Source organism: Podarcis liolepis, assembly GCF_965112155.1.
Source record: "Podarcis liolepis genome assembly, chromosome: 15".
Classification (NCBI taxonomy): Eukaryota; Metazoa; Chordata; class Lepidosauria; order Squamata; family Lacertidae; genus Podarcis; species Podarcis liolepis.
In genome coordinates this window covers 30,439,512-30,509,661 of record NC_139566.1, presented here as the reverse complement: position 1 = coordinate 30,509,661, position 70,150 = coordinate 30,439,512, and positions in this window count along the sequence as shown.

Genomic DNA, 70,150 nt, shown 5'->3' with positions numbered 1-70,150 from the left:
TTTTTGAGGGCTGATTTCTTGTCCTGCGATAAAAAGCCTTCTGTTTCCATCGCCAAACCTTTCAGGAGAGCATTTTCAACCTTTTGGCACAATTTTGGAGTGAATTGCCAAAAGTCAGATTTTTGCTGAAATTGTGACCCCGGGGCTTAGGGATTATTTCAAAAAAATATTTTCTGCCGGTTAAGTTTTTGAAGGCTGATTTCTTGTTCTGTGATAAAAAGCCTTCTGTTTCAATCGCCAAATCTTTCAGGAGAGCATTTTCAACCTTTTTGCACCATTTTTGAGTGAATTGCCAAAAGTCAGATTTTTGCTGAAATTGTGACCCCGGGGCTTAGGGATTTTTTCAAAAAAATATTTTCTGCGGGTTAAATTTTTGAGGGCTGATTTCTTGTCCTGTGATAAAAAGCCTTCTGTTTCGAGTGCCAAACCTTTCAGGGGATGTTTTTCAACCTTTTTGCACCATTTCTGAGTGAATTGCCAAAAGTCAGATTTTTGCTGAAATTGTGACCCCGGGGCTTAGGGATTTTTTCAAAAAAATATTTTCCGTAGGTTAAGTTTTTGAGGGCTGATTATATGTCCTGTGATAAAAAGCCTTCTGTTTCCATCGCCAAAGCTTTCAGAAGAGCATTTTCAAGCTTTTTGCACCATTTTTGAGTGAATTGCCAAAAGTCAGATTTTTGCTGAAATTGTGACCCCGGGGCTTAGGGATTTTTTCAAAAAAATATTTCCTGCCGGGTAAGTTTTTGAGGGCTGATTTCTTGTCCTGTGATAAAAAGCCTTCTGTTTCGAGTGCCAAACCTTTCAGGGGATCATTTCCAACCTTTTTGCAACATTTTTGAGTGAATTGCCGAAAGTCATCTTTTTGCTGAAATTCTGACCCCGGGGCTTAGGGATTTTTTCAAATAAATATTTTCTGCCGGTTAAGTTTTTGAGGGCTTATTTCTTGACCTGTGATAAAAAGCTTTCTGTTTCGACTGCCAAACCTTTCAGGGGATGTTTTTCAACCTTTTTGCACCATTTTGGAGTGAATTGCCAAAAGTCAGATTTTTGCTGAAATTGTGACCCCGGGGCTTAGGGATTTTTTCAAAAAAATATTTTCTGCCGGTTAAGTTTTTGAAGGCTGATTTCTTGTTCTGTGATAAAAAGCCTTCTGTTTCAATCGCCAAACCTTTCAGGAGAGCATTTTCAAGCTTTTGGCACCATTTTGGAGTGAATTGCCAAAAGTCAGATTTTTGCTGAAATTGTGACCCCGGGGCTTAGGGATTTTTTCAAAAAAATATTTCCTGCCGGGTAAGTTTTTGAGGGCTGATTTCTTGTCCTGTGATAAAAAGCCTTCTGTTTCGAGTGCCAAACCTTTCAGGGGATCATTTCCAACCTTTTTGCACCATTTTTGAGTGAATTGCCGAAAGTCATCTTTTTGCTGAAATTCTGACCCCGGGGCTTAGGGATTTTTTCAAATAAATATTTTCTGCCGGTTAAGTTTTTGAGGGCTGATTTCTTGTCCTGTGATAAAAAGCCTTCTGTTTCCATCGCCAAACCTTTCAGGAGAGCATTTTCAACCTTTTGGCACCATTTTGGAGTGAATTGCCAAAAGTCAGATTTTTGCTGAAATTGTGACCCCGGGGCTTAGGGATTTTTTCAAAAAAATATTTTCTGCCGGTTAAGTTTTTGAAGGCTGATTTCTTGTTCTGTGATAAAAAGCCTTCTGTTTCAATCGCCAAACCTTTCAGGAGAGCATTTTCAAGCTTTTGGTACCATTTTGGAGTGAATTGCCAAAAGTCAGATTTTTCCTGAAATTGTGACCCCGGGGCTTAGGGATTTTTTCAAAAAAATATTTCCTGCCGGGTAAGTTTTTGAGGGCTGATTTCTGGACCTGTGATAAAAAGCTTTCTCTCTCGAGTGCCAAACATTTCAGGAGAGCATTTTCAACCTTTTTGCACCATTTTTGAGTGAATTGCCAAAAGTCAGTTTTTTTCTGAAATTGTGACCCCGGGGCTTAGGGATTTTTTCAAAAAAATATTTTCTGCCGGTTAAATTTTTGAGGGCTGATTTCTTGTCCTGTGATAAAAAGCCTTCTGTTTCGAGTGCCAAACCTTTCAGGGGATGTTTTTCAACCTTTTTGCACCATTTCTGAGTGAATTGCCAAAAGTCAGATTTTTGCTGAAATTTCAAAAAAATATTTCCTGCCGGGTAAATTTTTGAGGGCTTATTTCTTGACCTGTGATAAAAAGCTTTCTGTTTCGACTGCCAAACCTTTCAGGGGATGTTTTTCAACCTTTTTGCACCATTTTTGAGTGAATTGCCAAAAGTCAGATCTTTGCTGAAATTGTGACCCCAGGGCTTAGGGATTTTTTCAAAAAAATAATTTCTGCCGGTTAAGGTTTTGAGGGCTGATTTCTTGTCCTGTGATAAAAAGCCTTCTTTTTCGAGTGCCAAACCTTTCAGGGGATGTTTTTCAACCGTTTTGCACCATTTTTGAGTGAATTGCCAAAAGTCAGATTTTTGCTGAAATTGTGACCCCGGGGCTTAGGGTTTTTTTCGAAAAAATATTTTCTTCAGGTTAAGTTTTTGAGGTCTGATTTCTTGTCCTGTGATAAAAAGCCTTCTGTTTCCATCGCCAAACCTTTCAGGAGAGCATTTTCAAGCTTTTTGCACCATTTTTGAGTGAATTGCCAAAAGTCAGATTTTTGCTGAAATTGTGACCCCGGGGCTTAGGGAATTTTTCAAAAAAATATTTTCTGCCGGTTAAGTTTTTGAGGGCTGATTTCTTGTCCTGTGATAAAAAGCCTTCTGTTTCGAGTGCCAAACCTTTCACGGGATAATTTCCATCCTTTTTGCACCATTTTTGAGTGAATTGCCAAAAGTCAGATTTTTGCTGAAATTGTGACCCCGGGGCTTAGGGATTTTTTCAAAAAAATATTTTCTGCCGGTTAAGTTTTTGAGGGCTGATTTCTTGTCCTGTGATAAAAAGCCTCCTGTTTCAATCACCAAACCTTTCAGGAGAGCATTTTCAAGCTTTTGGCAACATTTTGGAGTGAATTGCCAAAAGTCAGTTTTTTCCTGAAATTGTGACCCCGGGGCTTAGGGATTTTTTCAAAAAATAATTTTCTGCCGGTTAGGTTTTTGAGGGCTGATTTCTTGTCCTGCGATAAAAAGCCTTCTGTTTCTATCACCAAAGCTTTCAGGGGATCATTTTCAACCTTTTTCCACCATTTTTGAGTGAATTGCCAAAAGTCATATTTTTGCTGAAATTGTGACCCCGGGGCTTAGGGATTTTTTCAAAAAAATATTTTCTGCCGGTTAAGTTTTTGAGGTCTGATTTCTTGTCCTGTGATAAAAAGCCTTCTGTTTCCATCGCCAAACCTTTCAGGAGAGCATTTTCAACCTTTTTGCACCATTTTTGAGTGAATTGCCAAAAGTCAGATTTTTGCTGAAATTGTGACCCCGGGGCTTAGGGATTTTTCCAAAAAAATATTTCCTGCCGGTTAAGTTTTTGAGGGCTGATTGCTTGTCCTGTGATAAAAAGCCTTCTGTTTCCATTGCCAAACCTTTCAGGAGAGCATTTTCAAGCTTTTGGCACCATTTTTGAGTGAATTGCCAAAAGTCAGATTTTTCCTGAAATTGTGACCCCGGGGCTTAGGGATTTTTTCAAAAAAATATTTTCTGCCGGTTAGGTTTTTGAGGGCTGATTTCTTGTCCTGCGATAAAAAGCCTTCTGTTTCTATCACCAAAGCTTTCAGGGGATCATTTTCAACCTTTTTACACCATTTTTGAGTGAATTGCCAAAAGTCATATTTTTGCTGAAATTGTGACCCCGGGGCTTAGGGATTTTTTCAAAAAAATATTTCCTGCCGGGTAAGTTTTTGAGGGCTGATTGCTTGTCCTGTGATAAAAAGCCTTCTGTTTCCATCGCCAAACCTTTCAGGAGAGCATTTTCAAGCTTTTGGCACCATTTTTGAGTGAATTGCCAAAAGTCAGATTTTTCCTGAAATTGTGACCCCGGGGCTTAGGGATTTTTTCAAAAAAATATTTTCTGCCGGTTAGGTTTTTGAGGGCTGATTTCTTGTCCTGCGATAAAAAGCCTTCTGTTTCTATCACCAAAGCTTTCAGGGGATCATTTTCAACCTTTTTACACCATTTTTGAGTGAATTGCCAAAAGTCATATTTTTGCTGAAATTGTGACCCCGGGGCTTAGGGAATTTTTCAAAAAAATATTTTCTGCCGGTTAAGTTTTTGAGGGCTGATTTCTTGTCCTGTGATAAAAAGCCTTCTGTTTCGAGTGCCAAACCTTTCACGGGATAATTTCCATCCTTTTTGCACCATTTTTGAGTGAATTGCCAAAAGTCAGATTTTTGCTGAAATTGTGACCCCGGGGCTTAGGGATTTTTTCAAAAAAATATTTTCTGCCGGTTAAGTTTTTGAGGGCTGATTTCTTGTCCTGTGATAAAAAGGCTCCTGTTTCAATCACCAAACCTTTCAGGAGAGCATTTTCAAGCTTTTGGCAACATTTTGGAGTGAATTGCCAAAAGTCAGTTTTTTCCTGAAATTGTGACCCCGGGGCTTAGGGATTTTTTCAAAAAATAATTTTCTGCCGGTTAGGTTTTTGAGGGCTGATTTCTTGTCCTGTGATAAAAAGCCTTCTGTTTCTATCACCAAAGCTTTCAGGGGATCATTTTCAAGCTTCTTGCACCATTTTTGAGTGAATTGCCAAAAGCCAGATTTTTGCTGAAATTGTGACCCCGGGGCTTAGGGATTTTTTCAAAAAATAATTTTCTGCCGGTTAGGTTTTTGAGGTCTGATTTCTTGTCCTGTGATAAAAAGCCTTCTGTTTCCATCGCCAAACCTTTCAGGAGAGCATTTTCAACCTTTTTGCACCATTTTTGAGTGAATTGCCAAAAGTCAGATTTTTGCTGAAATTGTGACCCCGGGGCTTAGGGATTTTTCCAAAAAAATATTTCCTGCCGGTTAAGTTTTTGAGGGCTGATTGCTTGTCCTGTGATAAAAAGCCTTCTGTTTCCATTGCCAAACCTTTCAGGAGAGCATTTTCAAGCTTTTGGCACCATTTTTGAGTGAATTGCCAAAAGTCAGATTTTTCCTGAAATTGTGACCCCGGGGCTTAGGGATTTTTTCAAAAAAATATTTTCTGCCGGTTAGGTTTTTGAGGGATGATTTCTTGTCCTGCGATAAAAAGCCTTCTGTTTCTATCACCAAAGCTTTCAGGGGATCATTTTCAACCTTTTTACACCATTTTTGAGTGAATTGCCAAAAGTCATATTTTTGCTGAAATTGTGACCCCGGGGCTTAGGGATTTTTTCAAAAAAATATTTCCTGCCGGGTAAGTTTTTGAGGGCTGATTGCTTGTCCTGTGATAAAAAGCCTTCTGTTTCCATCGCCAAACCTTTCAGGAGAGCATTTTCAAGCTTTTGGCACCATTTTTGAGTGAATTGCCAAAAGTCAGATTTTTCCTGAAATTGTGACCCCGGGGCTTAGGGATTTTATCAAAAAAATATTTTCTGCCGGTTAGGTTTTTGAGGGCTGATTTCTTGTCCTGTGATAATAAGCCTTCTGTTTCTATCACCAAAGCTTTCAGGGGATCATTTTCAACCTTTTTGCACCATTTTTGAGTGAATTGCCAAAAGTCAGATTTTTGCTGAAATTGTGACCCCGGGGCTTAGGGATTTTTCCAAAAAAATATTTCCTGCCGGTTAAGTTTTTGAGGGCTGATTGCTTGTCCTGTGATAAAAAGCCTTCTGTTTCCATTGCCAAACCTTTCAGGAGAGCATTTTCAAGCTTTTGGCACCATTTTTGAGTGAATTGCCAAAAGTCAGATTTTTCCTGAAATTGTGACCCCGGGGCTTAGGGATTTTTTCAAAAAAATATTTTCTGCCGGTTAGGTTTTTGAGGGCTGATTTCTTGTCCTGCGATAAAAAGCCTTCTGTTTCTATCACCAAAGCTTTCAGGGGATCATTTTCAACCTTTTTACACCATTTTTGAGTGAATTGCCAAAAGTCATATTTTTGCTGAAATTGTGACCCCGGGGCTTAGGGATTTTTTCAAAAAAATATTTCCTGCCGGGTAAGTTTTTGAGGGCTGATTGCTTGTCCTGTGATAAAAAGCCTTCTGTTTCCATCGCCAAACCTTTCAGGAGAGCATTTTCAAGCTTTTGGCACCATTTTTGAGTGAATTGCCAAAAGTCAGATTTTTCCTGAAATTGTGACCCCGGGGCTTAGGGATTTTATCAAAAAAATATTTTCTGCCGGTTAGGTTTTTGAGGGCTGATTTCTTGTCCTGCGATAAAAAGCCTTCTGTTTCTATCACCAAAGCTTTCAGGGGATCATTTTCAACCTTTTTGCACCATTTTTGAGTGAATTGGCAAAAGTCAGATTTTTGCTGAAATTGTGACCCCGGGGCTTAGGGATTTTTTCAAAAAAAATATTTTCTGCCGGTTAAGTTTTTGAGGGCTGATTTCTTGTCCTGTGATAAAAAGCCTTCTGTTTCGAGTGCCAAACCTTTCAGGGGATGTTTTTCAACCTTTTTGCACCATTTTGGAGTGAATTGCCAAAAGTCAGATCTTTGCTGAAATTGTGACCCCAGGGCTTAGGGATTTTTTCAAAAAAATAATTTCTGCCGGTTAAGGTTTTGAGGGCTGATTTCTTGTCCTGTGATAAAAAGCCTTCTTTTTCGAGTGCCAAACCTTTCAGGGGATGTTTTTCAACCGTTTTGCACCATTTTTGAGTGAATTGCCAAAAGTCAGATTTTTGCTGAAATTGTGACCCCGGGGCTTAGGGTTTTTTTCGAAAAAATATTTTCTTCAGGTTAAGTTTTTGAGGTCTGATTTCTTGTCCTGTGATAAAAAGCCTTCTGTTTCCATCGCCAAACCTTTCAGGAGAGCATTTTCAAGCTTTTTGCACCATTTTTGAGTGAATTGCCAAAAGTCAGATTTTTGCTGAAATTGTGACCCCGGGGCTTAGGGAATTTTTCAAAAAAATATTTTCTGCCGGTTAAGTTTTTGAGGGCTGATTTCTTGTCCTGTGATAAAAAGCCTTCTGTTTCGAGTGCCAAACCTTTCACGGGATCATTTCCATCCTTTTTGCACCATTTTTGAGTGAATTGCCAAAAGTCAGATTTTTGCTGAAATTGTGACCCCGGGGCTTAGGGATTTTTTCAAAAAAATATTTTCTGCCGGTTAAGTTTTTGAGGGCTGATTTCTTGTCCTGTGATAAAAAGCCTCCTGTTTCAATCACCAAACCTTTCAGGAGAGCATTTTCAAGCTTTTGGCAACATTTTGGAGTGAATTGCCAAAAGTCAGTTTTTTCCTGAAATTGTGACCCCGGGGCTTAGGGATTTTTTCAAAAAATAATTTTCTGCCGGTTAGGTTTTTGAGGGCTGATTTCTTGTCCTGCGATAAAAAGCCTTCTGTTTCTATCACCAAAGCTTTCAGGGGATCATTTTCAACCTTTTTACACCATTTTTGAGTGAATTGCCAAAAGTCATATTTTTGCTGAAATTGTGACCCCGGGGCTTAGGGATTTTTTCAAAAAAATATTTCCTGCCGGGTAAGTTTTTGAGGGCTGATTGCTTGTCCTGTGATAAAAAGCCTTCTGTTTCCATCGCCAAACCTTTCAGGAGAGCATTTTCAAGCTTTTGGCACCATTTTTGAGTGAATTGCCAAAAGTCAGATTTTTCCTGAAATTGTGACCCCGGGGCTTAGGGATTTTTTCAAAAAATAATTTTCTGCCGGTTAGGTTTTTGAGGGCTGATTTCTTGTCCTGCGATAAAAAGCCTTCTGTTTCTATCACCAAAGCTTTCAGGGGATCATTTTCAACCTTTTTCCACCATTTTTGAGTGAATTGCCAAAAGTCATATTTTTGCTGAAATTGTGACCCCGGGGCTTAGGGATTTTTTCAAAAAAATATTTTCTGCCGGTTAAGTTTTTGAGGTCTGATTTCTTGTCCTGTGATAAAAAGCCTTCTGTTTCCATCGCCAAACCTTTCAGGAGAGCATTTTCAACCTTTTTGCACCATTTTTGAGTGAATTGCCAAAAGCCAGATTTTTGCTGAAATTGTGACCCCGGGGCTTAGGGATTTTTCCAAAAAAATATTTCCTGCCGGTTAAGTTTTTGAGGGCTGATTGCTTGTCCTGTGATAAAAAGCCTTCTGTTTCCATTGCCAAACCTTTCAGGAGAGCATTTTCAAGCTTTTGGCACCATTTTTGAGTGAATTGCCAAAAGTCAGATTTTTCCTGAAATTGTGACCCCGGGGCTTAGGGATTTTTTCAAAAAAATATTTTCTGCCGGTTAGGTTTTTGAGGGCTGATTTCTTGTCCTGCGATAAAAAGCCTTCTGTTTCTATCACCAAAGCTTTCAGGGGATCATTTTCAACCTTTTTACACCATTTTTGAGTGAATTGCCAAAAGTCATATTTTTGCTGAAATTGTGACCCCGGGGCTTAGGGATTTTTTCAAAAAAATATTTCCTGCCGGGTAAGTTTTTGAGGGCTGATTGCTTGTCCTGTGATAAAAAGCCTTCTGTTTCCATCGCCAAACCTTTCAGGAGAGCATTTTCAAGCTTTTGGCACCATTTTTGAGTGAATTGCCAAAAGTCAGATTTTTCCTGAAATTGTGACCCCGGGGCTTAGGGATTTTATCAAAAAAATATTTTCTGCCGGTTAGGTTTTTGAGGGCTGATTTCTTGTCCTGTGATAATAAGCCTTCTGTTTCTATCACCAAAGCTTTCAGGGGATCATTTTCAACCTTTTTGCACCATTTTTGAGTGAATTGCCAAAAGTCAGATTTTTGCTGAAATTGTGACCCCTGGGCTTAGGGATTTTTCCAAAAAAATATTTCCTGCCGGTTAAGTTTTTGAGGGCTGATTGCTTGTCCTGTGATAAAAAGCCTTCTGTTTCCATTGCCAAACCTTTCAGGAGAGCATTTTCAAGCTTTTGGCACCATTTTTGAGTGAATTGCCAAAAGTCAGATTTTTCCTGAAATTGTGACCCCGGGGCTTAGGGATTTTTTCAAAAAAATATTTTCTGCCGGTTAGGTTTTTGAGGGCTGATTTCTTGTCCTGCGATAAAAAGCCTTCTGTTTCTATCACCAAAGCTTTCAGGGGATCATTTTCAACCTTTTTACACCATTTTTGAGTGAATTGCCAAAAGTCATATTTTTGCTGAAATTGTGACCCCGGGGCTTAGGGATTTTTTCAAAAAAATATTTCCTGCCGGGTAAGTTTTTGAGGGCTGATTGCTTGTCCTGTGATAAAAAGCCTTCTGTTTCCATCGCCAAACCTTTCAGGAGAGCATTTTCAAGCTTTTGGCACCATTTTTGAGTGAATTGCCAAAAGTCAGATTTTTGCTGAAATTGTGACCCCGGGGCTTAGGGATTTTATCAAAAAAATATTTTCTGCCGGTTAGGTTTTTGAGGGCTGATTTCTTGTCCTGCGATAAAAAGCCTTCTGTTTCTATCACCAAAGCTTTCAGGGGATCATTTTCAACCTTTTTGCACCATTTTTGAGTGAATTGCCAAAAGTCAGATTTTTGCTGAAATTGTGACCCCGGGGCTTAGGGATTTTTTCAAAAAAAATATTTTCTGCCGGTTAAGTTTTTGAGGGCTGATTTCTTGTCCTGTGATAAAAAGCCTTCTGTTTCGAGTGCCAAACCTTTCAGGGGATGTTTTTCAACCTTTTTGCACCATTTTGGAGTGAATTGCCAAAAGTCAGATTTTTGCTGAAATTGTGACCCCGGGGCTTAGGGATTTTTTCAAAAAAATATTTTCTGCCGGTTAGGTTTTTGAGGGCTCATTTCTTGTCTTGTGATAAAAAGCCTTCTGTTTCGAGTGCCAAACCTTTCAGGGGATGTTTTTCAACCTTTTGGCACCATTTTTGAGTGAATTGCCAAAAGTCAGATTTTTGCTGAAATTGTGACCCCGGGGCTTAGGGATTTTTTCAAAAAAAATATTTTCTGCCGTTTAGGTTTTTGAGGGCTCATTTCTTGTCTTGTGATAAAAAGCCTTCTGTTTCGAGTGCCAAAGCTTTCCGGAGAGCATTTGCAAGCTTTTGGCACCATTTTGGAGTGAATTGCCAAAAGTCAGATTTTTGCTGAAATTGTGACCCCGGGGCTTAGGGATTTTTTCAAAAAAATATTTTCTGCCGGTTAAGTTTTTGAGGGCTGATTTCTTGTCCTGCGATAAAAAGCCTTCTGTTTCTATCACCAAAGCTTTCAGGGGATCATTTTCAACCTTTTTGCACCATTTTTGAGTGAATTGCCAAAAGTCAGATTTTTGCTGAAATTGTGACTCCGGGGCTTAGGGATTTTTTCAAAAAAATATTTCCTGCCGGGTAAGTTTTTGAGGGCTGATTTCTTGTCCTGTGATAAAAAGCCTTCTGTTTCGAGTGCCAAACCTTTCAGGGGATCATTTCCAACCTTTTTGCACCATTTTTGAGTGAATTGCCAAAAGTAAGATCTTTGCTGAAATTGTGACCCCGGGGCTTAGGGATTTTTTAAAAAAAATAATTTCTGCCGGTTAAGTTTTTGAGGGCTGATTTCTTGTCCTGTGATAAAAAGCCTTCTGTTTCGAGTGCCAAACCTTTCAGGGGATCATTTCCAACCTTTTGGCACCATTTTTGAGTGAATTGCCAAAAGTCAGATTTTTGCTGAATTGTGACCCCGGGGCTTAGGGTTTTTTCCAAAAACATATTTCCTGCCGGGTAAGTTTTTGAGGGCTTATTTCTTGACCTGTGATAAAAAGCTTTCTGTTTCGAGTGCCAAACATTTCAGGGGAGCATTTTCAAGCTTTTGGCACCATTTTTGAGTGAATTGCCAAAAGTCAGATTTTTGCTGAAATTGTGACCCCGGGGCTTAGGGATTTTTCCAAAAAAATATTTCCTGCCGGTTAAGTTTTTGAGGGCTGATTGCTTGTCCTGTGATAAAAAGCCTTCTGTTTCCATTGCCAAACCTTTCAGGAGAGCATTTTCAAGCTTTTGGCACCATTTTTGAGTGAATTGCCAAAAGTCAGATTTTTCCTGAAATTGTGACCCCGGGGCTTAGGGATTTTTTCAAAAAAATATTTTCTGCCGGTTAGGTTTTTGAGGGCTGATTTCTTGTCCTGCGATAAAAAGCCTTCTGTTTCTATCACCAAAGCTTTCAGGGGATCATTTTCAACCTTTTTACACCATTTTTGAGTGAATTGCCAAAAGTCATATTTTTGCTGAAATTGTGACCCCGGGGCTTAGGGATTTTTTCAAAAAAATATTTCCTGCCGGGTAAGTTTTTGAGGGCTGATTGCTTGTCCTGTGATAAAAAGCCTTCTGTTTCCATCGCCAAACCTTTCAGGAGAGCATTTTCAAGCTTTTGGCACCATTTTTGAGTGAATTGCCAAAAGTCAGATTTTTCCTGAAATTGTGACCCCGGGGCTTAGGGATTTTATCAAAAAAATATTTTCTGCCGGTTAGGTTTTTGAGGGCTGATTTCTTGTCCTGCGATAAAAAGCCTTCTGTTTCTATCACCAAAGCTTTCAGGGGATCATTTTCAACCTTTTTGCACCATTTTTGAGTGAATTGCCAAAAGTCAGATTTTTGCTGAAATTGTGACCCCGGGGCTTAGGGATTTTTTCAAAAAAAATATTTTCTGCCGGTTAAGTTTTTGAGGGCTGATTTCTTGTCCTGTGATAAAAAGCCTTCTGTTTCGAGTGCCAAACCTTTCAGGGGATGTTTTTCAACCTTTTTGCACCATTTTGGAGTGAATTGCCAAAAGTCAGATTTTTTGCTGAAATTGTGACCCCGGGGCTTAGGGATTTTTTCAAAAAAATATTTTCTGCCGGTTAGGTTTTTGAGGGCTCATTTCTTGTCTTGTGATAAAAAGCCTTCTGTTTCGAGTGCCAAACCTTTCAGGGGATGTTTTTCAACCTTTTGGCACCATTTTTGAGTGAATTGCCAAAAGTCAGATTTTTGCTGAAATTGTGACCCCGGGGCTTAGGGATTTTTTCAAAAAAAATATTTTCTGCCGTTTAGGTTTTTGAGGGCTCATTTCTTGTCTTGTGATAAAAAGCCTTCTGTTTCGAGTGCCAAAGCTTTCCGGAGAGCATTTGCAAGCTTTTGGCACCATTTTGGAGTGAATTGCCAAAAGTCAGATTTTTGCTGAAATTGTGACCCCGGGGCTTAGGGATTTTTTCAAAAAAATATTTTCTGCCGGTTAAGTTTTTGAGGGCTGATTTCTTGTCCTGCGATAAAAAGCCTTCTGTTTCTATCACCAAAGCTTTCAGGGGATCATTTTCAACCTTTTTGCACCATTTTTGAGTGAATTGCCAAAAGTCAGATTTTTGCTGAAATTGTGACTCCGGGGCTTAGGGATTTTTTCAAAAAAATATTTCCTGCCGGGTAAGTTTTTGAGGGCTGATTTCTTGTCCTGTGATAAAAAGCCTTCTGTTTCGAGTGCCAAACCTTTCAGGGGATCATTTCCAACCTTTTTGCACCATTTTTGAGTGAATTGCCAAAAGTAAGATCTTTGCTGAAATTGTGACCCCGGGGCTTAGGGATTTTTTCAAAAAAATAATTTCTGCCGGTTAAGTTTTTGAGGGCTGATTTCTTGTCCTGTGATAAAAAGCCTTCTGTTTCGAGTGCCAAACCTTTCAGGGGATCATTTCCAACCTTTTGGCACCATTTTTGAGTGAATTGCCAAAAGTCAGATTTTTGCTGAATTGTGACCCCGGGGCTTAGGGTTTTTTCCAAAAACATATTTCCTGCCGGGTAAGTTTTTGAGGGCTTATTTCTTGACCTGTGATAAAAAGCTTTCTGTTTCGAGTGCCAAACATTTCAGGGGAGCATTTTCAAGCTTTTGGCACCATTTTTGAGTGAATTGCCAAAAGTCAGATTTTTGCTGAAATTGTGACCCCGGGGCTTAGGGATTTTTTCAAAAAAATATTTTCTGCCGGTTAAGTTTTTGAGGTCTGATTTCTTGTCCTGTGATAAAAAGCCTTCTGTTTCCATCGCCAAACCTTTCAGGAGAGCATTTTCAACCTTTTTGCACCATTTTTGAGTGAATTGCCAAAAGTCAGATTTTTGCTGAAATTGTGACCCCGGGGCTTAGGGATTTTTTCAAAAAAATATTTTCTGCCGGTTAAATTTTTGAGGTCTGATTTCTTGTCCTGTGATAAAAAGCCTTCTGTTTCGAGTGCCAAACCTTTCAGGGGATGTTTTTCAACCTTTTTGCACCATTTTTGAGTGAATTGCCAAAAGTCAGATTTTTGCTGAAATTGTGACCCCGGGGCTTAGGGATTTTTTCAGAAAAATATTTTCCGCAGGTTAAGTTTTTGAGGGCTGATTTCTTGTCCTGTGATAAAAAGCCTCCTGTTTCAATCACCAAACCTTTCAGGAGAGCATTTTCAAGCTTTTGGCAACATTTTGGAGTGAATTGCCAAAAGTCAGATTTTTGCTGAAATTGTGACCCCGGGGCTTAGGGTTTTTTCCAAAAACATATTTTCTGCCGGGTAAGTTTTTGAGGGCTTATTTCTTGACCTGTGATAAAAAGCTTTCTGTTTCGAGTGCCAAACCTTTCAGGAGAGCATTTTCAAGCTTTTTGCACCATTTTTGAGTGAATTGCCAAAAGTCAGATTTTTGCTGAAATTGTGACCCCGGGGCTTAGGGATTTTTTCAGAAAAATATTTTCCGCAGGTTAAGTTTTTGAGGTCTGATTTCTTGTCCTGTGATAATAAGCCTTCTGTTTCCATCGCCAAACCTTTCAGGAGAGCATTTTCAACCTTTTTGCACCATTTTTGAGTGAATTGCCAAAAGTCAGATTTTTGCTGAAATTGTGACCCCGGGGCTTAGGGATTTTTCCAAAAAAATATTTCCTGCCGGTTAAGTTTTTGAGGGCTGATTGCTTGTCCTGTGATAAAAAGCCTTCTGTTTCCATTGCCAAACCTTTCAGGAGAGCATTTTCAAGCTTTTGGCACCATTTTTGAGTGAATTGCCAAAAGTCAGATTTTTCCTGAAATTGTGACCCCGGGGCTTAGGGATTTTTTCAAAAAAATATTTTCTGCCGGTTAGGTTTTTGAGGGCTGATTTCTTGTCCTGCGATAAAAAGCCTTCTGTTTCTATCACCAAAGCTTTCAGGGGATCATTTTCAACCTTTTTACACCATTTTTGAGTGAATTGCCAAAAGTCATATTTTTGCTGAAATTGTGACCCCGGGGCTTAGGGATTTTTTCAAAAAAATATTTCCTGCCGGGTAAGTTTTTGAGGGCTGATTGCTTGTCCTGTGATAAAAAGCCTTCTGTTTCCATCGCCAAACCTTTCAGGAGAGCATTTTCAAGCTTTTGGCACCATTTTTGAGTGAATTGCCAAAAGTCAGATTTTTGCTGAAATTGTGACCCCGGGGCTTAGGGATTTTATCAAAAAAATATTTTCTGCCGGTTAGGTTTTTGAGGGCTGATTTCTTGTCCTGCGATAAAAAGCCTTCTGTTTCTATCACCAAAGCTTTCAGGGGATCATTTTCAACCTTTTTGCACCATTTTTGAGTGAATTGCCAAAAGTCAGATTTTTGCTGAAATTGTGACCCCGGGGCTTAGGGATTTTTTCAAAAAAAATATTTTCTGCCGGTTAAGTTTTTGAGGGCTGATTTCTTGTCCTGTGATAAAAAGCCTTCTGTTTCGAGTGCCAAACCTTTCAGGGGATGTTTTTCAACCTTTTTGCACCATTTTGGAGTGAATTGCCAAAAGTCAGATTTTTGCTGAAATTGTGACCCCGGGGCTTAGGGATTTTTTCAAAAAAATATTTTCTGCCGGTTAGGTTTTTGAGGGCTCATTTCTTGTCTTGTGATAAAAAGCCTTCTGTTTCGAGTGCCAAACCTTTCAGGGGATGTTTTTCAACCTTTTGGCACCATTTTTGAGTGAATTGCCAAAAGTCAGATTTTTGCTGAAATTGTGACCCCGGGGCTTAGGGATTTTTTCAAAAAAAATATTTTCTGCCGTTTAGGTTTTTGAGGGCTCATTTCTTGTCCTGCGATAAAAAGCCTTCTGTTTCTATCACCAAAGCTTTCAGGGGATCATTTTCAACCTTTTTGCACCATTTTTGAGTGAATTGCCAAAAGTCAGATTTTTGCTGAAATTGTGACTCCGGGGCTTAGGGATTTTTTCAAAAAAATATTTCCTGCCGGGTAAGTTTTTGAGGGCTGATTTCTTGTCCTGTGATAAAAAGCCTTCTGTTTCGAGTGCCAAACCTTTCAGGGGATCATTTCCAACCTTTTTGCACCATTTTTGAGTGAATTGCCAAAAGTAAGATCTTTGCTGAAATTGTGACCCCGGGGCTTAGGGATTTTTTAAAAAAAATAATTTCTGCCGGTTAAGTTTTTGAGGGCTGATTTCTTGTCCTGTGATAAAAAGCCTTCTGTTTCGAGTGCCAAACCTTTCAGGGGATCATTTCCAACCTTTTGGCACCATTTTTGAGTGAATTGCCAAAAGTCAGATTTTTGCTGAATTGTGACCCCGGGGCTTAGGGTTTTTTCCAAAAACATATTTCCTGCCGGGTAAGTTTTTGAGGGCTTATTTCTTGACCTGTGATAAAAAGCTTTCTGTTTCGAGTGCCAAACATTTCAGGGGAGCATTTTCAAGCTTTTGGCACCATTTTTGAGTGAATTGCCAAAAGTCAGATTTTTGCTGAAATTGTGACCCCGGGGCTTAGGGATTTTTCCAAAAAAATATTTCCTGCCGGTTAAGTTTTTGAGGGCTGATTGCTTGTCCTGTGATAAAAAGCCTTCTGTTTCCATTGCCAAACCTTTCAGGAGAGCATTTTCAAGCTTTTGGCACCATTTTTGAGTGAATTGCCAAAAGTCAGATTTTTCCTGAAATTGTGACCCCGGGGCTTAGGGATTTTTTCAAAAAAATATTTTCTGCCGGTTAGGTTTTTGAGGGCTGATTTCTTGTCCTGCGATAAAAAGCCTTCTGTTTCTATCACCAAAGCTTTCAGGGGATCATTTTCAACCTTTTTACACCATTTTTGAGTGAATTGCCAAAAGTCATATTTTTGCTGAAATTGTGAGCCCGGGGCTTAGGGATTTTTTCAAAAAAATATTTCCTGCCGGGTAAGTTTTTGAGGGCTGATTGCTTGTCCTGTGATAAAAAGCCTTCTGTTTCCATCGCCAAACCTTTCAGGAGAGCATTTTCAAGCTTTTGGCACCATTTTTGAGTGAATTGCCAAAAGTCAGATTTTTCCTGAAATTGTGACCCCGGGGCTTAGGGATTTTATCAAAAAAATATTTTCTGCCGGTTAGGTTTTTGAGGGCTGATTTCTTGTCCTGCGATAAAAAGCCTTCTGTTTCTATCACCAAAGCTTTCAGGGGATCATTTTCAACCTTTTTGCACCATTTTTGAGTGAATTGCCAAAAGTCAGATTTTTGCTGAAATTGTGACCCCGGGGCTTAGGGATTTTTTCAAAAAAAATATTTTCTGCCGGTTAAGTTTTTGAGGGCTGATTTCTTGTCCTGTGATAAAAAGCCTTCTGTTTCGAGTGCCAAACCTTTCAGGGGATGTTTTTCAACCTTTTTGCACCATTTTGGAGTGAATTGCCAAAAGTCAGATTTTTGCTGAAATTGTGACCCCGGGGCTTAGGGATTTTTTCAAAAAAATATTTTCTGCCGGTTAGGTTTTTGAGGGCTCATTTCTTGTCTTGTGATAAAAAGCCTTCTGTTTCGAGTGCCAAACCTTTCAGGGGATGTTTTTCAACCTTTTGGCACCATTTTTGAGTGAATTGCCAAAAGTCAGATTTTTGCTGAAATTGTGACCCCGGGGCTTAGGGATTTTTTCAAAAAAAATATTTTCTGCCGTTTAGGTTTTTGAGGGCTCATTTCTTGTCTTGTGATAAAAAGCCTTCTGTTTCGAGTGCCAAAGCTTTCCGGAGAGCATTTGCAAGCTTTTGGCACCATTTTGGAGTGAATTGCCAAAAGTCAGATTTTTGCTGAAATTGTGACCCCGGGGCTTAGGGATTTTTTCAAAAAAATATTTTCTGCCGGTTAAGTTTTTGAGGGCTGATTTCTTGTCCTGCGATAAAAAGCCTTCTGTTTCTATCACCAAAGCTTTCAGGGGATCATTTTCAACCTTTTTGCACCATTTTTGAGTGAATTGCCAAAAGTCAGATTTTTGCTGAAATTGTGACTCCGGGGCTTAGGGATTTTTTCAAAAAAATATTTCCTGCCGGGTAAGTTTTTGAGGGCTGATTTCTTGTCCTGTGATAAAAAGCCTTCTGTTTCGAGTGCCAAACCTTTCAGGGGATCATTTCCAACCTTTTTGCACCATTTTTGAGTGAATTGCCAAAAGTAAGATCTTTGCTGAAATTGTGACCCCGGGGCTTAGGGATTTTTTAAAAAAAATAATTTCTGCCGGTTAAGTTTTTGAGGGCTGATTTCTTGTCCTGTGATAAAAAGCCTTCTGTTTCGAGTGCCAAACCTTTCAGGGGATCATTTCCAACCTTTTGGCACCATTTTTGAGTGAATTGCCAAAAGTCAGATTTTTGCTGAATTGTGACCCCGGGGCTTAGGGTTTTTTCCAAAAACATATTTCCTGCCGGGTAAGTTTTTGAGGGCTTATTTCTTGACCTGTGATAAAAAGCTTTCTGTTTCGAGTGCCAAACATTTCAGGGGAGCATTTTCAAGCTTTTGGCACCATTTTTGAGTGAATTGCCAAAAGTCAGATTTTTGCTGAAATTGTGACCCCGGGGCTTAGGGATTTTTCCAAAAAAATATTTCCTGCCGGTTAAGTTTTTGAGGGCTGATTGCTTGTCCTGTGATAAAAAGCCTTCTGTTTCCATTGCCAAACCTTTCAGGAGAGCATTTTCAAGCTTTTGGCACCATTTTTGAGTGAATTGCCAAAAGTCAGATTTTTCCTGAAATTGTGACCCCGGGGCTTAGGGATTTTTTCAAAAAAATATTTTCTGCCGGTTAGGTTTTTGAGGGCTGATTTCTTGTCCTGCGATAAAAAGCCTTCTGTTTCTATCACCAAAGCTTTCAGGGGATCATTTTCAACCTTTTTACACCATTTTTGAGTGAATTGCCAAAAGTCATATTTTTGCTGAAATTGTGACCCCGGGGCTTAGGGATTTTTTCAAAAAAATATTTCCTGCCGGGTAAGTTTTTGAGGGCTGATTGCTTGTCCTGTGATAAAAAGCCTTCTGTTTCGAGTGCCAAACCTTTCAGGGGATCATTTCCAACCTTTTTGCACCATTTTTGAGTGAATTGCCAAAAGTAAGATCTTTGCTGAAATTGTGACCCCGGGGCTTAGGGATTTTTTCAAAAAAATAATTTCTGCCGGTTAAGTTTTTGAGGGCTGATTTCTTGTCCTGTGATAAAAAGCCTTCTGTTTCGAGTGCCAAACCTTTCAGGGGATCATTTCCAACCTTTTGGCACCATTTTTGAGTGAATTGCCAAAAGTCAGATTTTTGCTGAATTGTGACCCCGGGGCTTAGGGTTTTTTCCAAAAACATATTTCCTGCCGGGTAAGTTTTTGAGGGCTTATTTCTTGACCTGTGATAAAAAGCTTTCTGTTTCGAGTGCCAAACATTTCAGGGGAGCATTTTCAAGCTTTTGGCACCATTTTTGAGTGAATTGCCAAAAGTCAGATTTTTGCTGAAATTGTGACCCCGGGGCTTAGGGATTTTTTCAAAAAAATATTTTCTGCCGGTTAAGTTTTTGAGGTCTGATTTCTTGTCCTGTGATAAAAAGCCTTCTGTTTCCATCGCCAAACCTTTCAGGAGAGCATTTTCAACCTTTTTGCACCATTTTTGAGTGAATTGCCAAAAGTCAGATTTTTGCTGAAATTGTGACCCCGGGGCTTAGGGATTTTTTCAAAAAAATATTTTCTGCCGGTTAAATTTTTGAGGTCTGATTTCTTGTCCTGTGATAAAAAGCCTTCTGTTTCGAGTGCCAAACCTTTCAGGGGATGTTTTTCAACCTTTTTGCACCATTTTTGAGTGAATTGCCAAAAGTCAGATTTTTGCTGAAATTGTGACCCCGGGGCTTAGGGATTTTTTCAGAAAAATATTTTCCGCAGGTTAAGTTTTTGAGGGCTGATTTCTTGTCCTGTGATAAAAAGCCTCCTGTTTCAATCACCAAACCTTTCAGGAGAGCATTTTCAAGCTTTTGGCAACATTTTGGAGTGAATTGCCAAAAGTCAGATTTTTGCTGAAATTGTGACCCCGGGGCTTAGGGTTTTTTCCAAAAACATATTTTCTGCCGGGTAAGTTTTTGAGGGCTTATTTCTTGACCTGTGATAAAAAGCTTTCTGTTTCGAGTGCCAAACCTTTCAGGAGAGCATTTTCAAGCTTTTTGCACCATTTTTGAGTGAATTGCCAAAAGTCAGATTTTTGCTGAAATTGTGACCCCGGGGCTTAGGGATTTTTTCAGAAAAATATTTTCCGCAGGTTAAGTTTTTGAGGTCTGATTTCTTGTCCTGTGATAATAAGCCTTCTGTTTCCATCGCCAAACCTTTCAGGAGAGCATTTTCAACCTTTTTGCACCATTTTTGAGTGAATTGCCAAAAGTCAGATTTTTGCTGAAATTGTGACCCCGGGGCTTAGGGATTTTTCCAAAAAAATATTTCCTGCCGGTTAAGTTTTTGAGGGCTGATTGCTTGTCCTGTGATAAAAAGCCTTCTGTTTCCATTGCCAAACCTTTCAGGAGAGCATTTTCAAGCTTTTGGCACCATTTTTGAGTGAATTGCCAAAAGTCAGATTTTTCCTGAAATTGTGACCCCGGGGCTTAGGGATTTTTTCAAAAAAATATTTTCTGCCGGTTAGGTTTTTGAGGGCTGATTTCTTGTCCTGCGATAAAAAGCCTTCTGTTTCTATCACCAAAGCTTTCAGGGGATCATTTTCAACCTTTTTACACCATTTTTGAGTGAATTGCCAAAAGTCATATTTTTGCTGAAATTGTGACCCCGGGGCTTAGGGATTTTTTCAAAAAAATATTTCCTGCCGGGTAAGTTTTTGAGGGCTGATTGCTTGTCCTGTGATAAAAAGCCTTCTGTTTCCATCGCCAAACCTTTCAGGAGAGCATTTTCAAGCTTTTGGCACCATTTTTGAGTGAATTGCCAAAAGTCAGATTTTTGCTGAAATTGTGACCCCGGGGCTTAGGGATTTTATCAAAAAAATATTTTCTGCCGGTTAGGTTTTTGAGGGCTGATTTCTTGTCCTGCGATAAAAAGCCTTCTGTTTCTATCACCAAAGCTTTCAGGGGATCATTTTCAACCTTTTTGCACCATTTTTGAGTGAATTGCCAAAAGTCAGATTTTTGCTGAAATTGTGACCCCGGGGCTTAGGGATTTTTTCAAAAAAAATATTTTCTGCCGGTTAAGTTTTTGAGGGCTGATTTCTTGTCCTGTGATAAAAAGCCTTCTGTTTCGAGTGCCAAACCTTTCAGGGGATGTTTTTCAACCTTTTTGCACCATTTTGGAGTGAATTGCCAAAAGTCAGATTTTTGCTGAAATTGTGACCCCGGGGCTTAGGGATTTTTTCAAAAAAATATTTTCTGCCGGTTAGGTTTTTGAGGGCTCATTTCTTGTCTTGTGATAAAAAGCCTTCTGTTTCGAGTGCCAAACCTTTCAGGGGATGTTTTTCAACCTTTTGGCACCATTTTTGAGTGAATTGCCAAAAGTCAGATTTTTGCTGAAATTGTGACCCCGGGGCTTAGGGATTTTTTCAAAAAAAATATTTTCTGCCGTTTAGGTTTTTGAGGGCTCATTTCTTGTCCTGCGATAAAAAGCCTTCTGTTTCTATCACCAAAGCTTTCAGGGGATCATTTTCAACCTTTTTGCACCATTTTTGAGTGAATTGCCAAAAGTCAGATTTTTGCTGAAATTGTGACTCCGGGGCTTAGGGATTTTTTCAAAAAAATATTTCCTGCCGGGTAAGTTTTTGAGGGCTGATTTCTTGTCCTGTGATAAAAAGCCTTCTGTTTCGAGTGCCAAACCTTTCAGGGGATCATTTCCAACCTTTTTGCACCATTTTTGAGTGAATTGCCAAAAGTAAGATCTTTGCTGAAATTGTGACCCCGGGGCTTAGGGATTTTTTAAAAAAAATAATTTCTGCCGGTTAAGTTTTTGAGGGCTGATTTCTTGTCCTGTGATAAAAAGCCTTCTGTTTCGAGTGCCAAACCTTTCAGGGGATCATTTCCAACCTTTTGGCACCATTTTTGAGTGAATTGCCAAAAGTCAGATTTTTGCTGAATTGTGACCCCGGGGCTTAGGGTTTTTTCCAAAAACATATTTCCTGCCGGGTAAGTTTTTGAGGGCTTATTTCTTGACCTGTGATAAAAAGCTTTCTGTTTCGAGTGCCAAACATTTCAGGGGAGCATTTTCAAGCTTTTGGCACCATTTTTGAGTGAATTGCCAAAAGTCAGATTTTTGCTGAAATTGTGACCCCGGGGCTTAGGGATTTTTCCAAAAAAATATTTCCTGCCGGTTAAGTTTTTGAGGGCTGATTGCTTGTCCTGTGATAAAAAGCCTTCTGTTTCCATTGCCAAACCTTTCAGGAGAGCATTTTCAAGCTTTTGGCACCATTTTTGAGTGAATTGCCAAAAGTCAGATTTTTCCTGAAATTGTGACCCCGGGGCTTAGGGATTTTTTCAAAAAAATATTTTCTGCCGGTTAGGTTTTTGAGGGCTGATTTCTTGTCCTGCGATAAAAAGCCTTCTGTTTCTATCACCAAAGCTTTCAGGGGATCATTTTCAACCTTTTTACACCATTTTTGAGTGAATTGCCAAAAGTCATATTTTTGCTGAAATTGTGAGCCCGGGGCTTAGGGATTTTTTCAAAAAAATATTTCCTGCCGGGTAAGTTTTTGAGGGCTGATTGCTTGTCCTGTGATAAAAAGCCTTCTGTTTCCATCGCCAAACCTTTCAGGAGAGCATTTTCAAGCTTTTGGCACCATTTTTGAGTGAATTGCCAAAAGTCAGATTTTTCCTGAAATTGTGACCCCGGGGCTTAGGGATTTTATCAAAAAAATATTTTCTGCCGGTTAGGTTTTTGAGGGCTGATTTCTTGTCCTGCGATAAAAAGCCTTCTGTTTCTATCACCAAAGCTTTCAGGGGATCATTTTCAACCTTTTTGCACCATTTTTGAGTGAATTGCCAAAAGTCAGATTTTTGCTGAAATTGTGACCCCGGGGCTTAGGGATTTTTTCAAAAAAAATATTTTCTGCCGGTTAAGTTTTTGAGGGCTGATTTCTTGTCCTGTGATAAAAAGCCTTCTGTTTCGAGTGCCAAACCTTTCAGGGGATGTTTTTCAACCTTTTTGCACCATTTTGGAGTGAATTGCCAAAAGTCAGATTTTTGCTGAAATTGTGACCCCGGGGCTTAGGGATTTTTTCAAAAAAATATTTTCTGCCGGTTAGGTTTTTGAGGGCTCATTTCTTGTCTTGTGATAAAAAGCCTTCTGTTTCGAGTGCCAAACCTTTCAGGGGATGTTTTTCAACCTTTTGGCACCATTTTTGAGTGAATTGCCAAAAGTCAGATTTTTGCTGAAATTGTGACCCCGGGGCTTAGGGATTTTTTCAAAAAAAATATTTTCTGCCGTTTAGGTTTTTGAGGGCTCATTTCTTGTCTTGTGATAAAAAGCCTTCTGTTTCGAGTGCCAAAGCTTTCCGGAGAGCATTTGCAAGCTTTTGGCACCATTTTGGAGTGAATTGCCAAAAGTCAGATTTTTGCTGAAATTGTGACCCCGGGGCTTAGGGATTTTTTCAAAAAAATATTTTCTGCCGGTTAAGTTTTTGAGGGCTGATTTCTTGTCCTGCGATAAAAAGCCTTCTGTTTCTATCACCAAAGCTTTCAGGGGATCATTTTCAACCTTTTTGCACCATTTTTGAGTGAATTGCCAAAAGTCAGATTTTTGCTGAAATTGTGACTCCGGGGCTTAGGGATTTTTTCAAAAAAATATTTCCTGCCGGGTAAGTTTTTGAGGGCTGATTTCTTGTCCTGTGATAAAAAGCCTTCTGTTTCGAGTGCCAAACCTTTCAGGGGATCATTTCCAACCTTTTTGCACCATTTTTGAGTGAATTGCCAAAAGTAAGATCTTTGCTGAAATTGTGACCCCGGGGCTTAGGGATTTTTTAAAAAAAATAATTTCTGCCGGTTAAGTTTTTGAGGGCTGATTTCTTGTCCTGTGATAAAAAGCCTTCTGTTTCGAGTGCCAAACCTTTCAGGGGATCATTTCCAACCTTTTGGCACCATTTTTGAGTGAATTGCCAAAAGTCAGATTTTTGCTGAATTGTGACCCCGGGGCTTAGGGTTTTTTCCAAAAACATATTTCCTGCCGGGTAAGTTTTTGAGGGCTTATTTCTTGACCTGTGATAAAAAGCTTTCTGTTTCGAGTGCCAAACATTTCAGGGGAGCATTTTCAAGCTTTTGGCACCATTTTTGAGTGAATTGCCAAAAGTCAGATTTTTGCTGAAATTGTGACCCCGGGGCTTAGGGATTTTTCCAAAAAAATATTTCCTGCCGGTTAAGTTTTTGAGGGCTGATTGCTTGTCCTGTGATAAAAAGCCTTCTGTTTCCATTGCCAAACCTTTCAGGAGAGCATTTTCAAGCTTTTGGCACCATTTTTGAGTGAATTGCCAAAAGTCAGATTTTTCCTGAAATTGTGACCCCGGGGCTTAGGGATTTTTTCAAAAAAATATTTTCTGCCGGTTAGGTTTTTGAGGGCTGATTTCTTGTCCTGCGATAAAAAGCCTTCTGTTTCTATCACCAAAGCTTTCAGGGGATCATTTTCAACCTTTTTACACCATTTTTGAGTGAATTGCCAAAAGTCATATTTTTGCTGAAATTGTGACCCCGGGGCTTAGGGATTTTTTCAAAAAAATATTTCCTGCCGGGTAAGTTTTTGAGGGCTGATTGCTTGTCCTGTGATAAAAAGCCTTCTGTTTCCATCGCCAAACCTTTCAGGAGAGCATTTTCAAGCTTTTGGCACCATTTTTGAGTGAATTGCCAAAAGTCAGATTTTTCCTGAAATTGTGACCCCGGGGCTTAGGGATTTTATCAAAAAAATATTTTCTGCCGGTTAGGTTTTTGAGGGCTGATTTCTTGTCCTGCGATAAAAAGCCTTCTGTTTCTATCACCAAAGCTTTCAGGGGATCATTTTCAACCTTTTTGCACCATTTTTGAGTGAATTGCCAAAAGTCAGATTTTTGCTGAAATTGTGACCCCGGGGCTTAGGGATTTTTTCAAAAAAAATATTTTCTGCCGGTTAAGTTTTTGAGGGCTGATTTCTTGTCCTGTGATAAAAAGCCTTCTGTTTCGAGTGCCAAACCTTTCAGGGGATGTTTTTCAACCTTTTTGCACCATTTTGGAGTGAATTGCCAAAAGTCAGATTTTTTGCTGAAATTGTGACCCCGGGGCTTAGGGATTTTTTCAAAAAAATATTTTCTGCCGGTTAGGTTTTTGAGGGCTCATTTCTTGTCTTGTGATAAAAAGCCTTCTGTTTCGAGTGCCAAACCTTTCAGGGGATGTTTTTCAACCTTTTGGCACCATTTTTGAGTGAATTGCCAAAAGTCAGATTTTTGCTGAAATTGTGACCCCGGGGCTTAGGGATTTTTTCAAAAAAAATATTTTCTGCCGTTTAGGTTTTTGAGGGCTCATTTCTTGTCTTGTGATAAAAAGCCTTCTGTTTCGAGTGCCAAAGCTTTCCGGAGAGCATTTGCAAGCTTTTGGCACCATTTTGGAGTGAATTGCCAAAAGTCAGATTTTTGCTGAAATTGTGACCCCGGGGCTTAGGGATTTTTTCAAAAAAATATTTTCTGCCGGTTAAGTTTTTGAGGGCTGATTTCTTGTCCTGCGATAAAAAGCCTTCTGTTTCTATCACCAAAGCTTTCAGGGGATCATTTTCAACCTTTTTGCACCATTTTTGAGTGAATTGCCAAAAGTCAGATTTTTGCTGAAATTGTGACTCCGGGGCTTAGGGATTTTTTCAAAAAAATATTTCCTGCCGGGTAAGTTTTTGAGGGCTGATTTCTTGTCCTGTGATAAAAAGCCTTCTGTTTCGAGTGCCAAACCTTTCAGGGGATCATTTCCAACCTTTTTGCACCATTTTTGAGTGAATTGCCAAAAGTCAGATTTTTGCTGAAATTGTGACCCCGGGGCTTAGGGATTTTTTCAAAAAAATATTTTCTGCCGGTTAAGTTTTTGAGGTCTGATTTCTTGTCCTGTGATAAAAAGCCTTCTGTTTCCATCGCCAAACCTTTCAGGAGAGCATTTTCAACCTTTTTGCACCATTTTTGAGTGAATTGCCAAAAGTCAGATTTTTGCTGAAATTGTGACCCCGGGGCTTAGGGATTTTTTCAAAAAAATATTTTCTGCCGGTTAAATTTTTGAGGTCTGATTTCTTGTCCTGTGATAAAAAGCCTTCTGTTTCGAGTGCCAAACCTTTCAGGGGATGTTTTTCAACCTTTTTGCACCATTTTTGAGTGAATTGCCAAAAGTCAGATTTTTGCTGAAATTGTGACCCCGGGGCTTAGGGATTTTTTCAGAAAAATATTTTCCGCAGGTTAAGTTTTTGAGGGCTGATTTCTTGTCCTGTGATAAAAAGCCTCCTGTTTCAATCACCAAACCTTTCAGGAGAGCATTTTCAAGCTTTTGGCAACATTTTGGAGTGAATTGCCAAAAGTCAGATTTTTGCTGAAATTGTGACCCCGGGGCTTAGGGTTTTTTCCAAAAACATATTTTCTGCCGGGTAAGTTTTTGAGGGCTTATTTCTTGACCTGTGATAAAAAGCTTTCTGTTTCGAGTGCCAAACCTTTCAGGAGAGCATTTTCAAGCTTTTTGCACCATTTTTGAGTGAATTGCCAAAAGTCAGATTTTTGCTGAAATTGTGACCCCGGGGCTTAGGGATTTTTTCAGAAAAATATTTTCCGCAGGTTAAGTTTTTGAGGTCTGATTTCTTGTCCTGTGATAATAAGCCTTCTGTTTCCATCGCCAAACCTTTCAGGAGAGCATTTTCAAGCTTTTTGCACCATTTTTGAGTGAATTGCCAAAAGTCAGTTTTTTTCTGAAATTGTGACCCCGGGGGTTAGGGATTTTTTCAAAAAAATATTTCCTGCCGGTTAAGTTTTTGAGGGCTGATTGCTTGTCCTGTGATAAAAAGCCTTCTGTTTCCATCGCCAAACCTTTCAGGAGAGCATTTTCAACCTTTTGGCACCATTTTGGAGAGAATAGCCAAAAGTCAGTTTTTTCCTGAAATTGTGACCCCGGGGCTTAGGGATTTTTTCAAAAAATAATTTTCTGCCGGTTTGGTTTTTGAGGGCTGATTTCTTGTCCTGCGATAAAAAGCCTTCTGTTTCTATCACCAAAGCTTTCAGGGGATCATTTTCAACCTTTTTCCACCATTTTTGAGTGAATTGCCAAAAGTCATATTTTTGCTGAAATTGTGACCCCGGGGCTTAGGGATTTTTTCAAAAAAATATTTTCTGCCGGTTAAGTTTTTGAGGTCTGATTTCTTGTCCTGTGATAAAAAGCCTTCTGTTTCCATCGCCAAACCTTTCAGGAGAGCATTTTCAACCTTTTTGCACCATTTTTGAGTGAATTGCCAAAAGTCAGATTTTTGCTGAAATTGTGACCCCGGGGCTTAGGGATTTTTCCAAAAAAATATTTCCTGCCGGTTAAGTTTTTGAGGGCTGATTGCTTGTCCTGTGATAAAAAGCCTTCTGTTTCCATTGCCAAACCTTTCAGGAGAGCATTTTCAAGCTTTTGGCACCATTTTTGAGTGAATTGCCAAAAGTCAGATTTTTCCTGAAATTGTGACCCCGGGGCTTAGGGATTTTTTCAAAAAAATATTTTCTGCCGGTTAGGTTTTTGAGGGCTGATTTCTTGTCCTGCGATAAAAAGCCTTCTGTTTCTATCACCAAAGCTTTCAGGGGATCATTTTCAACCTTTTTACACCATTTTTGAGTGAATTGCCAAAAGTCATATTTTTGCTGAAATTGTGACCCCGGGGCTTAGGGATTTTTTCAAAAAAATATTTCCTGCCGGGTAAGTTTTTGAGGGCTGATTGCTTGTCCTGTGATAAAAAGCCTTCTGTTTCCATCGCCAAACCTTTCAGGAGAGCATTTTCAAGCTTTTGGCACCATTTTTGAGTGAATTGCCAAAAGTCAGATTTTTCCTGAAATTGTGACCCCGGGGCTTAGGGATTTTATCAAAAAAATATTTTCTGCCGGTTAGGTTTTTGAGGGCTGATTTCTTGTCCTGTGATAATAAGCCTTCTGTTTCTATCACCAAAGCTTTCAGGGGATCATTTTCAACCTTTTTGCACCATTTTTGAGTGAATTGCCAAAAGTCAGATTTTTGCTGAAATTGTGACCCCGGGGCTTAGGGATTTTTCCAAAAAAATATTTCCTGCCGGTTAAGTTTTTGAGGGCTGATTGCTTGTCCTGTGATAAAAAGCCTTCTGTTTCCATTGCCAAACCTTTCAGGAGAGCATTTTCAAGCTTTTGGCACCATTTTTGAGTGAATTGCCAAAAGTCAGATTTTTCCTGAAATTGTGACCCCGGGGCTTAGGGATTTTTTCAAAAAAATATTTTCTGCCGGTTAGGTTTTTGAGGGCTGATTTCTTGTCCTGCGATAAAAAGCCTTCTGTTTCTATCACCAAAGCTTTCAGGGGATCATTTTCAACCTTTTTACACCATTTTTGAGTGAATTGCCAAAAGTCATATTTTTGCTGAAATTGTGACCCCGGGGCTTAGGGATTTTTTCAAAAAAATATTTCCTGCCGGGTAAGTTTTTGAGGGCTGATTGCTTGTCCTGTGATAAAAAGCCTTCTGTTTCCATCGCCAAACCTTTCAGGAGAGCATTTTCAAGCTTTTGGCACCATTTTTGAGTGAATTGCCAAAAGTCAGATTTTTCCTGAAATTGTGACCCCGGGGCTTAGGGATTTTATCAAAAAAATATTTTCTGCCGGTTAGGTTTTTGAGGGCTGATTTCTTGTCCTGCGATAAAAAGCCTTCTGTTTCTATCACCAAAGCTTTCAGGGGATCATTTTCAACCTTTTTGCACCATTTTTGAGTGAATTGCCAAAAGTCAGATTTTTGCTGAAATTGTGACCCCGGGGCTTAGGGATTTTTTCAAAAAAAATATTTTCTGCCGGTTAAGTTTTTGAGGGCTGATTTCTTGTCCTGTGATAAAAAGCCTTCTGTTTCGAGTGCCAAACCTTTCAGGGGATGTTTTTCAACCTTTTTGCACCATTTTGGAGTGAATTGCCAAAAGTCAGATTTTTGCTGAAATTGTGACCCCGGGGCTTAGGGATTTTTTCAAAAAAATATTTTCTGCCGGTTAGGTTTTTGAGGGCTCATTTCTTGTCTTGTGATAAAAAGCCTTCTGTTTCGAGTGCCAAACCTTTCAGGGGATGTTTTTCAACCTTTTGGCACCATTTTTGAGTGAATTGCCAAAAGTCAGATTTTTGCTGAAATTGTGACCCCGGGGCTTAGGGATTTTTTCAAAAAAAATATTTTCTGCCGGTTAGGTTTTTGAGGGCTCATTTCTTGTCTTGTGATAAAAAGCCTTCTGTTTCGAGTGCCAAAGCTTTCCGGAGAGCATTTGCAAGCTTTTGGCACCATTTTGGAGTGAATTGCCAAAAGTCAGATTTTTGCTGAAATTGTGACCCCGGGGCTTAGGGATTTTTTCAAAAAAATATTTTCTGCCGGTTAAGTTTTTGAGGGCTGATTTCTTGTCCTGCGATAAAAAGCCTTCTGTTTCTATCACCAAAGCTTTCAGGGGATCATTTTCAACCTTTTTGCACCATTTTTGAGTGAATTGCCAAAAGTCAGATTTTTGCTGAAATTGTGACCCCGGGGCTTAGGGATTTTTTCAAAAAAATATTTCCTGCCGGGTAAGTTTTTGAGGGCTGATTTCTTGTCCTGTGATAAAAAGCCTTCTGTTTCGAGTGCCAAACCTTTCAGGGGATCATTTCCAACCTTTTTGCACCATTTTTGAGTGAATTGCCAAAAGTAAGATCTTTGCTGAAATTGTGACCCCGGGGCTTAGGGATTTTTTCAAAAAAATAATTTCTGCCGGTTAAGTTTTTGAGGGCTGATTTCTTGTCCTGTGATAAAAAGCCTTCTGTTTCGAGTTCCAAACCTTTCAGGGGATCATTTCCAACCTTTTGGCACCATTTTTGAGTGAATTGCCAAAAGTCAGATTTTTGCTGAATTGTGACCCCGGGGCTTAGGGTTTTTTCCAAAAACATATTTCCTGCCGGGTAAGTTTTTGAGGGCTTATTTCTTGACCTGTGATAAAAAGCTTTCTGTTTCGAGTGCCAAACATTTCAGGGGAGCATTTTCAAGCTTTTGGCACCATTTTTGAGTGAATTGCCAAAAGTCAGATTTTTGCTGAAATTGTGACCCCGGGGCTTAGGGATTTTTTCAAAAAAATATTTTCTGCCGGTTAAGTTTTTGAGGTCTGATTTCTTGTCCTGTGATAAAAAGCCTTCTGTTTCGAGTGCCAAACCTTTCAGGGGATGTTTTTCAACCTTTTTGCACCATTTTTGAGTGAATTGCCAAAAGTCAGATTTTTGCTGAAATTGTGACCCCGGGGCTTAGGGATTTTTTCAGAAAAATATTTCCTGCCGGTTAAGTTTTTGAGGGCTGATTGCTTGTCCTGTGATAAAAAGCCTTCTGTTTCCATCGCCAAACCTTTCAGGAGAGAATTTTCAACCTTTTGGCACCATTTTGGAGTGAATTGCCAAAAGTCAGTTTTTCCTGAAATTGTGTCCCCGGGGCTTAGGGATTTTTTCAAAAAATAATTTTCTGCCGGTTAGGTTTTTGAGGGCTGATTTCTTGTCCTGCGATAAAAAGCCTTCTGTTTCTATCACCAAAGCTTTCAGGGGATCATTTTCAACCTTTTTACACCATTTTTGAGTGAATTGCCAAAAGTCATATTTTTGCTGAAATTGTGACCCCGGGGCTTAGGGATTTTTTCAAAAAAATGTTTTCTGCCGGTTAAGTTTTTGAGGGCTGATTTCTTGTCCTGTGATAAAAAGCCTTCTGTTTCGAGTGCCAAACCTTTCAGGAGAGCATTTTCAAGCTTTTGGCACCATTTTTGAGTGAATTGCCAAAAGTCAGATTTTTGCTGAAATTGTGACCCCGGGGCTTAGGGATTTTTTCAAAAAAATATTTTCTGCCGGTTAAGTTTTTGAGGGCTGATTTCTTGTCCTGTGATAAAAAGCCTTCTGTTTCGAGTGCCAAACCTTTCAGGGGATGTTTGTCAACCTTTTTGCACCATTTTTGAGTGAATTGCCAAAAGTCAGATTTTTGCTGAAATTGTGACCCCGGGGCTTAGGGATTTTTTCAAAAAAATATTTTCTGCCGGTTAAGTTTTTGAGGTCTGATTTCTTGTCCTGTGATAAAAAGCCTTCTGTTTCCATCGCCAAACCTTTCAGGAGAGCATTTTCAACCTTTTTGCAACATTTTTGAGTGAATTGCCAAAAGTCAGATTTTTGCTGAAATTGTGACCCCGGGGCTTAGGGATTTTTCCAAAAAAATATTTCCTGCCGGTTAAGTTTTTGAGGGCTGATTGCTTGTCCTGTGATAAAAAGCCTTCTGTTTCCATCGCCAAACCTTTCAGGAGAGCATTTTCAAGCTTTTGGCACCATTTTTGAGTGAATTGCCAAAAGTCAGATTTTTGCTGAAATTGTGACCCCGGGGCTTAGGGATTTTTTCAAAAAAATATTTTCTGCCGGTTAGGTTTTTGAGGGCTGATTTCTTGTCCTGCGATAGAAAGCCTTCTGTTTCTATCACCAAAGCTTTCAGGGGATCATTTTCAACCTTTTTGCACCATTTTTGAGTGAATTGCCAAAAGTCAGATTTTTGCTGAAATTGTGACCCCGGGGCTTAGGGATTTTTTCAAAAAAATATTTCCTGCCGGGTAGGTTTTTGAGGGCTGATTTCTTGTCCTGCGATAAAAAGCCTTCTGTTTGTATCACCAAAGCTTTCAGGAGAGCATTTTCAAGCTTTTGGCAACATTTTGGAGTGAATTGCCAAAAGTCAGATTTTTGCTGAAATTGTGACCCCGGGGCTTAGGGATTTTTTCAAAAAAATATTTCCTGCCGGGTAAGTTTTTGAGGGCTGATTTCTTGTCCTGTGATAAAAAGCCTTCTGTTTCGAGTGCCAAACCTTTCAGGGGATCATTTCCAACCTTTTTTGCACCATTTTTGAGTGAATTGCCAAAAGTCAGATTTTTGCTGAAATTGTGACCCCGGGGCTTAGGGATTTTTTCAAAAAAATATTTTCTGCCGGTTAAATTTTTGAGGGCTGATTTCTTGTCCTGTGATAAAAAGCCTTCTGTTTCGAGTGCCAAACCTTTCAGGGGATGTTTTTCAACCTTTTTGCACCATTTTTGAGTGAATTGCCAAAAGTCAGATTTTTGCTGAAATTGTGACCCCGGGGCTTAGGGATTTTTTCAAAAAAAATATTTTCCGCAGGTTAAGTTTTTGAGGTCTGATTTCTTGTCCTGTGATAAAAAGCCTTCTGTTTCCATCGCCAAACCTTTCAGGAGAGCCTTTTCAAGCTTTTGGCACCATTTTTGAGTGAATTGCCAAAAGTCAGATTTTTGCTGAAATTGTGACCCCGGGGCTTAGGGATTTTTTCAAAAAAATATTTTCTGCCGGTTAAGTTTTTGAGGTCTGATTTCTTGTCCTGTGATAAAAAGCCTTCTGTTTCCATCGCCAAACCTTTCAGGAGAGCCTTTTCAAGCTTTTGGCACCATTTTTGAGTGAATTGCCAAAAGTCAGATTTTTGCTGAAATTGTGACCCCGGGGCTTAGGGATTTTTTCAAAAAAATATTTTCTGCCAGTAAAGTTTTTGAGGGCTGATTTCTTGTCCTGTGATAAAAAGCCTTCTGTTTCAATCACCAAACCTTTCAGGAGAGCATTTTCAAGCTTTTGGCACCATTTTTGAGTGAATTGCCAAAAGTCAGATTTTTGCTGAAATTGTGACCCCGGGGCTTAGGGATTTTTTCAAAAAAATATTTTCTGCCGGTTAAGTTTTTGAGGGCTGATTTCTTGTCCTGTGATAAAAAGCCTTCTGTTTCTATCACCAAACCTTTCAGGGGATCATTTCCAACCTTTTTGCACCATTTTTGAGTGAATTGCCAAAAGTCAGATTTTTGCTGAAATTGTATCCCCGGGGCTTAGGGTTTTTTCCAAAAACATATTTCCTGCCGGGTAAGTTTTTGAGGGCTGATTTCTTGTCCTGTGATAAAAAGCCTTCTGTTTCGAGTGCCAAACGTTTCAGGAGAGCATTTTCAAGCTTTTTGCACCATTTTTGAGTGAATTGCCAAAAGTCAGTTTTTTGCTGAAATTGTGACCCCGGGGCTTAGGGATTTTTTCAAAAAAAATATTTTCCGCAGGTTAAGTTTTTGAGGTCTGATTTCTTGTCCTGTGATAAAAAGCCTTCTGTTTCCATCGCCAAACCTTTCAGGAGAGCATTTTCAAGCTTTTGGCACCATTTTTGAGTGAATTGCCAAAAGTCAGATTTTTGCTGAAATTGTGACCCCGGGGCTTAGGGATTTTTTCAAAAAAATATTTTCTGCCGGTTAAGTTTTTGAGGGCTGATTTCTTGTCCTGTGATAAAAAGCCTTCTGTTTCGAGTGCCAAACCTTTCACGGAATCATTTCCATCCTTTTTGCACCATTTTTGAGTGAATTGCCAAAAGTCAGATTTTTGCTGAAATTGTGACCCCGGGGCTTAGGGATTTTTTCAAAAAAATATTTTCTGCCGGTAAAGTTTTTGAGGGCTGATTTCTTGTCCTGTGATAAAAAGCCTTCTGTTTCAATCACCAAACCTTTCAGGAGAGCATTTTCAAGCTTTTGGCACCATTTTTGAGTGAATTGCCAAAAGTCAGATTTTTGCTGAAATTGTGACCCCGGGGCTTAGGGATTTTTTCAAAAAAATATTTTCTGCCGGTTAAGTTTTTGAGGGCTGATTTCTTGTCCTGTGATAAAAAGCCTTCTGTTTCGAGTGCCAAACCTTTCAGGGGATCATTTCCAACCTTTTTGCACCATTTTTGAGTGAATTGCCAAAAGTCAGATTTTTGCTGAAATTGTGACCCCGGGGCTTAGGGTTTTTTCCAAAAACATATTTCCTGCCGGGTAAGTTTTTGAGGGCTGATTTCTTGTCCTGTGATAAAAAGCCTTCTGTTTCGAGTGCCAAACGTTTCAGGAGAGCATTTTCAAGCTTTTTGCACCATTTTTGAGTGAATTGCCAAAAGTCAGTTTTTTGCTGAAATTGTGACCCCGGGGCTTAGGGATTTTTTCAAAAAAAATATTTTCCGCAGGTTAAGTTTTTGAGGTCTGATTTCTTGTCCTGTGATAAAAAGCCTTCTGTTTCCATCGCCAAACCTTTCAGGAGAGCATTTTCAAGCTTTTGGCACCATTTTTGAGTGAATTGCCAAAAGTCAGATTTTTGCTGAAATTGTGACCCCGGGGCTTAGGGATTTTTTCAAAAAAATATTTTCTGCCGGTTAAGTTTTTGAGGGCTGATTTCTTGTCCTGTGATAAAAAGCCTTCTGTTTCGAGTGCCAAACCTTTCACGGAATCATTTCCATCCTTTTTGCACCATTTTTGAGTGAATTGACAAAAGTCAGATTTTTGCTGAAATTGTGACCCCGGGGCTTAGGGATTTTTTCAAAAAAATATTTTCTGCCGGTAAAGTTTTTGAGGGCTGATTTCTTGTCCTGTGATAAAAAGCCTTCTGTTTCAATCACCAAACCTTTCAGGAGAGCATTTTCAAGCTTTTGGCACCATTTTTGAGTGAATTGCCAAAAGTCAGATTTTTGCTGAAATTGTGACCCCGGGGCTTAGGGTTTTTTCCAAAAACATATTTCCTGCCGGGTAAGTTTTTGAGGGCTTATTTCTTGACCTGTGATAAAAAGCTTTCTGTTTCGAGTGCCAAACGTTTCAGGAGAGCATTTTCAAGCTTTTTGCACCATTTTTGAGTGAATTGCCAAAAGTCAGTTTTTTGCTGAAATTGTGACCCCGGGGCTTAGGGATTTTTTCAAAAAAATATTTTCTGCCGGTTAAATTTTTGAGGGCGGATTTCTTGTCCTGTGATGAAAAGCCTTCTGTTTCGAGTGCCAAACCTTTCAGGGGATGTTTTTCAACCTTTTTGCATCATTTTTGAGTGAATTGCCAAAAGTCAGATTTTTGCTGAAATTGTGACCCCGGGGCTTAGGGATTTTTTCAAAAAAATATTTTCCGCAGGTTAAGTTTTTGAGGTCTGATTTCTTGTCCTGTGATAAAAAGCCTTCTGTTTCCATCGCCAAACCTTTCAGGAGAGCATTTTCAAGCTTTTGGCACCATTTTTGAGTGAATTGCCAAAAGTCAGATTTTTGCTGAAATTGTGACCCCGGGGCTTAGGGATTTTTTCAAAAAAATATTTTCTGCCGGTTAAGTTTTTGAGGGCTGATTTCTTGTCCTGTGATAAAAAGCCTTCTGTTTCGAGTGCCAAACCTTTCACGGAATCATTTCCATCCTTTTTGCACCATTTTTGAGTGAATTGCCAAAAGTCAGATTTTTGCTGAAATTGTGACCCCGGGGCTTAGGGATTTTTTCAAAAAAATATTTTCTGCCGGTAAAGTTTTTGAGGGCTGATTTCTTGTCCTGTGATAAAAAGCCTTCTGTTTCAATCACCAAACCTTTCAGGAGAGCATTTTCAAGCTTTTGGCACCATTTTTGAGTGAATTGCCAAAAGTCAGATTTTTGCTGAAATTGTGACCCCGGGGCTTAGGGTTTTTTCCAAAAACATATTTCCTGCCGGGTAAGTTTTTGAGGGCTTATTTCTTGACCTGTGATAAAAAGCTTTCTGTTTCGAGTGCCAAACGTTTCAGGAGAGCATTTTCAAGCTTTTTGCATCATTTTTGAGTGAATTGCCAAAAGTCAGTTTTTTGCTGAAATTGTGACCCCGGGGCTTAGGGATTTTTTCAAAAAAATATTTTCTGCCGGTTAAATTTTTGAGGGCTGATTTCTTGTCCTGTGATGAAAAGCCTTCTGTTTCGAGTGCCAAACCTTTCAGGGGATGTTTTTCAACCTTTTTGCATCATTTTTGAGTGAATTGCCAAAAGTCAGATTTTTGCTGAAATTGTGACCCCGGGGCTTAGGGATTTTTTCAAAAAAATATTTTCCGCAGGTTAAGTTTTTGAGGTCTGATTTCTTGTCCTGTGATAAAAAGCCTTCTGTTTCCATCGCCAAACCTTTCAGGAGAGCATTTTCAAGCTTTTGGCACCATTTTTGAGTGAATTGCCAAAAGTCATATTTTTGCTGAAATTGTGACCCCGGGGCTTAGGGATTTTTTCAAAAAAATATTTTCTGCCGGTTAAGTTTTTGAGGGCTGATTTCTTGTCCTGTGATAAAAAGCCTTCTGTTTCGAGTGCCAAACCTTTCACGGGATCATTTCCATCCTTTTGCACCATTTTTGAGTGAATTGCCAAAAGTCAGATTTTTGCTGAAATTGTGACCCCGGGGCTTAGGGATTTTTTCAAAAAAATATTTTCTGCCGGTTAAGTTTTTGAGGGCTGATTTCTTGTCCTGTGATAAAAAGCCTTCTGTTTCAATCACCAAACCTTTCAGGAGAGCATTTTCAAGCTTTTGGCACCATTTTTGAGTGAATTGCCAAAAGTCAGATTTTTGCTGAAATTGTGACCCCGGGGCTTAGGGATTTTTTCAAAAAAATATTTTCTGCAGGTTAAGTTTTTGAGGGCTGATTTCTTGTCCTGTGATAAAAAGCCTTCTGTTTCGAGTGCCAAACCTTTCAGGGGATCATTTCCAACCTTTTTGCACCATTTTTGAGTGAATTGCCAAAAGTCAGATTTTTGCTGAAATTGTGACCCCGGGGCTTAGGGTTTTTTCCAAAAACATATTTCCTGCCGGGTAAGTTTTTGAGGGCTTATTTCTTGACCTGTGATAAAAAGCTTTCTGTTTCGAGTGCCAAACGTTTCAGGAGAGCATTTTCAAGCTTTTTGCACCATTTTTGAGTGAATTGCCAAAAGTCAGTTTTTTGCTGAAATTGTGACCCCGGGGCTTAGGGATTTTTTCAAAAAAATATTTTCTGCCGGTTAAATTTTTGAGGGCTGATTTCTTGTCCTGTTATAAAAAGCCTTCTGTTTCGAGTGCCAAACCTTTCAGGGGATGTTTTTCAACCTTTTTGCACCATTTTTGAGTGAATTGCCAAAAGTCAGATTTTTGCTGAAATTGTGACCCCGGGGCTTAGGGATTTTTTCAAAAAAATATTTTCTGCCGGTTAAGTTTTTGAGGGCTGATTGCTTGTCCTGTGATAAAAAGCCTTCTGTTTCCATCGCCAAACCTTTCAGGAGAGCATTTTCAACCTTTTTACACCATTTTTGAGTGAATTGCCAAAAGTCATATTTTTGCTGAAATTGTGACCCCGGGGCTTAGGGATTTTTTCAAAAAAATATTTTCTGCCGGTTAAGTTTTTGAGGGCTGATTTCTTGTCCTGTGATAAAAAGCCTTCTGTTTCGAGTGCCAAACCTTTCAGGGGAGCATTTTCAAGCTTTTGGCACCATTTTTGAGTGAATTGCCAAAAGTCAGATTTTTGCTGAAATTGTGACCCCGGGGCTTAGGGATTTTTTCAAAAAAATATTTTCTGCCGGTTAAGTTTTTGAGGGCTGATTTCTTGTCCTGTGATAAAAAGCCTTCTGTTTCGAGTGCCAAACCTTTCAGGGGATGTTTGTCAACCTTTTTGCACCATTTTTGAGTGAATTGCCAAAAGTCAGATTTTTGCTGAAATTGTGACCCCGGGGCTTAGGGATTTTTTCAAAAAAATATTTTCTGCCGGTTAAGTTTTTGAGGTCTGATTTCTTGTCCTGTGATAAAAAGCCTTCTGTTTCCATCGCCAAACCTTTCAGGAGAGCATTTTCAACCTTTTTGCAACATTTTTGAGTGAATTGCCAAAAGTCATATTTTTGCTGAAATTGTGACCCCGGGGCTTAGGGATTTTTTCAAAAAAATATTTCCTGCCGGTTAAGTTTTTGAGGGCTGATTGCTTGTCCTGTGATAAAAAGCCTTCTGTTTCCATCGCCAAACCTTTCAGGAGAGCATTTTCAAGCTTTTGGCACCATTTTTGAGTGAATTGCCAAAAGTCAGATTTTTGCTGAAATTGTGACCCCGGGGCTTAGGGATTTTTTCAAAAAAATATTTTCTGCCGGTTAGGTTTTTGAGGGCTGATTTCTTGTCCTGCGATAAAAAGCCTTCTGTTTCTATCACCAAAGCTTTCAGGGGATCATTTTCAACCTTTTTGCACCATTTTTGAGTGAATTGCCAAAAGTCAGATTTTTGCTGAAATTGTGACCCCGGGGCTTAGGGATTTTTTCAAAAAAATATTTCCTGCCGGGTAGGTTTTTGAGGGCTGATTTCTTGTCCTGCGATAAAAAGCCTTCTGTTTGTATCACCAAAGCTTTCAGGAGAGCATTTTCAAGCTTTTGGCAACATTTTGGAGTGAATTGCCAAAAGTCAGATTTTTGCTGAAATTGTGACCCCGGGGCTTAGGGATTTTTTCAAAAAAATATTTCCTGCCGGGTAAGTTTTTGAGGGCTGATTTCTTGTCCTGCGATAAAAAGCCTTCTGTTTCGAGTGCCAAACCTTTCAGGGGATCATTTCCAACCTTTTTGCACCATTTTTGAGTGAATTGCCAAAAGTCAGATTTTTGCTGAAATTGTGACCCCGGGGCTTAGGGATTTTTTCAAAAAAATATTTTCTGCCGGTTAAATTTTTGAGGGCTGATTTCTTGTCCTGTGATAAAAAGCCTTCTGTTTCGAGTGCCAAACGTTTCAGGGGATGTTTTTCAACCTTTTTGCACCATTTTTGAGTGAATTGCCAAAAGTCAGATTTTTGCTGAAATTGTGACCCCGGGGCTTAGGGATTTTTTCAAAAAAAATATTTTCCGCAGGTTAAGTTTTTGAGGTCTGATTTCTTGTCCTGTGATAAAAAGCCTTCTGTTTCCATCGCCAAACCTTTCAGGAGAGCCTTTTCAAGCTTTTGGCACCATTTTTGAGTGAATTGCCAAAAGTCAGATTTTTGCTGAAATTGTGACCCCGGGGCTTAGGGATTTTTTCAAAAAAATATTTTCTGCCGGTTAAGTTTTTGAGGGCTGATTTCTTGTCCTGTGATAAAAAGCCTTCTGTTTCGAGTGCCAAACCTTTCACGGAATCATTTCCATCCTTTTTGCACCATTTTTGAGTGAATTGCCACAAGTCAGATTTTTGCTGAAATTGTGACCCCGGGGCTTAGGGATTTTTTCAAAAAAATATTTTCTGCCGGTAAAGTTTTTGAGGGCTGATTTCTTGTCCTGTGATAAAAAGCCTTCTGTTTCAATCACCAAACCTTTCAGGAGAGCATTTTCAAGCTTTTGGCACCATTTTTGAGTGAATTGCCAAAAGTCAGATTTTTGCTGAAATTGTGACCCCGGGGCTTAGGGATTTTTTCAAAAAAATATTTTCTGCCGGTTAAGTTTTTGAGGGCTGATTTCTTGTCCTGTGATAAAAAGCCTTCTGTTTCGAGTGCCAAACCTTTCAGGGGATCATTTCCAACCTTTTTGCACCATTTTTGAGTGAATTGCCAAAAGTCAGATTTTTGCTGAAATTGTGACCCCGGGGCTTAGGGTTTTTTCCAAAAACATATTTCCTGCCGGGTAAGTTTTTGAGGGCTGATTTCTTGTCCTGTGATAAAAAGCCTTCTGTTTCGAGTGCCAAACGTTTCAGGAGAGCATTTTCAAGCTTTTTGCACCATTTTTGAGTGAATTGCCAAAAGTCAGTTTTTTGCTGAAATTGTGACCCCGGGGCTTAGGGATTTTTTCAAAAAAAATATTTTCCGCAGGTTAAGTTTTTGAGGTCTGATTTCTTGTCCTGTGATAAAAAGCCTTCTGTTTCCATCGCCAAACCTTTCAGGAGAGCATTTTCAAGCTTTTGGCACCATTTTTGAGTGAATTGCCAAAAGTCAGATTTTTGCTGAAATTGTGACCCCGGGGCTTAGGGATTTTTTCAAAAAAATATTTTCTGCCGGTTAAGTTTTTGAGGGCTGATTTCTTGTCCTGTGATAAAAAGCCTTCTGTTTCGAGTGCCAAACCTTTCACGGAATCATTTCCATCCTTTTTGCACCATTTTTGAGTGAATTGCCAAAAGTCAGATTTTTGCTGAAATTGTGACCCCGGGGCTTAGGGATTTTTTCAAAAAAATATTTTCTGCCGGTAAAGTTTTTGAGGGCTGATTTCTTGTCCTGTGATAAAAAGCCTTCTGTTTCAATCACCAAACCTTTCAGGAGAGCATTTTCAAGCTTTTGGCACCATTTTTGAGTGAATTGCCAAAAGTCAGATTTTTGCTGAAATTGTGACCCCGGGGCTTAGGGTTTTTTCCAAAAACATATTTCCTGCCGGGTAAGTTTTTGAGGGCTTATTTCTTGACCTGTGATAAAAAGCTTTCTGTTTCGAGTGCCAAACGTTTCAGGAGAGCATTTTCAAGCTTTTTGCACCATTTTTGAGTGAATTGCCAAAAGTCAGTTTTTTGCTGAAATTGTGACCCCGGGGCTTAGGGATTTTTTCAAAAAAATATTTTCTGCCGGTTAAATTTTTGAGGGCTGATTTCTTGTCCTGTGATGAAAAGCCTTCTGTTTCGAGTGCCAAACCTTTCAGGGGATGTTTTTCAACCTTTTTGCATCATTTTTGAGTGAATTGCCAAAAGTCAGATTTTTGCTGAAATTGTGACCCCGGGGCTTAGGGATTTTTTCAAAAAAATATTTTCCGCAGGTTAAGTTTTTGAGGTCTGATTTCTTGTCCTGTGATAAAAAGCCTTCTGTTTCCATCGCCAAACCTTTCAGGAGAGCATTTTCAAGCTTTTGGCACCATTTTTGAGTGAATTGCCAAAAGTCATATTTTTGCTGAAATTGTGACCCCGGGGCTTAGGGATTTTTTCAAAAAAATATTTTCTGCCGGTTAAGTTTTTGAGGGCTGATTTCTTGTCCTGTGATAAAAAGCCTTCTGTTTCGAGTGCCAAACCTTTCACGGGATCATTTCCATCCTTTTGCACCATTTTTGAGTGAATTGCCAAAAGTCAGATTTTTGCTGAAATTGTGACCCCGGGGCTTAGGGATTTTTTCAAAAAAATATTTTCTGCCGGTTAAGTTTTTGAGGGCTGATTTCTTGTCCTGTGATAAAAAGCCTTCTGTTTCAATCACCAAACCTTTCAGGAGAGCATTTTCAAGCTTTTGGCACCATTTTTGAGTGAATTGCCAAAAGTCAGATTTTTGCTGAAATTGTGACCCCGGGGCTTAGGGATTTTTTCAAAAAAATATTTTCTGCCGGTTAAGTTTTTGAGGGCTGATTTCTTGTCCTGTGATAAAAAGCCTTCTGTTTCGAGTGCCAAACCTTTCAGGGGATCATTTCCAACCTTTTTGCACCATTTTTGAGTGAATTGCCAAAAGTCAGATTTTTGCTGAAATTGTGACCCCGGGGCTTAGGGTTTTTTCCAAAAACATATTTCCTGCCGGGTAAGTTTTTGAGGGCTTATTTCTTGACCTGTGATAAAAAGCTTTCTGTTTCGAGTGCCAAACGTTTCAGGAGAGCATTTTCAAGCTTTTTGCACCATTTTTGAGTGAATTGCCAAAAGTCAGTTTTTTGCTGAAATTGTGACCCCGGGGCTTAGGGATTTTTTCAAAAAAATATTTTCTGCCGGTTAAATTTTTGAGGGCTGATTTCTTGTCCTGTTATAAAAAGCCTTCTGTTTCGAGTGCCAAACCTTTCAGGGGATGTTTTTCAACCTTTTTGCACCATTTTTGAGTGAATTGCCAAAAGTCAGATTTTTGCTGAAATTGTGACCCCGGGGCTTAGGGATTTTTTCAAAAAAAATATTTTCCGCAGGTTAAGTTTTTGAGGTCTGATTTCTTGTCCTGTGATAAAAAGCCTTCTGTTTCCATCGCCAAACCTTTCAGGAGAGCATTTTCAAGCTTTTGGCACCATTTTGGAGTGAATTGCCAAAAGTCAGATTTTTGCTGAAATTGTGACCCCGGGGCTTAGGGATTTTTTCAAAAAAATATTTTCTGCCGGTTAAGTTTTTGAGGGCTGATTTCTTGTCCTGTGATAAAAAGCCTTCTGTTTCGAGTGCCAAACCTTTCACGGAATCATTTCCATCCTTTTTGCACCATTTTTGAGTGAATTGCCAAAAGTCAGATTTTTGCTGAAATTGTGACCCCGGGGCTTAGGGATTTTTTCAAAAAAATATTTTCTGCCGGTAAAGTTTTTGAGGGCTGATTTCTTGTCCTGTGATAAAAAGCCTTCTGTTTCAATCACCAAACCTTTCAGGAGAGCATTTTCAAGCTTTTGGCACCATTTTTGAGTGAATTGCCAAAAGTCAGATTTTTGCTGAAATTGTGACCCCGGGGCTTAGGGATTTTTTCAAAAAAATATTTTCTGCCGGTTAAGTTTTTGAGGGCTGATTTCTTGTCCTGTGATAAAAAGCCTTCTGTTTCGAGTGCCAAACCTTTCAGGGGATCATTTCCAACCTTTTTGCACCATTTTTGAGTGAATTGCCAAAAGTCAGATTTTTGCTGAAATTGTGACCCCGGGGCTTAGGGTTTTTTCCAAAAACATATTTCCTGCCGGGTAAGTTTTTGAGGGCTGATTTCTTGACCTGTGATAAAAAGCTTTCTGTTTCGAGTGCCAAACGTTTCAGGAGAGCATTTTCAAGCTTTTTGCACCATTTTTGAGTGAATTGCCAAAAGTCAGTTTTTTGCTGAAATTGTGACCCCGGGGCTTAGGGATTTTTTCAAAAAAATATTTTCTGCCGGTTAAATTTTTGAGGGCTGATTTCTTGTCCTGTTATAAAAAGCCTTCTGTTTCGAGTGCCAAACCTTTCAGGGGATGTTTTTCAACCTTTTTGCACCATTTTTGAGTGAATTGCCAAAAGTCAGATTTTTGCTGAAATTGTGACCCCGGGGCTTAGGGATTTTTTCAAAAAAAATATTTTCCGCAGGTTAAGTTTTTGAGGTCTGATTTCTTGTCCTGTGATAAAAAGCCTTCTGTTTCCATCGCCAAACCTTTCAGGAGAGCATTTTCAAGCTTTTGGCACCATTTTGGAGTGAATTGCCAAAAGTCAGATTTTTGCTGAAATTGTGACCCCGGGGCTTAGGGATTTTTTCAAAAAAATATTTTCTGCCGGTTAAGTTTTTGAGGGCTGATTTCTTGTCCTGTGATAAAAAGCCTTCTGTTTCGAGTGCCAAACCTTTCACGGAATCATTTCCATCCTTTTTGCACCATTTTTGAGTGAATTGCCAAAAGTCAGATTTTTGCTGAAATTGTGACCCCGGGGCTTAGGGATTTTTTCAAAAAAATATTTTCTGCCGGTAAAGTTTTTGAGGGCTGATTTCTTGTCCTGTGATAAAAAGCCTTCTGTTTCAATCACCAAACCTTTCAGGAGAGCATTTTCAAGCTTTTGGCACCATTTTTGAGTGAATTGCCAAAAGTCAGATTTTTGCTGAAATTGTGACCCCGGGGCTTAGGGATTTTTTCAAAAAAATATTTTCTGCCGGTTAAGTTTTTGAGGGCTGATTTCTTGTCCTGTGATAAAAAGCCTTCTGTTTCGAGTGCCAAACCTTTCAGGGGATCATTTCCAACCTTTTTGCACCATTTTTGAGTGAATTGCCAAAAGTCAGATTTTTGCTGAAATTGTGACCCCGGGGCTTAGGGTTTTTTCCAAAAACATATTTCCTGCCGGGTAAGTTTTTGAGGGCTTATTTCTTGACCTGTGATAAAAAGCTTTCTGTTTCGAGTGCCAAACGTTTCAGGAGAGCATTTTCAAGCTTTTTGCACCATTTTTGAGTGAATTGCCAAAAGTCAGTTTTTTGCTGAAATTGTGACCCCGGGGCTTAGGGATTTTTTCAAAAAAATATTTTCTGCCGGTTAAATTTTTGAGGGCTGATTTCTTGTCCTGTGATGAAAAGCCTTCTGTTTCGAGTGCCAAACCTTTCAGGGGATGTTTTTCAACCTTTTTGCATCATTTTTGAGTGAATTGCCAAAAGTCAGATTTTTGCTGAAATTGTGCTTAGGGATTTTTTCAAAAAAATATTTTCCGCAGGTTAAGTTTTTGAGGTCTGATTTCTTGTCCTGTGATAAAAAGCCTTCTGTTTCCATCGCCAAACCTTTCAGGAGAGCATTTTCAAGCTTTTGGCACCATTTTTGAGTGAATTGCCAAAAGTCAGATTTTTCCTGAAATTGTGACCCCGGGGCTTAGGGATTTTTTCAAAAAAATATTTTCTGCCGGTTAAGTTTTTGAGGGCTGATTTCTTGTCCTGTGATAAAAAGCCTTCTGTTTCGAGTGCCAAACCTTTCACGGGATCATTTCCATCCTTTTGCACCATTTTTGAGTGAATTGCCAAAAGGCAGATTTTTGCTGAAATTGTGACCCCGGGGCTTAGGGATTTTTTCAAAAAAATATTTTCTGCCGGTTAAATTTTTGAGGGCTGATTTCTTGTCCTGTGATAAAAAGCCTTCTGTTTCGAGTGCCAAACATTTCAGGGGATGTTTTTCAACCTTTTTGCACCATTTTTGAGTGAATTGCCAAAAGTCAGATTTTTGCTGAAATTGTGACCCCGGGGCTTAGGGATTTTTTCAAAAAAAATATTTTCCGCAGGTTAAGTTTTTGAGGTCTGATTTCTTGTCCTGGTATAAAAAGCCTTCTGTTTCCATCGCCAAACCTTTCAGGAGAGCCTTTTCAAGCTTTTGGCACCATTTTTGAGTGAATTGCCAAAAGTCAGATTTTTGCTGAAATTGTGACCCCGGGGCTTAGGGATTTTTTCAAAAAAATATTTTCTGCCGGTTAAGTTTTTGAGGGCTGATTTCTTGTCCTGTGATAAAAAGCCTTCTGTTTCGAGTGCCAAACCTTTCACGGGATCATTTCCATCCTTTTTGCACCATTTTTGAGTGAATTGCCAAGAATCAGATTTTTGCTGAAATTGTGACCCCGGGGCTTAGGGATTTTTTCAAAAAAATATTTTCTGCCGGTTAAGTTTTTGAGGGCTGATTTCTTGTCCTGTGATAAAAAGCCTTCTGTTTCAATCACCAAACCTTTCAGGAGAGCATTTTCAAGCTTTTGGCAACATTTTGGAGTGAATTGCCAAAAGTCAGATTTTTGCTGAAATTGTGACCCCGGGGCTTAGGGATTTTTTCAAAAAAAATATTTTCCGCAGGTTAAGTTTTTGAGGTCTGATTTCTTGTCCTGTGATAAAAAGCCTTCTGTTTCCATCGCCAAACCTTTCAGGAGAGCATTTTCAAGCTTTTGGCACCATTTTGGAGTGAATTGCCAAAAGTCAGATTTTTGCTGAAATTGTGACCCCGGGGCTTAGGGATTTTTTCAAAAAAATATTTTCTGCCGGTTAAGTTTTTGAGGGCTGATTTCTTGTCCTGTGATAAAAAGCCTTCTGTTTCGAGTGCCAAACCTTTCACGGAATCATTTCCATCCTTTTTGCACCATTTTTGAGTGAATTGCCAAAAGTCAGATTTTTGCTGAAATTGTGACCCCGGGGCTTAGGGATTTTTTCAAAAAAATATTTTCTGCCGGTAAAGTTTTTGAGGGCTGATTTCTTGTCCTGTGATAAAAAGCCTTCTGTTTCAATCACCAAACCTTTCAGGAGAGCATTTTCAAGCTTTTGGCACCATTTTTGAGTGAATTGCCAAAAGTCAGATTTTTGCTGAAATTGTGACCCCGGGGCTTAGGGATTTTTTCAAAAAAATATTTTCTGCCGGTTAAGTTTTTGAGGGCTGATTTCTTGTCCTGTGATAAAAAGCCTTCTGTTTCGAGTGCCAAACCTTTCAGGGGATCATTTCCAACCTTTTTGCACCATTTTTGAGTGAATTGCCAAAAGTCAGATTTTTGCTGAAATTGTGACCCCGGGGCTTAGGGTTTTTTCCAAAAACATATTTCCTGCCGGGTAAGTTTTTGAGGGCTGATTTCTTGTCCTGTGATAAAAAGCCTTCTGTTTCGAGTGCCAAACGTTTCAGGAGAGCATTTTCAAGCTTTTTGCACCATTTTTGAGTGAATTGCCAAAAGTCAGTTTTTTGCTGAAATTGTGACCCCGGAGCTTAGGGATTTTTTCAAAAAAAATATTTTCCGCAGGTTAAGTTTTTGAGGTCTGATTTCTTGTCCTGTGATAAAAAGCCTTCTGTTTCCATCGCCAAACCTTTCAGGAGAGCATTTTCAAGCTTTTGGCACCATTTTTGAGTGAATTGCCAAAAGTCAGATTTTTGCTGAAATTGTGACCCCGGGGCTTAGGGATTTTTTCAAAAAAATATTTTCTGCCGGTTAAGTTTTTGAGGGCTGATTTCTTGTCCTGTGATAAAAAGCCTTCTGTTTCGAGTGCCAAACCTTTCACGGAATCATTTCCATCCTTTTTGCACCATTTTTGAGTGAATTGCCAAAAGTCAGATTTTTGCTGAAATTGTGACCCCGGGGCTTAGGGATTTTTTCAAAAAAATATTTTCTGCCGGTAAAGTTTTTGAGGGCTGATTTCTTGTCCTGTGATAAAAAGCCTTCTGTTTCAATCACCAAACCTTTCAGGAGAGCATTTTCAAGCTTTTGGCACCATTTTTGAGTGAATTGCCAAAAGTCAGATTTTTGCTGAAATTGTGACCCCGGGGCTTAGGGTTTTTTCCAAAAACATATTTCCTGCCGGGTAAGTTTTTGAGGGCTTATTTCTTGACCTGTGATAAAAAGCTTTCTGTTTCGAGTGCCAAACGTTTCAGGAGAGCATTTTCAAGCTTTTTGCACCATTTTTGAGTGAATTGCCAAAAGTCAGTTTTTTGCTGAAATTGTGACCCCGGGGCTTAGGGATTTTTTCAAAAAAATATTTTCTGCCGGTTAAATTTTTGAGGGCTGATTTCTTGTCCTGTGATGAAAAGCCTTCTGTTTCGAGTGCCAAACCTTTCAGGGGATGTTTTTCAACCTTTTTGCATCATTTTTGAGTGAATTGCCAAAAGTCAGATTTTTGCTGAAATTGTGACCCCGGGGCTTAGGGATTTTTTCAAAAAAATATTTTCCGCAGGTTAAGTTTTTGAGGTCTGATTTCTTGTCCTGTGATAAAAAGCCTTCTGTTTCCATCGCCAAACCTTTCAGGAGAGCATTTTCAAGCTTTTGGCACCATTTTTGAGTGAATTGCCAAAAGTCATATTTTTGCTGAAATTGTGACCCCGGGGCTTAGGGATTTTTTCAAAAAAATATTTTCTGCCGGTTAAGTTTTTGAGGGCTGATTTCTTGTCCTGTGATAAAAAGCCTTCTGTTTCGAGTGCCAAACCTTTCACGGGATCATTTCCATCCTTTTGCACCATTTTTGAGTGAATTGCCAAAAGTCAGATTTTTGCTGAAATTGTGACCCCGGGGCTTAGGGATTTTTTCAAAAAAATATTTTCTGCCGGTTAAGTTTTTGAGGGCTGATTTCTTGTCCTGTGATAAAAAGCCTTCTGTTTCAATCACCAAACCTTTCAGGAGAGCATTTTCAAGCTTTTGGCACCATTTTTGAGTGAATTGCCAAAAGTCAGATTTTTGCTGAAATTGTGACCCCGGGGCTTAGGGATTTTTTCAAAAAAATATTTTCTGCAGGTTAAGTTTTTGAGGGCTGATTTCTTGTCCTGTGATAAAAAGCCTTCTGTTTCGAGTGCCAAACCTTTCAGGGGATCATTTCCAACCTTTTTGCACCATTTTTGAGTGAATTGCCAAAAGTCAGATTTTTGCTGAAATTGTGACCCCGGGGCTTAGGGTTTTTTCCAAAAACATATTTCCTGCCGGGTAAGTTTTTGAGGGCTTATTTCTTGACCTGTGATAAAAAGCTTTCTGTTTCGAGTGCCAAACGTTTCAGGAGAGCATTTTCAAGCTTTTTGCACCATTTTTGAGTGAATTGCCAAAAGTCAGTTTTTTGCTGAAATTGTGACCCCGGGGCTTAGGGATTTTTTCAAAAAAATATTTTCTGCCGGTTAAATTTTTGAGGGCTGATTTCTTGTCCTGTTATAAAAAGCCTTCTGTTTCGAGTGCCAAACCTTTCAGGGGATGTTTTTCAAGCTTTTGGCACCATTTTTGAGTGAATTGCCAAAAGTCAGATTTTTGCTGAAATTGTGACCCCGGGGCTTAGGGATTTTTTCAAAAAAAATATTTTCCGCAGGTTAAGTTTTTGAGGTCTGATTTCTTGTCCTGTGATAAAAAGCCTTCTGTTTCCATCGCCAAACCTTTCAGGAGAGCATTTTCAAGCTTTTGGCACCATTTTGGAGTGAATTGCCAAAAGTCAGATTTTTGCTGAAATTGTGACCCCGGGGCTTAGGGATTTTTTCAAAAAAATATTTTCTGCCGGTTAAGTTTTTGAGGGCTGATTTCTTGTCCTGTGATAAAAAGCCTTCTGTTTCGAGTGCCAAACCTTTCACGGAATCATTTCCATCCTTTTTGCACCATTTTTGAGTGAATTGCCAAAAGTCAGATTTTTGCTGAAATTGTGACCCCGGGGCTTAGGGATTTTTTCAAAAAAATATTTTCTGCCGGTAAAGTTTTTGAGGGCTGATTTCTTGTCCTGTGATAAAAAGCCTTCTGTTTCAATCACCAAACCTTTCAGGAGAGCATTTTCAAGCTTTTGGCACCATTTTTGAGTGAATTGCCAAAAGTCAGATTTTTGCTGAAATTGTGACCCCGGGGCTTAGGGATTTTTTCAAAAAAATATTTTCTGCCGGTTAAGTTTTTGAGGGCTGATTTCTTGTCCTGTGATAAAAAGCCTTCTGTTTCGAGTGCCAAACCTTTCAGGGGATCATTTCCAACCTTTTTGCACCATTTTTGAGTGAATTGCCAAAAGTCAGATTTTTGCTGAAATTGTGACCCCGGGGCTTAGGGTTTTTTCCAAAAACATATTTCCTGCCGGGTAAGTTTTTGAGGGCTTATTTCTTGACCTGTGATAAAAAGCTTTCTGTTTCGAGTGCCAAACGTTTCAGGAGAGCATTTTCAAGCTTTTTGCACCATTTTTGAGTGAATTGCCAAAAGTCAGTTTTTTGCTGAAATTGTGACCCCGGGGCTTAGGGATTTTTTCAAAAAAATATTTTCTGCCGGTTAAATTTTTGAGGGCTGATTTCTTGTCCTGTGATGAAAAGCCTTCTGTTTCGAGTGCCAAACCTTTCAGGGGATGTTTTTCAACCTTTTTGCATCATTTTTGAGTGAATTGCCAAAAGTCAGATTTTTGCTGAAATTGTGCTTAGGGATTTTTTCAAAAAAATATTTTCCGCAGGTTAAGTTTTTGAGGTCTGATTTCTTGTCCTGTGATAAAAAGCCTTCTGTTTCCATCGCCAAACCTTTCAGGAGAGCATTTTCAAGCTTTTGGCACCATTTTTGAGTGAATTGCCAAAAGTCAGATTTTTCCTGAAATTGTGACCCCGGGGCTTAGGGATTTTTTCAAAAAAATATTTTCTGCCGGTTAAGTTTTTGAGGGCTGATTTCTTGTCCTGTGATAAAAAGCCTTCTGTTTCGAGTGCCAAACCTTTCACGGGATCATTTCCATCCTTTTGCACCATTTTTGAGTGAATTGCCAAAAGGCAGATTTTTGCTGAAATTGTGACCCCGGGGCTTAGGGATTTTTTCAAAAAAATATTTTCTGCCGGTTAAATTTTTGAGGGCTGATTTCTTGTCCTGTGATAAAAAGCCTTCTGTTTCGAGTGCCAAACATTTCAGGGGATGTTTTTCAACCTTTTTGCACCATTTTTGAGTGAATTGCCAAAAGTCAGATTTTTGCTGAAATTGTGACCCCGGGGCTTAGGGATTTTTTCAAAAAAAATATTTTCCGCAGGTTAAGTTTTTGAGGTCTGATTTCTTGTCCTGGTATAAAAAGCCTTCTGTTTCCATCGCCAAACCTTTCAGGAGAGCCTTTTCAAGCTTTTGGCACCATTTTTGAGTGAATTGCCAAAAGTCAGATTTTTGCTGAAATTGTGACCCCGGGGCTTAGGGATTTTTTCAAAAAAATATTTTCTGCCGGTTAAGTTTTTGAGGGCTGATTTCTTGTCCTGTGATAAAAAGCCTTCTGTTTCGAGTGCCAAACCTTTCACGGGATCATTTCCATCCTTTTTGCACCATTTTTGAGTGAATTGCCAAAAATCAGATTTTTGCTGAAATTGTGACCCCGGGGCTTAGGGATTTTTTCAAAAAAATATTTTCTGCCGGTTAAGTTTTTGAGGGCTGATTTCTTGTCCTGTGATAAAAAGCCTTCTGTTTCAATCACCAAACCTTTCAGGAGAGCATTTTCAAGCTTTTGGCAACATTTTGGAGTGAATTGCCAAAAGTCAGATTTTTGCTGAAATTGTGACCCCGGGGCTTAGGGATTTTTTCAAAAAAATATTTTCTGCCGGTTAAGTTTTTGAGGGCTGATTTCTTGTCCTGTGATAAAAAGCCTTCTGTTTCGAGTGCCAAACCTTTCAGGAGAGCATTTTCAACCTTTTTGCACAATTTTTCAGATTTTTGCTGAAATTGTGACCCCGGGGCTTAGGGATTTTTTCAAAAAAATATTTTCTGCAGGTTAAATTTTTGAGGGCTGATTTCTTGTCCTGTGATAAAAAGCCTTCTGTTTCGAGTGCCAAACCTTTAAGGGGATGTTTTTCAACCTTTTTGCACCATTTTTGAGTGAATTGCCAAAAGTCAGATTTTTGCTGAAATTGTGACCCCGGGGCTTAGGGTTTTTTTTCAAAAAAATATTTTCTGCCGGTTAAGTTTTTGAGGGCTGATTTCTTGTCCTGTGATAAAAAGCCTTCTGTTTCGAGTGCCAAACCTTTCAGGGGAGCATTTTCAAGCTTTTGGCACCATTTTTGAGTGAATTGCCAAAAGTCAGATTTTTGCTGAAATTGTGACCCCGGGGCTTAGGGATTTTTTCAAAAAAATATTTTCTGCCGGTTAGGTTTTTAAGGGCTGATTTCTTGTCCTGTGATGAAAAGCCTTCTGTTTCGAGTGCCAAACCTTTCAGGGGATGTTTTTCAACCTTTTTGCATCATTTTTGAGTGAATTGCCAAAAGTCAGATTTTTGCTGAAATTGTGACCCCGGGGCTTAGGGATTTTTTCAAAAAAATATTTTCCGCAGGTTAAGTTTTTGAGGTCTGATTTCTTGTCCTGTGATAAAAAGCCTTCTGTTTCCATCGCCAAACCTTTCAGGAGAGCATTTTCAAGCTTTTGGCACCATTTTTGAGTGAATTGCCAAAAGTCATATTTTTGCTGAAATTGTGACCCCGGGGCTTAGGGATTTTTTCAAAAAAAATATTTTATGCCGGTTAAGTTTTTGAGGGCTGATTTCTTGTCCTGTGATAAAAAGCCTTCTGTTTCGAGTGCCAAACCTTTCACGGGATCATTTCCATCCTTTTGCACCATTTTTGAGTGAATTGCCAAAAGTCAGATTTTTGCTGAAATTGTGACCCCGGGGCTTAGGGATTTTTTCAAAAAAATATTTTCTGCCGGTTAAGTTTTTGAGGTCTGATTTCTTGTCCTGTGATAAAAAGCCTTCTGTTTCAATCACCAAACCTTTCAGGAGAGCATTTTCAAGCTTTTGGCACCATTTTTGAGTGAATTGCCAAAAGTCAGATTTTTGCTGAAATTGTGACCCCGGGGCTTAGGGATTTTTTCAAAAAAATATTTTCTGCAGGTTAAGTTTTTGAGGGCTGATTTCTTGTCCTGTGATAAAAAGCCTTCTGTTTCGAGTGCCAAACCTTTCAGGGGATCATTTCCAACCTTTTTGCACCATTTTTGAGTGAATTGCCAAAAGTCAGATTTTTGCTGAAATTGTGACCCCGGGGCTTAGGGTTTTTTCCAAAAACATATTTCCTGCCGGGTAAGTTTTTGAGGGCTTATTTCTTGACCTGTGATAAAAAGCTTTCTGTTTCGAGTGCCAAACGTTTCAGGAGAGCATTTTCAAGCTTCTTGCACCATTTTTGAGTGAATTGCCAAAAGTCAGATTTTTGCTGAAATTGTGACCCCGGGGCTTAGGGATTTTTTCAAAAAAATATTTTCCGCAGGTTAAGTTTTTGAGGTCTGATTTCTTGTCCTGTGATAAAAAGCCTTCTGTTTCCATCGCCAAACCTTTCAGGAGAGCATTTTCAAGCTTTTGGCACCATTTTTGAGTGAATTGCCAAAAGTCAGATTTTTGCCGAAATTGTGACCCCGGGGCTTAGGGATTTTTTCAAAAAAATATTTTCTGCCGGTTAAGTTTTTGAGGGCTGATTTCTTGTCCTGTGATAAAAAGCCTTCTGTTTCGAGTGCCAAACCTTTCACGGGATCATTTCCATCCTTTTTGCACCATTTTTGAGTGAATTGCCAAAAGTCAGATTTTTGCTGAAATTGTGACCCCGGGGCTTAGGGATTTTTTCAAAAAAATATTTTCTGCCGGTTAAGTTTTTGAGGGCTGATTTCTTGTCCTGTGATAAAAAGCCTTCTGTTTCAATCACCAAACCTTTCAGGAGAGCATTTTCAAGCTTTTGGCAACATTTTGGAGTGAATTGCCAAAAGTCAGATTTTTGCTGAAATTGTGACCCCGGGGCTTAGGGATTTTTTCAAAAAAATATTTTCTGCCGGTTAAGTTTTTGAGGGCTGATTTCTTGTCCTGTGATAAAAAGCCTTCTGTTTCGAGTGCCAAACCTTTCAGGAGAGCATTTTCAACCTTTTTGCACAATTTTTCAGATTTTTGCTGAAATTGTGACCCCGGGGCTTAGGGATTTTTTCAAAAAAATATTTTCTGCAGGTTAAATTTTTGAGGGCTGATTTCTTGTCCTGTTATAAAAAGCCTTCTGTTTCGAGTGCCAAACCTTTAAGGGGATGTTTTTCAACCTTTTTGCACCATTTTTGAGTGAATTGCCAAAAGTCAGATTTTTGCTGAAATTGTGACCCCGGGGCTTAGGGGTTTTTTTCAAAAAAATATTTTCTGCCGGTTAAGTTTTTGAGGGCTGATTTCTTGTCCTGTGATAAAAAGCCTTCTGTTTCGAGTGCCAAACCTTTCAGGGGAGCATTTTCAAGCTTCTGGCACCATTTTTGAGTGAATTGCCAAAAGTCAGATTTTTGCTGAAATTGTGACCCCGGGGCTTAGGGATTTTTTCAAAAAAATATTTTCTGCCGGTTAGGTTTTTGAGGGCTGATTTCTTGTCCTGCGATAAAAAGCCTTCTGTTTCTATCACCAAAGCTTTCAGGGGATCATTTTCAGCCTTTTTACACCATTTTTGAGTGAATTGCCAAAAGTCAGATTTTTGCTGAAATTGTGACCCCGGGGCTTAGGGATTTTTTCAAAAAAATATTTTCTGCCGGTTAAGTTTTTGAGGGCTGATTTCTTGTCCTGTGATAAAAAGCCTTCTGTTTCGAGTGCCAAACCTTTCACGGGATCATTTCCATCCTTTTTGCACCATTTTTGAGTAAATTGCCAAATGTCAGATTTTTGCTGAAATTGTGACCCCGGGGCTTAGGGATTTTTTCAAAAAAATATTTTCTGCCGGTTAAGTTTTTGAGGGCTGATTTCTTGTCCTGTGATAAAAAGCCTTCTGTTTCAATCACCAAACCTTTCAGGAGAGCATTTTCAAGCTTTTGGCAACATTTTGGAGTGAATTGCCAAAAGTCAGATTTTTGCTGAAATTGTGACCCCGGGGCTTAGGGATTTTTTTCAAAAAAATATTTTCTGCCGGTTAAGTTTTTGAGGGCTGATTTCTTGTCCTGTGATAAAAAGCCTTCTGTTTCGAGTGCCAAACCTTTCAGGAGAGCATTTTCAAGCTTTTGGTACCATTTTGGAGTGAATTGCCAAAAGTCAGATTTTTCCTGAAATTGTGACCCCGGGGCTTAGGGATTTTTTCAAAAAAATATTTTCTGCCGGTTAAGTTTTTGAGGGCTGATTTCTTGTCCTGTGATAAAAAGCCTTCTGTTTCGAGTGCCAAACCTTTCAGGGGAGCATTTTCAAGCTTTTGGCACCATTTTTGAGTGAATTGCCAAAAGTCAGATTTTTGCTGAAATTGTGACCCCGGGGCTTAGGGATTTTTTCAAAAAAATATTTTCTGCCGGTTAGGTTTTTGAGGGCTGATTTCTTGTCCTGCGATAAAAAGCCTTCTGTTTCTATCACCAAAGCTTTCAGGGGATCATTTTCAGCCTTTTTACACCATTTTTGAGTGAATTGCCAAAAGTCAGATTTTTGCTGAAATTGTGACCCCGGGGCTTAGGGATTTTTTCAAAAAAATATTTTCTGCCGGTTAAGTTTTTGAGGGCTGATTTCTTGTCCTGTGATAAAAAGCCTTCTGTTTCGAGTGCCAAACCTTTCACGGGATCATTTCCATCCTTTTTGCACCATTTTTGAGTAAATTGCCAAATGTCAGATTTTTGCTGAAATTGTGACCCCGGGGCTTAGGGATTTTTTCAAAAAAATATTTTCTGCCGGTTAAGTTTTTGAGGGCTGATTTCTTGTCCTGTGATAAAAAGCCTTCTGTTTCAATCACCAAACCTTTCAGGAGAGCATTTTCAAGCTTTTGGCAACATTTTGGAGTGAATTGCCAAAAGTCAGATTTTTGCTGAAATTGTGACCCCGGGGCTTAGGGATTTTTTTCAAAAAAATATTTTCTGCCGGTTAAGTTTTTGAGGGCTGATTTCTTGTCCTGTGATAAAAAGCCTTCTGTTTCGAGTGCCAAACCTTTCAGGAGAGCATTTTCAAGCTTTTGGTACCATTTTGGAGTGAATTGCCAAAAGTCAGATTTTTCCTGAAATTGTGACCCCGGGGCTTAGGGATTTTTTCAAAAAAATATTTTCTGCCGGTTAAGTTTTTGAGGGCTGATTTCTTGTCCTGTGATAAAAAGCCTTCTGTTTCGAGTGCCAAACCTTTCAGGGGAGCATTTTCAAGCTTTTGGCACCATTTTTGAGTGAATTGCCAAAAGTCAGATTTTTGCTGAAATTGCGACCCCGGGGCTTAGGGATTTTTTCAAAAAAATATTTTCTGCCGGTTAGGTTTTTGAGGGCTGATTTCTTGTCCTGCGATAAAAAGCCTTCTGTTTCTATCACCAAAGTTTTCAGGGGATCATTTTCAGCCTTTTTACACCATTTTTGAGTGAATTGCCAAAAGTCAGATTTTTGCTGAAATTGTGACCCCGGGGCTTAGGGATTTTTTCAAAAAAATATTTTCTGCCGGTTAAGTTTTTGAGGGCTGATTTGTTGTCCTGTGATAAAAAGCCTTCTGTTTCGAGTGCCAAACCTTTCAGGGGATCATTTGCAACCTTTTTGCACCGTTTTTGAGTGAATTGCCAAAAGTCATATTTTTGCTGAAATTGTGACCCCGGGGCTTAGGGATTTTTTCAAAAAAATATTTTCTGCCGGTTAAATTTTTGAGGGCTGATTTCTTGTTCTGTGATAAAAAGACTTCTGTTTCGAGTGCCAAACCTTTCTGGGGATGTTTTTCAACCTTTTGGCACCATTTTTGAGTGAATTGCCAAAAGTCAGATTTTTGCTGAAATTGTGACCCCGGGGCTTAGGGATTTTTTCAAAAAAATATTTCCTGCCGGGTAAGTTTTTGAGGGCTTATTTCTTGACCTGTGATAGAAAGCTTTCTGTTTCGAGTGCCAAACCTTTCAGGAGAGCATTTTCAAGCTTTTGGCACCATTTTTGAGTGAATTGCCAAAAGTCAGATTTTTCCTGAAATTGTGACCCCGGGGCTTAGGGATTTTTTCAAAAAAATATTTTCTGCCGGGTAAGTTTTTGAGGGCTGATTTCTTGTCCTGTGATAAAAAGCCTTCTGTTAAGAGTGCCAAACCTTTCAGGGGATGTTTTTCAACCTTTTTGCACCATTTTTGAGTGAACTGCCAAAAGTCAGATTTTTCCTGAAATTGTGACCCCGGGGCTTAGGGATTTTTTCAAAAAAATATTTTCTGCCGGTTAGGTTTTTGAGGGCTGATTTCTTGTCCTGCGATAAAAAGCCTTCTGTTTCTATCACTAAAGCTTTCAGGGGATCATTTTCAGCCTTTTTACACCATTTTTGAGTGAATTGCCAAAAGTCATATTTTTGCTGAAATTGACCCCGGGGCTTAGGGATTTTTTTAAAAAAATATTTTCTGCCGATTAGGTTTTTGAGGGCTGATTTCTTGCCCTGCGATAAAAAGCCTTCTGTTTCTATCACCAAAGCTTTCAGGGGATCATTTTCAACCTTTTTACACCATTTTTGAGTGAATTGCCAAAAGTCATATTTTTGCTGAAATTGGGACCCCGGGGCTTAGGGATTTTTTCAAAAAAATATTTTCTGCCGGTTAAGTTTTTGAGGGCTGATTTCTTGTCCTGTGATAAAAAGCCTTCTGTTTCGAGTGCCAAACCTTTCAGGGGATGTTTTTCAACCTTTTTGCACCATTTTTCAGTGAACTGCCAAAAGTCAGATTTTTGCTGAAATTGTGACCCCGGGGCTTAGGGATTTTTTCAAAAAAATATTTTCTGCCGGTAAAGTTTTTGAGGGCTGATTGCTTGTCCTGTGATAAAAAGCCTTCTGTTTCGAGTGCCAAACCTTTCAGGAGAGCATTTTCAAGCTTTTGGCACCATTTTTGAGTGAATTGCCAAAAGTCAGATTTTTGCTGAAATTGTGACCCCAGGGCTTAGGGATTTTTTCAAAAAAAATATTTTCTGCCGGTTAAGTTTTTGAGGGCAGATTTCTTGTCCTGTGATAAAAAGCCTTCTGTTTCCATCGCCAAACCTTTCAGGAGAGCATTTTCAAGCTTTTGGCACCATTTTTGAGTGAATTGCCAAAAGTCAGATTTTTGCTGAAATTGTGACCCCGGGGCTTAGGGATTTTTTCAAAAAAATATTTTCTGCCGGTTAAGTTTTTGAGGGCTGATTTCTTGTCCTGTGATAAAACACCTTCTGTTTCCATCACCAAATCTTTCAGGGGATCATTTTCAACCTTTTGGCACCATTTTGGAGTGAATTGCCAAAAGTCATATTTTTGCTGAAATTGTGACCCCGGGGCATAGGGATTTTTTCAAAAAAATATTTTCTGCCGGTTAAGTTTTTGAGGGCTGATTTCTTGTCCTGTGATAAAAAGCCTTCTGTTTCGAGTGCCAAAGCTTTCAGGGGAGCATTTGCAAGCTTTTGGCACCATTTTGGAGTGAATTGCCAAAAGTCATATTTTTGCTGAAATTGTGACCCCGGGGCATAGGGATTTTTTCAAAAAAATATTTCCTGCCGGTTAAGTTTTTGAGGGCTGATTTCTTGTCCTGTGATAAAAAGCCTTCTGTTTCGAGTGCCAAAGCTTTCAGGGGAGCATTTGCAAGCTTTTGGCACCATTTTGGAGTGAATTGCCAAAAGTCAGATTTTTGCTGAAATTGTGTCCCCAGGGCTTAGGGATTTTTTCAAAAAAATATTTTCTGCCGGTTAAGTTTTTGAGGGCTGATTTCTTGTCCTGTGATAAAAAGCCTTCTGTTTCTATCACCAAAGCTTTCAGGGCATCATTTTCAAGCTTCTTGCACCATTTTTGAGTGAATTGCCAAAAGTCAGATTTTTGCTGAAATTGTGACCCCGGGGCTTAGGGATTTTTTCAAAAAAATATTTTCTGCCGGTAAAGTTTTTGAGGGCTGATTTCTTGTCCTGTGATAAAAAGCCTTCTGTTTCGAGTGCCAAACCTTTCAGGGGAGCATTTTCAAGCTTTTGGCACCATTTTTGAGTGAATTGCCAAAAGTCAGATTTTTGATGAAATTGTGACCCCGGGGCTTAGGGATTTTTTCAAAAAAATATTTTCTGCCGGTTAAGTTTTTGAGGGCTGATTTCTTGTCCTGTGATAAAAAGCCTTCTGTTTCGAGTGCCAAACCTGTCAGGGGATCATTTCCAACCTTTTTGCACCATTTTTGAGTGAATTGCCAAAAGTCAGATTTTTGCTGAAATTGTGACCCCAGGGCTTAGGGATTTTTTCAAAAAAATATTTTCTGCCGGTTAAGTTTTTGAGGGCTGATTTCTTGTCCTGTGATAAAAAGCCTTCTGTTTCAATCACCAAACCTTTCAGGAGAGCATTTTCAAGCTTTTGGCAACATTTTGGAGTGAATTGCCAAAAGTCAGATTTTTGCTGAAATTGTGACCCCGGGGCTTAGGGATTTTTTCAAAAAAATATTTTCTGCCGGTTAAGTTTTTGAGGGCTGATTTCTTGTCCTGTGATAAAAAGCCTTCTGTTTCGAGTGCCAAACCTTTCAGGGGATCATTTCCAACCTTTTTGCACCATTTTTGAGTGAATTGCCAAAAGTCAGATTTTTGCTGAAATTGTGACCCCGGGGCTTAGGGATTTTTTCAAAAAAATATTTTCTGCCGGTTAAATTTTTGAGGGCTGATTTCTTGTTCTGTGATAAAAAGACTTCTGTTTCGAGTGCCAAACCTTTCTGGGGATGTTTTTCAACCTTTTGGCACCATTTTTGAGTGAATTGCCAAAAGGCAGATTTTTGCTGAAATTGTGACCCCGGGGCTTAGGGATTTTTTTAAAAAAATATTTTCTGCCGATTAGGTTTTTGAGGGCTGATTTCTTGCCCTGCGATAAAAAGCCTTCTGTTTCTATCACCAAAGCTTTCAGGGGATCATTTTCAACCTGTTTACACCATTTTTGAGTGAATTGCCAAAAGTCATATTTTTGCTGAAATTGTGACCCCGGGGCTTAGGGATTTTTTCAAAAAAATATTTTCTGCCGGTTAAGTTTTTGAGGGCTGATTTCTTGTCCTGTGATAAAAAGCCTTCTGTTTCGAGTGCCAAACCTTTCAGGGGAGCATTTTCAAGCTTTTGGCACCATTTTGGAGTGAATTGCCAAAAGTCAGATTTTTGCTGAAATTGTGACCCCGGGGCTTAGGGATTTTTTCAAAAAATAATTTTCTGCCGGCTAGGTTTTTGAGGTCTGATTTCTTGTCCTGCGATAAAAAGCCTTCTGTTTCTATCACCAAAGCTTTCAGGGGATCATTTTCAACCTTTTTACACCATTTTTGAGTGAATTGCCAAAAGTCAGATTTTTGCTGAAATTGTGACCCCGGGGCTTAGGGATTTTTTCAAAAAAATATTTTCTGCCGGTTAAGTTTTTGAGGGCTGATTTCTTGTCCTGTGATAAAAAGCCTTCTGTTTCGAGTGCCAAACCTTTCAGGAGAGCATTTTCAACCTTTTTGCACCATTTTTGAGTGAATTGCCAAAAGTCAGATTTTTGATGAAATTGTGACCCCGGGGCTTAGGGATTTTTTCAAAAAAATATTTTCTGCCGGTTAAATTTTTGAGGGCTGATTTCTTGTTCTGTGATAAAAAGACTTCTGTTTCGAGTGCCAAACCTTTCAGGGGATGTTTTTCAACCTTTTGGCACCATTTTTGAGTGAATTGCCAAAAGTCAGATTTTTGCTGAAATTGTGACCCCGGGGCTTAGGGATTTTTTCAAAAAAATATTTTCTGCCGGTTAAGTTTTTGAGGGCTGATTTCTTGTCCTGTGATAAAAAGCCTTCTGTTTCGAGTGCCAAAGCTTTCAGGGGAGCATTTGCAAGCTTTTGGCACCATTTTGGAGTGAATTGCCAAAAGTCAGATTTTTGCTGAAATTGTGTCCCCAGGGCTTAGGGATTTTTTCAAAAAAATATTTTCTGCCGGTTAAGTTTTTGAGGGCTGATTTCTTGTCCTGTGATAAAAAGCCTTCTGTTTCGAGTGCCAAAGCTTTCAGGGGAGCATTTGCAAGCTTTTTACACCATTTTTGAGTGAATTGCCAAAAGTCAGATTTTTGCTGAAATTGTGACCCCGGGGCTTAGGGATTTTTTCAAAAAAATATTTTCTGCCGGTAAAGTTTTTGAGGGCTGATTTCTTGTCCTGTGATAAAAAGCCTTCTGTTTCGAGTGCCAAACCTTTCAGGGGATGTTTTTCAACCTTTTGGCACCATTTTTGAGTGAATTGCCAAAAGTCAGATTTTTGCTGAAATTGTGACCCCGGGGCTTAGGGATTTTTTCAAAAAAAATATTTTCTGCCGGTTAAGTTTTTGAGGGCTCATTTCTTGTCTTGTGATAAAAAGCCTTCTGTTTCGAGTGCCAAAGCTTTCAGGAGAGCATTTGCAAGCTTTTGGCACCATTTTTGAGTGAATTGCCAAAAGTCAGATTTTTCCTGAAATTGTGACCCCGGGGCTTAGGGATTTTTTCAAAAAAATATTTTCTGCCGGTTAAGTTTTTGAGGGCTGATTTCTTGTCCTGTGATAAAACGCCTTCTGTTTCCATCACCAAACCTTTCAGGAGAGCATTTTCAACCTTTTGGCACCATTTTGGAGTGAATTGCCAAAAGTCAGATTTTTCCTGAAATTGTGACCCCGGGGCTTAGGGATTTTTTCAAAAAATAATTTTCTGCCGGTTAGGTTTTTGAGGGCTGATTTCTTGCCCTGCGATAAAAAGCCTTCTGTTTCTATCACCAAAGCTTTCAGGGGATCATTTTCAACCTTTTTACACCATTTTTGAGTGAATTGCCAAAAGTCAGATTTTTGCTGAAATTGTGACCCCGGGGCTTAGGGATTTTTTCAAAAAAATATTTTCTGCCGGTTAAGTTTTTGAGGGCTGATTTCTTGTCCTGTGATAAAAAGCCTTCTGTTTCGAGTGCCAAACCTTTCAGGAGAGCATTTTCAACCTTTTTGCACCATTTTTGAGTGAATTGCCAAAAGTCAGATTTTTGCTGAAATTGTGACCCCGGGGCTTAGGGATTTTTTCAAAAAAATATTTCCTGCCGGGTAAGTTTTTGAGGGCTTATTTCTTGACCTGTGATAGAAAGCTTTCTGTTTCGAGTGCCAAACCTTTCAGGAGAGCATTTTCAAGCTTTTGGTACCATTTTGGAGTGAATTGCCAAAAGTCAGATTTTTCCTGAAATTGTGACCCCGGGGCTTAGGGATTTTTTCAAAAAAATATTTTCTGCCGGGTAAGTTTTTGAGGGCTGATTTCTTGTCCTGTGATAAAAAGCCTTCTGTTTCGAGTGCCAAACCTTTCAGGGGATGTTTTTCAACCTTTTTGCACCATTTTTCAGTGAACTGCCAAAAGTCAGATTTTTGCTGAAATTGTGACCCCGGGGCTTAGGGATTTTTTCAAAAAAATATTTTCTGCCGGTTAGGTTTTTGAGGGCTGATTTCTTGTCCTGCGATAAAAAGCCTTCTGTTTCTATCACCAAAGCTTTCAGGGGATCATTTTCAGCCTTTTTACACCATTTTTCAGTGAACTGCCAAAAGTCAGATTTTTGCTGAAATTGTGACCCCGGGGCTTAGGGATTTTTTCAAAAAAATATTTTCTGCCGGTTAGGTTTTTGAGGGCTGATTTCTTGTCCTGCGATAAAAAGCCTTCTGTTTCTATCACCAAAGATTTCAGGGGATCATTTTCAGCCTTTTTACACCATTTTTGAGTGAATTGCCAAAAGTCATATTTTTGCTGAAATTGTGACCCCGGGGCTTAGTGATTTTTTAAAAAAAATATTTTCTGCCGATTAGGTTTTTGAGGGCTGATTTCTTGCCCTGCGATAAAAAGCCTTCTGTTTCTATCACCAAAGCTTTCAGGGGATCATTTTCAACCTTTTTACACCATTTTTGAGTGAATTGCCAAAAGTCATATTTTTGCTGAAATTGTGACCCCGGGGCTTAGGGATTTTTTCAAAAAAATATTTTCTGCCGGTTAAGTTTTTGAGGGCTGATTTCTTGTCCTGTGATAAAAAGCCTTCTGTTTCGAGTGCCAAACCTTTCAGGGGATGTTTTTCAACCTTTTTGCACCATTTTTGAGTGAACTGCCAAAAGTCAGATTTTTGCTGAAATTGTAACCCTGGGGCTTAGGGATTTTTTCAAAAAAATATTTTCTGCCGGTTAAGTTTTTGAGGGCTGATTTCTTGTCCTGTGATAAAAAGCCTTCTGTTTCGAGTGCCAAACCTTTCAGGGGATGTTTTTCAACCTTTTTGCACCATTTTTGAGTGAACTGCCAAAAGTCAGATTTTTGCTGAAATTGTGACCCCGGGGCTTAGGGATTTTTTCAAAAAAATATTTTCTGCCGGTTAGGTTTTTGAGGGCTGATTTCTTGTCCTGCGATAAAAAGCCTTCTGTTTCTATCACCAAAGCTTTCAGGGGATCATTTTCAACCTTTTTACACCATTTTTGAGTGAATTGCCAAAAGTCAGATTTTTGCTGAAATTGTGACCCCGGGGCTTAGGGATTTTTTCAAAAAAATATTTTCTGCCGGTTAAGTTTTTGAGGGCTGATTTCTTGTCCTGTGATAAAAAGCCTTCTGTTTCGAGTGCCAAACCTTACAGGAGAGCATTTTCAACCTTTTTGCACCATTTTTGAGTGAATTGCCAAAAGTCAGATTTTTGCTGAAATTGTGACCCTGGGGCTTAGGGATTTTTTCAAAAAAATATTTTCTGCCGGTAAAGTTTTGAGGGCTGATTTCTTGTTCTGTGATAAAAAGACTTCTGTTTCGAGTGCCAAACCTTTCAGGGGATGTTTTTCAACCTTTTGGCACCATTTTTGAGTGAATTGCCAAAAGTCAGATTTTTGCTGAAATTGTGACCCCGGGGCTTAGGGATTTTTTCAAAAAAATATTTCCTGCCGGGTAAGTTTTTGAGGGCTTATTTCTTGACCTGTGATAGAAAGCTTTCTGTTTCGAGTGCCAAACCTTTCAGGAGAGCATTTTCAAGCTTTTGGCACCATTTTTGAGTGAATTGCCAAAAGTCAGATTTTTCCTGAAATTGTGACCCCGGGGCTTAGGGATTTTTTCAAAAAAATATTTTCTGCCGGGTAAGTTTTTGAGGGCTGATTTCTTGTCCTGTGATAAAAAGACTTCTGTTTCGAGTGCCAAACCTTTCTGGGGATGTTTTTCAACCTTTTGGCACCATTTTTGAGTGAATTGCCAAAAGTCAGATTTTTGCTGAAATTGTGACCCCGGGGCTTAGGGATTTTTTCAAAAAAATATTTTCTGCCGGTTAAGTTTTTGAGGGCTGATTTCTTGTCCTGTGATAAAAAGCCTTCTGTTTCGAGTGCCAAACCTTTCAGGGGATGTTTTTCAACCTTTTTGCACCATTTTTGAGTGAACTGCCAAAAGTCAGATTTTTGCTGAAATTGTGACCCCGGGGCTTACGGATTTTTTCAAAAAAATATTTTCTGCCGGTTAGGTTTTTGAGGGCTGATTTCTTGTCCTGCGATAAAAAGCCTTCTGTTTCTATCACCAAAGCTTTCAGGGGATCATTTTCAGCCTTTTTACACCATTTTTGAGTGAATTGCCAAAAGTCATATTTTTGCTGAAATTGTGACCCCGGGGCTTAGGGATTTTTTTAAAAAAATATTTTCTGCCGATTAGGTTTGTTAGGGCTGATTTCTTGCCCTGCGATAAAAAGCCTTCTCTTTCTATCACCAAAGCTTTCAGGGGATCATTTTCAACCTTTTTACACCATTTTTGAGTGAATTGCCAAAAGTCATATTTTTGCTGAAATTGTGACCCCGGGGCTTAGGGATTTTTTCAAAAAAATATTTTCTGCCGGTAAAGTTTTTGAGGGCTGATTGCTTGTCCTGTGATAAAAAGCCTTCTGTTTCGAGTGCCAAAGCTTTCAGGGGAGCATTTGAAAGCTTTTAGCACCATTTTGGAGTGAATTGCCAAAAGTCAGATTTTTGCTGAAATTGTGTCCCCAGGGCTTAGGGATTTTTTCAAAAAAATATTTTCTGCCGGTTAAGTTTTTGAGGGCTGATTTCTTGTCCTGTGATAAAAAGCCTTCTGTTTCTATCACCAAAGCTTTCAGGGCATCATTTTCAAGCTTCTTGCACCATTTTTGAGTGAATTGCCAAAAGTCAGATTTTTGCTGAAATTGTGACCCCGGGGCTTAGGGATTTTTTCAAAAAAATATTTTCTGCCGGTAAAGTTTTTGAGGGCTGATTTCTTGTCCTGTGATAAAAAGCCTTCTGTTTCGAGTGCCAAACCTTTCAGGGGAGCATTTTCAAGCTTTTGGCACCATTTTGGAGTGAATTGCCAAAAGTCAGATTTTTGATGAAATTGTGACCCCGGGGCTTAGGGATTTTTTCAAAAAATAATTTTCTGCCGGTTAGGTTTTTGAGGGCTGATTTCTTGTCCTGCGATAAAAAGCCTTCTGTTTCTATCACCAAAGCTTTCAGGGGATCATTTTCAGCCTTTTTACACCATTTTTGAGTGAATTGCCAAAAGTCATATTTTTGCTGAAATTGTGACCCCGGGGCTTAGTGATTTTTTAAAAAAAATATTTTCTGCCGATTAGGTTTTTGAGGGCTGATTTCTTGCCCTGCGATAAAAAGCCTTCTGTTTCTATCACCAAAGCTTTCAGGGGATCATTTTCAACCTTTTTACACCATTTTTGAGTGAATTGCCAAAAGTCATATTTTTGCTGAAATTGTGACCCCGGGGCTTAGGGATTTTTTCAAAAAAATATTTTCTGCCGGTTAAGTTTTTGAGGGCTGATTTCTTGTCCTGTGATAAAAAGCCTTCTGTTTCGAGTGCCAAACCTTTCAGGGGATGTTTTTCAACCTTTTTGCACCATTTTTGAGTGAACTGCCAAAAGTCAGATTTTTGCTGAAATTGTAACCCTGGGGCTTAGGGATTTTTTCAAAAAAATATTTTCTGCCGGTTAAGTTTTTGAGGGCTGATTTCTTGTCCTGTGATAAAAAGCCTTCTGTTTCGAGTGCCAAACCTTTCAGGGGATGTTTTTCAACCTTTTTGCACCATTTTTGAGTGAACTGCCAAAAGTCAGATTTTTGCTGAAATTGTGACCCCGGGGCTTAGGGATTTTTTCAAAAAAATATTTTCTGCCGGTTAGGTTTTTGAGGGCTGATTTCTTGTCCTGCGATAAAAAGCCTTCTGTTTCTATCACCAAAGCTTTCAGGGGATCATTTTCAACCTTTTTACACCATTTTTGAGTGAATTGCCAAAAGTCAGATTTTTCCTGAAATTGTGACCCCGGGGCTTAGGGATTTTTTCAAAAAAATATTTTCTGCCGGTTAAGTTTTTGAGGGCTGATTTCTTGTCCTGTGATAAAAAGCCTTCTGTTTCGAGTGCCAAACCTTACAGGAGAGCATTTTCAACCTTTTTGCACCATTTTTGAGTGAATTGCCAAAAGTCAGATTTTTGCTGAAATTGTGACCCTGGGGCTTAGGGATTTTTTCAAAAAAAAAATTTTCTGCCGGTAAAGTTTTGAGGGCTGATTTCTTGTTCTGTGATAAAAAGACTTCTGTTTCGAGTGCCAAACCTTTCAGGGGATGTTTTTCAACCTTTTGGCACCATTTTTGAGTGAATTGCCAAAAGTCAGATTTTTCCTGAAATTGTGACCCCGGGGCTTAGGGATTTTTTCAAAAAAATATTTCCTGCCGGGTAAGTTTTTGAGGGCTTATTTCTTGACCTGTGATAGAAAGCTTTCTGTTTCGAGTGCCAAACCTTTCAGGAGAGCATTTTCAAGCTTTTGGCACCATTTTTGAGTGAATTGCCAAAAGTCAGATTTTTCCTGAAATTGTGACCCCGGGGCTTAGGGATTTTTTCAAAAAAATATTTTCTGCCGGGTAAGTTTTTGAGGGCTGATTTCTTGTCCTGTGATAAAAAGACTTCTGTTTCGAGTGCCAAACCTTTCTGGGGATGTTTTTCAACCTTTTGGCACCATTTTTGAGTGAATTGCCAAAAGTCAGATTTTTGCTGAAATTGTGACCCCGGGGCTTAGGGATTTTTTCAAAAAAATATTTCCTGCCGGGTAAGTTTTTGAGGGCTGATTTCTTGTCCTGTGATAAAAAGCCTTCTGTTTCGAGTGCCAAACCTTTCAGGGGATGTTTTTCAACCTTTTTGCACCATTTTTGAGTGAACTGCCAAAAGTCAGATTTTTGCTGAAATTGTGACCCCGGGGCTTACGGATTTTTTCAAAAAAATATTTTCTGCCGGTTAGGTTTTTGAGGGCTGATTTCTTGTCCTGCGATAAAAAGCCTTCTGTTTCTATCACCAAAGCTTTCAGGGGATCATTTTCAGCCTTTTTACACCATTTTTGAGTGAATTGCCAAAAGTCATATTTTTGCTGAAATTGTGACCCCGGGGCTTAGGGATTTTTTTAAAAAAATATTTTCTGCCGATTAGGTTTGTTAGGGCTGATTTCTTGCCCTGCGATAAAAAGCCTTCTGTTTCTATCACCAAAGCTTTCAGGGGATCATTTTCAACCTTTTTACACCATTTTTGAGTGAATTGCCAAAAGTCATATTTTTGCTGAAATTGTGACCCCGGGGCTTAGGGATTTTTTCAAAAAAATATTTTCTGCCGGTAAAGTTTTTGAGGGCTGATTGCTTGTCCTGTGATAAAAAGCCTTCTGTTTCGAGTGCCAAAGCTTTCAGGGGAGCATTTGAAAGCTTTTAGCACCATTTTGGAGTGAATTGCCAAAAGTCAGATTTTTGCTGAAATTGTGTCCCCAGGGCTTAGGGATTTTTTCAAAAAAATATTTTCTGCCGGTTAAGTTTTTGAGGGCTGATTTCTTGTCCTGTGATAAAAAGCCTTCTGTTTCTATCACCAAAGCTTTCAGGGCATCATTTTCAAGCTTCTTGCACCATTTTTGAGTGAATTGCCAAAAGTCAGATTTTTGCTGAAATTGTGACCCCGGGGCTTAGGGATTTTTTCAAAAAAATATTTTCTGCCGGTAAAGTTTTTGAGGGCTGATTTCTTGTCCTGTGATAAAAAGCCTTCTGTTTCGAGTGCCAAACCTTTCAGGGGAGCATTTTCAAGCTTTTGGCACCATTTTGGAGTGAATTGCCAAAAGTCAGATTTTTGATGAAATTGTGACCCCGGGGCTTAGGGATTTTTTCAAAAAATAATTTTCTGCCGGTTAGGTTTTTGAGGGCTGATTTCTTGTCCTGCGATAAAAAGCCTTCTGTTTCTATCACCAAAGCTTTCAGGGGATCATTTTCAACCTTTTTACACCATTTTTGAGTGAATTGCCAAAAGTCAGATTTTTGCTGAAATTGTGACCCCGGGGCTTAGGGATTTTTTCAAAAAAATATTTTCTGCCGGTTAAGTTTTTGAGGGCTGATTTCTTGTCCTGTGATAAAAAGCCTTCTGTTTCGAGTGCCAAACCTTTCAGGAGAGCATTTTCAACCTTTTTGCACCATTTTTGAGTGAATTGCCAAAAGTCAGATTTTTGCTGAAATTGTGACCCCGGGGCTTAGGGATTTTTTCAAAAAAATATTTTCTGCCGGTTAAGTTTTTGAGGGCTGATTTCTTGTCCTGTGATAAAAAGCCTTCTGTTTCGAGTGCCAAACCTTTCTGGGGATGTTTTTCAACCTTTTGGCACCATTTTTGAGTGAATTGCCAAAAGTCAGATTTTTGCTGAAATTGTGACCCCGGGGCTTAGGGATTTTTTCAAAAAAATATTTCCTGCCGGGTAAGTTTTTGAGGGCTGATTTCTTGTCCTGTGATAAAAAGCCTTCTGTTTCGAGTGCCAAACCTTTCAGGGGATGTTTTTCAACCTTTTTGCACCATTTTTGAGTGAACTGCCAAAAGTCAGATTTTTGCTGAAATTGTGACCCCGGGGCTTACGGATTTTTTCAAAAAAATATTTTCTGCCGGTTAGGTTTTTGAGGGCTGATTTCTTGTCCTGCGATAAAAAGCCTTCTGTTTCTATCACCAAAGCTTTCAGGGGATCATTTTCAGCCTTTTTACACCATTTTTGAGTGAATTGCCAAAAGTCATATTTTTGCTGAAATTGTGACCCCGGGGCTTAGGGATTTTTTTAAAAAAATATTTTCTGCCGATTAGGTTTGTTAGGGCTGATTTCTTGCCCTGCAATAAAAAGCCTTCTGTTTCTATCACCAAAGCTTTCAGGGGATCATTTTCAACCTTTTTACACCATTTTTGAGTGAATTGCCAAAAGTCATATTTTTGCTGAAATTGTGACCCCGGGGCTTAGGGATTTTTTCAAAAAAATATTTTCTGCCGGTAAAGTTTTTGAGGGCTGATTGCTTGTCCTGTGATAAAAAGCCTTCTGTTTCGAGTGCCAAAGCTTTCAGGGGAGCATTTGAAAGCTTTTAGCACCATTTTGGAGTGAATTGCCAAAAGTCAGATTTTTGCTGAAATTGTGTCCCCAGGGCTTAGGGATTTTTTCAAAAAAATATTTTCTGCCGGTTAAGTTTTTGAGGGCTGATTTCTTGTCCTGTGATAAAAAGCCTTCTGTTTCTATCACCAAAGCTTTCAGGGCATCATTTTCAAGCTTCTTGCACCATTTTTGAGTGAATTGCCAAAAGTCAGATTTTTGCTGAAATTGTGACCCCGGGGCTTAGGGATTTTTTCAAAAAAATATTTTCTGCCGGTAAAGTTTTTGAGGGCTGATTTCTTGTCCTGTGATAAAAAGCCTTCTGTTTCGAGTGCCAAACCTTTCAGGGGAGCATTTTCAACCTTTTTGCACCATTTTTGAGTGAATTGCCAAAAGTCAGATTTTTGCTGAAATTGTGACCCCGGGGCTTAGGGATTTTTTCAAAAAAATATTTTCTGCCGGTTAAGTTTTTGAGGGCTGATTTCTTGTCCTGTGATAAAAAGCCTTCTGTTTCGAGTGCCAAACCTTTCTGGGGATGTTTTTCAACCTTTTGGCACCATTTTTGAGTGAATTGCCAAAAGTCAGATTTTTGCTGAAATTGTGACCCCGGGGCTTAGGGATTTTTTCAAAAAAATATTTCCTGCCGGGTAAGTTTTTGAGGGCTGATTTCTTGTCCTGTGATAAAAAGCCTTCTGTTTCGAGTGCCAAACCTTTCAGGGGATGTTTTTCAACCTTTTTGCACCATTTTTGAGTGAACTGCCAAAAGTCAGATTTTTGCTGAAATTGTGACCCCGGGGCTTACGGATTTTTTCAAAAAAATATTTTCTGCCGGTTAGGTTTTTGAGGGCTGATTTCTTGTCCTGCGATAAAAAGCCTTCTGTTTCTATCACCAAAGCTTTCAGGGGATCATTTTCAGCCTTTTTACACCATTTTTGAGTGAATTGCCAAAAGTCATATTTTTGCTGAAATTGTGACCCCGGGGCTTAGGGATTTTTTTAAAAAAATATTTTCTGCCGATTAGGTTTGTTAGGGCTGATTTCTTGCCCTGCGATAAAAAGCCTTCTGTTTCTATCACCAAAGCTTTCAGGGGATCATTTTCAACCTTTTTACACCATTTTTGAGTGAATTGCCAAAAGTCATATTTTTGCTGAAATTGTGACCCCGGGGCTTAGGGATTTTTTCAAAAAAATATTTTCTGCCGGTAAAGTTTTTGAGGGCTGATTGCTTGTCCTGTGATAAAAAGCCTTCTGTTTCGAGTGCCAAAGCTTTCAGGGGAGCATTTGAAAGCTTTTAGCACCATTTTGGAGTGAATTGCCAAAAGTCAGATTTTTGCTGAAATTGTGTCCCCAGGGCTTAGGGATTTTTTCAAAAAAATATTTTCTGCCGGTTAAGTTTTTGAGGGCTGATTTCTTGTCCTGTGATAAAAAGCCTTCTGTTTCTATCACCAAAGCTTTCAGGGCATCATTTTCAAGCTTCTTGCACCATTTTTGAGTGAATTGCCAAAAGTCAGATTTTTGCTGAAATTGTGACCCCGGGGCTTAGGGATTTTTTCAAAAAAATATTTTCTGCCGGTTAAGTTTTTGAGGGCTGATTTCTTGTCCTGTGATAAAAAGCCTTCTGTTTCGAGTGCCAAACCTTTCAGGGGATGTTTTTCAACCTTTTTGCACCATTTTTGAGTGAACTGCCAAAAGTCAGATTTTTTGCTGAAATTGTGACCCCGGGGCTTAGGGATTTTTTCAAAAAAATATTTTCTGCCGGTTAAGTTTTTGAGGGCTGATTTCTTGTCCTGTGATAAAAAGCCTTCTGTTTCGAGTGCCAAACCTTTCAGGAGAGCATTTTCAACCTTTTTGCACCATTTTTGAGTGAATTGCCAAAAGTCAGATTTTTGATGAAATTGTGACCCCGGGGCTTAGGGATTTTTTCAAAAAAATATTTTCTGCCGGTTAAGTTTTTGAGGGCTGATTTCTTGTCCTGCGATAAAAAGCCTTCTGTTTCTATCACCAAAGCTTTCAGGGGATCATTTTCAACCTTTTTGCACCATTTTTGAGTGAATTGCCAAAAGTCAGATTTTTGCTGAAATTGTGACCCCGGGGCTTAGGGATTTTTTCAAAAAAATATTTTCTGCCGGTTAAATTTTTGAGGGCTGATTTCTTGTTCTGTGATAAAAAGACTTCTGTTTCGAGTGCCAAACCTTTCAGGGGATGTTTTTCAACCTTTTGGCACCATTTTTGAGTGAATTGCCAAAAGTCAGATTTTTGCTGAAATTGTGACCCCGGGGCTTAGGGATTTTTTCAAAAAAATATTTTCTGCCGGTTAAGTTTTTGAGGGCTGATTTCTTGTCCTGTGATAAAAAGCCTTCTGTTTCGAGTGCCAAAGCTTTCAGGGGAGCATTTGCAAGCTTTTGGCACCATTTTTGAGTGAATTGCCAAAAGTCAGATTTTTGCTGAAATTGTGTCCCCAGGGCTTAGGGATTTTTTCAAAAAAATATTTTCTGCCGGTTAAGTTTTTGAGGGCTGATTTCTTGTCCTGTGATAAAAAGCCTTCTGTTTCGAGTGCCAAAGCTTTCAGGGGAGCATTTTCAACCTTTTGGAACCATTTTGGAGTGAATTGCCAAAAGTCAGATTTTTCCTGAAATTGTGACCCCGGGGCTTAGGGATTTTTTCAAAAAATAATTTTCTGCCGGTTAGGTTTTTGAGGGCTGATTTCTTGTCCTGCGATAAAAAGCCTTCTGTTTCTATCACCAAAGCTTTCAGGGGATCATTTTCAACCTTTTTACACCATTTTTGAGTGAATTGCCAAAAGTCATATTTTTGCTGAAATTGTGACCCCGGGGCTTCGGGATTTTTTCAAAAAAATATTTTCTGCCGGTTAAGTTTTTGAGGGCTGATTTCTTGTCCTGTGATAAAAAGCCTTCTGTTTCGAGTGCCAAACCTTTCAGGGGAGCATTTTCAAGCTTTTGGCACCATTTTTGAGTGAATTGCCAAAAGTCAGATTTTTGATGAAATTGTGACCCCGGGGCTTAGGGATTTTCTCAAAAAAATATTTTCTGCCGGTTAGGTTTTTGAGGGCTGATTTCTTGTCCTGCGATAAAAAGCCTTCTGTTTCTATCACCAAAGCTTTCAGGGGATCATTTTCAACCTTTTTACACCA